The following is a 72,089-nucleotide window of genomic DNA, read 5'->3' as shown; positions in this document are numbered from 1 at the left end:
CCGCCCGGATGTCCTCCGCACGATCCTTGATGTACCTCCTGGAGGATGTAAGCCGAATCTTCCGAGCTCACACATTTCAACAATGGGCGAGAGAAAGCCTTCTTGTAGAGCTGATCGCCGATAAGTGCGAACCGACCGGCCCTCCTCCTGAGCAGCTGGGCTTCATCCCGATCGGCCGGTGTGACTCCCGAGCGAAGGAACTCTATGATGGGTGTCCTCCAGTCGCTGGGAAACGTAAGGCTTTCCATCCGGTCGACGTGTGCTACCAACAGTACTTTTTCAATAGGTTGTTGAATGGTGACCGGCACTATAGAACTTGCTAGCTTGGCCAAGTCATCTGCTGCCTGGTTCTCCGTTCAGGGAATTTTTTGAATAAGGACCTCTCGGAAAGTGGCTTTGAGTTTTTCAAAGGCTTCAGCGTAGAGCTTAAGCCGAGCGCTGTTGTTGTTGAGCGGCCAACTGTGAATCCGAATAGAGAGTCACCCGACCGGCACCCACATGTCGGGCTGCCTGCAATCCGGCTATGAGGGCCTCATATTCTGCTTCGTTGTTGGTAGCTTTGTAATCCAGCCGGACGGATAGGTGCATCTTCTCTTCTTGAGGTGAGAGCAGCAATATTCCAATCCCACTTCCGAGCCGAGTGGAGGACCCATCCACATATATTCTCCACATAGCTTCCGGCTCTGGCCTTTACACTTCGGTCACAAAATCAGCCAAGGATTGGGCTTTGATCGCCGAGCGGGGCTGATACTGGATGTCAAATTCGCTTAATTCTGTCGTCCACTTGATGAGCCGTCCGGCGCTTCGGATTTAACAAGACTCTTCCGAGTGGACTGTTCGTCCGGACAATGATGGTGTGAGCCAAGAAATACGGTCGAAGGCGCCGAGCGGCTAGAACCAAAGCAAAGGCCAACTTCTCGAGCCCGGTGTAACGAGATTCAAGTGACTTAGAAAATACACCGGCTGCTCTTCGCCGCTTGCCCTCACAAGTGCTGAGCCTACAGCATGCTCAGTTGACGACAAATAAATATAAAGTGACTCACCCCCGATCGGCTTGGCTAACACTGGCAGAATTAAGATATGTCTTCAATTCTCCGAACGCTCGATCACATTCTTCATCCCACTGGAACTTAGTAGCCTTGCGCAGAATCTTGAAGAATGGAAGGCTCCGGTCGGCGATTTTGGAGATGAATCTGGACAAAGCAGTTATCCGACCGGTCAACCTTTGCACTTCTCTTGTATTTCTTGGGGGCGGCATGTCTTGCAGAGCCTTCACCTTGTTGGGATTTGCTTCGATTCCCCGCTCGGTCACTATGTACCCCAAGAAACACCCTCCTTTGGCTCCGAACAGACACTTCTGGGGATTTAGCTTGATTCCATATTTGCGCAGCGTTCGGAAGGTTTCTTCCATATCCTTGAAAAGATCGGCCGCTCGGGCGGATTTAATAAGAATGTCGTCCACATAGACTTCCAAATTCCGCCCGATTTGCTCCCTGAACACTTTGTTCATCAAGCGTTGATAGGTGGCCCCAGCATTCCGAACGGCATCACATTGTAGCAATACGTGCCGTCGGCAATCACAAAGCTAACCTTTTCTTGATCTTCGCGAGCGAGCGGCACCTGATGATAGCCTTGGTATGCGTCGAGCATGCAAATCAATTCACAACCGGTGTAGAGTCCACCACTGATCTATCCGGGGCAAGGGATAAAAATCCTTGGGGCATGCTTTGTTTAAGTCCCGAAGTCGATGCAGACTCTCCACTTGCCGGCTTGGAGACCAATACCACGTTGCCAACCACCTGAGGCGCACCTCGCGATGTGGCCGGCCTCGAAGTTTTTCTACTTCACCGATGATGGTATTCCGCTCAAGTCCTTTTTCTCGCTTCATCGCCGAGCGTCGGTCGGACATGCAACTCATGCTTGCGCTAGGCTCGGCGAAATTCGGCAACTCATGTGTCAACCAGACGAAAACATCATGATTTCGTTGGAGGCATTGGATCAGCTCTCCTGCTCTCCTCCGGATCGAGGCGATAAAAGTCGTGGCCTCCGATCGGGTCGGATGGATCTGAACTTCCTCCTTTTCATCGTAAATTAAAGCAGGAGGTTTCTCGGTTATGGCGTGTACCTCAATTGGGCGCCTTCCGAGCGGAACAATCTGCTCGGACCATCTCTATATAGCACCGCCGAGTTGCTAGCTGATCTCCACGCACTTCTCCTACTTTGTCCTCCACGGGAACTTTATCTTCCGTGGAAAGTTGAGACAAGCGCTCGGATCGCCGGCCGTCTCCCAAAATGACGTTAGGCGAGGAGAGTCGACCACCACGAAGTTTATTGTCCTGGTCCTCTGGCTCCTCTCCCGGTGGGTAGCCACCTGGATCTGTCCGACCGCTGAATTTCGTTGCCGTAAACCCGTGAGAGCGGGGTCGTCATGGCGGCGCATTTCAAGCGATCAATTTGCGCTAATCGAACGCCTTCTTGAATATGATGTTGACCGAGCTCCCTGTGTCAACAAATATGCGGTGAATAGTATAATTTGCTATTACCGCTTTAATGAGCAGAGCGTCGTCGTGGGGCACTTCTACTCCTTCCAAGTCTCCGGGACCGAAAGTGATTTCCGGTCCACTTGCCCGCTCTTGGCTACAGCCGACTGCGTGGATCTGTAGCTGCCGAACGCCCGCCTTTCTGGCTCGGTTGGAGTCTCCTCCGGTCGGCCCTCCAGCAATAACGTTGATCTCGCCCCGGGAAGTATTGCTCCTATTTTCCTCTTCCCGAGTGGACGGTCGCGACCGTTCTCTGGACGCCCGGCGATTCTCCTGTCTCGGAGATCTGTGCCGATCGGGTGTCTGTTGATGTCGCCTTTCGGTGCGGGTCCGGTCGGCTTCATGGGTCCTTTGTCTCCTGTCGATGGGAGGAGACCGTCGCTCGGCTTTCCTGGGAACGGGATTGACCACGAAGGGAAGACTTCGACAATCCCTCGTGTTGTGTGTATCCGTCTGGTGGAAGGTGCAGAACATAGGGGTCCACCTCTTCTTTGGCTTGGGCCGAGCGGCCGCCACTTCTTGTACGTGCGACCTGGCGTGGGGGGATCGGATTACTTCAGCTCTCGGTCCTCTAGGTGGCTGTTGAGCGGCGTGTTGTTTCCGCTCGGCATGAATAGGTGCCCGCTCGGTGGGAGTTTCCTTTTTCCGGGCGGCTTGTACTTCTTCCACGTTTATGTATTCGTTGGCCCGATGTAGCATATGATCATAATCTCGGGGCGGCTTTCGGATGAGCGACCGAAAGAAGTCCCCATCCACAAGGCCCTGAGTGAAGGCATTCATCATCGTCTCCGATGTGGCCGTTGGGATATCCATCGCCACTTGGTTGAATCGCTGGATGTAGGCTCGAAGCGATTCTCTTGACTCTTGCTTGATGGCAAACAAGCTGACACTTGTCTTCTGATAACGCCGACTGCTAGCGAAGTGGTGGAGGAAGGCCGTTCGGAAGTCCTTGAAGCTAGTGATGGACCCGTCCGGCAGCCTCCGAAACCACCGTTGAGCCGATCCCGAGAGAGTTGTAAGGAAGACGCGGCATTTTACTCCATCTGTATATTGATGGAGTGTAGCTGTGTTATCAAACTTACCCAGATGATCATCCGGGTCCGTTGTTCCGTTGTACTCGCCGATCGTCGGAGCTACGTAGTGCTTGGGCAGAGGGTCTTGTAGAATAGGCTCCGAAAATTGGCGATTGATCCGCTCGGGAGATGAGTCCGTCCCTTTTCTGTCATCCCGCTTTGGCATTTCGTCCGAAGAAGAGCCTCTATCTCTTCGAGTTGGTGCGGCTCAGGGGTGCAAAGGCCGGTGGAATGCGACGGTGGCCGGAGGTGCCCGCTCGGCCACAGCGCAGATGTTGCTTGTTGCTCGCTCGGCGCGGCTTTCTGTTTTGCCCCACAAGTTTGGCGGCCCTCATCTCGACCAGAGCGAGTTCTTCCGCTGAAAGCCACCGTGTGTTGTCGTCCCGCCTCGTCCATTGTTCGGTTCGAATGCAGGAGCGTTCCCACGACGGCGCCAATTTGATCTTGTTCAATCAAGAGTCAACGAACGGGGATGCGGCGCTCCCTGGATCCTCGAGTGCTCGGTGAACTCAGAACAAAAGCCGGGAGGGTGTCCGGCGACGGCCTCCGACGCCAAGTCGGTGAGCTACGATGAACAAAGTGGCTTCCAAAATCTCGGTCAACAGATGAAACCCGAGGTTCTTTATATAGAGCTATGAAGGGTCTGGGCACGTGTAGGTCAGAGCTTACCCGTCCTTTCCTAGGTATGCGGCTGTCAGAAAGCTTACCTGTCCTTTCCTAGGTATGTGGCTGTCAGAAAACTTACCTGACCCATATCGCTACAGTCAAAGCATGCCCTCGATGGGACAGCAGAATCCCCTGTCACAAGATTTGGAGCATGACACACACGTGAAACCTACCGGTTGTCAGAGGAGAAATCCTCGGGTCTTTTTCCTTGCTCCAAACTTGTCGTCCGAGCGGACAGCTCCCTCAACATCCGACCAGACATACGCAGTGGTTTACCTGTGCTTTGTGGAGACTAATAAACAGGGGCGCTTTATGACTGTGGCCGGTCAAAAGGTCAGCTCGGTCCGTGACCTTTTTAACTGAGCGTCGGAACCCCGATTTGACAGGGTGTCTTCCAACCATAAGTGCGAGCCGGCCGGACCCATCCGGGTATTCGACTCCATCGGCCGGCCGGCAGTCCGGTCGGGCCGGCCGTCTACGGTCGTCCGTCCGGTCGGACCAAACTCTCCTCGGATGGGCGGCTGCTCCGGTGACTTTCACTTGGCGTTGACTTTGCAAGAAGGGGGGGGCCCGCTCTTACTACCGGATCATTAGCTATTAAGGATATATTAGTCTTTTTCTTAGTATTTAATCTAACTATATAAACATCTAATTGTGTAACTTTTCATTAAGTTTTATGATAATAATAAAGCAAGCATTAGTTTTCTCTCTTTTGATTTATACATCGTATCAAAATCTTTATCTTCATGGTTTTAATAGTTTGATTGAAGAATTATTAATCATATCCACAGCTTTCTTGGATCAAACTATTCATACAATTTAGTTATTCTGAGCACTATTCATTCTGTCACCATACCTGGTCATACAGATGCTTCATGGAAACCTGATTCGTATATGCTTAAGTAGTTTTAATAGTTCCTTGCTTCACAATCCTCTGTCATATCAGTTTTCTCTCATATAGGTTTGTCATTGTCTGGTATTGTAGGTATATCTTCATCCTTGTAGGTTTTGGACTCTTGTACCTCCCATCATATGTCATCTAATTTATTATCTTTTATTTCTTTTTCTCCCGATTCATCTATATATATTATGACTGTTAATGGTACTCGTAGGTCATTAGTAGATATTGGTTCAATTGTTACGTCTTATTTATCTCTTACTTATGTTTATTATATTCTAAGTCTTACTTTAAATATTGTTTCTGTTAGTCAATTATGTGAGTCTGGATACCAGTCTCTTTTTTTTATTCAATTGTTATGTTTAGGATCCGCGATCTTAGAGGTTGATTGGGATAGACCGTAAGTAAGGAGGACTCTATATTTTAGATCAACTCAAAATACCAAATGTTGTAGCTTCGAGTGTGGATTTATCATCTTTTCGTTTGAGTCATTCATCTTTTGATTTTTATTTATGACACTCTCATTTAGGTCATGTTTTAGTATCTCGTTTGTAGTTTTTAGCTTCTACATGAGTATTAGAACCTTTAAAAAGCTCTAATATTTCTGATTATAGTAGTTGTAAACTGACTAAATTTTCTACCTTATCATTTTTTAAAAGTCTTTCTTTTTATTCTGCTCCATTTGATCTTATCCATTCTTGGGTCTATCTTGTAAAACACAGGTCTCATTATCTTGCCATTTTCAATAACTTTAGAGCTCTTGTAAAACTCAACATTTTAATGTCATGAAGTTCTTTCGTTATGATTTGGGGGTGGATACATTTTGAATCATTTTTCATATTTACTTGCTTCTAATGATACTATTCATTAAACTGTATGTATAGATTCTCTTGAATAGAATGGTGTGGCTGAACAAAACATCCCGATCCTAATTACTATCTATCAGTGCTCCTAATTGTCTTTTGGAGGGAAGTAATCCTTACCGCTACTCACGTGATTAATAAAATTCCAACCTCACATAATTTAAGCTTATCATATTTTGAAAAATTGTATGGGCATGCTCCTGCTCATTCCTCTTTGCATGTTTTTGGTTGTCCTTGGTTCTTCCTTCAACCACATATCAAGTGTAATAAATTAGCCACTCGATCTACTCTATGTGTCTTTTGGGTTATGGTGTTAGCCAAAAGGATATCGTTGCTTTGATCCCGTTAGTCAAAAATTATGTCTCTTGTCACGTTGTGTTTCTTGAGCATATTCCATTCTTTTTTTTTTCTGGCTAGTTCGCATAATATGATAAAGTCAAATCTATTTTGCATTGATCCTTTCATTACCTATACTAAGCAAGCTTCGCCCACAACCCCTACTAATAGCTCAACTGAATCTATTACTTTGGTTCCAGATATACTCACTTCACATGCTCCTTCTTCTGCCACTATCCAATCATTTCTTGAGGTTGCAAATGATCTTTCTCTCCACCATTGTCAGTCCACTCGTGTTCGTAAATCTACTAAACTACCAGATTTTACTTACTCTTGTTATTTTTGTTCTTTTACTTCATTTGTTGCATTTGTTCATTGTCTTTCTGAGCATGTTTTCTATAGAGAAGTTGTTCATAACCCACTTTGGTAGAATGCTATGGCTGAGGAATTAACTGCTCTGCATTAAACTCATACATGAGATTTGATATCGTTGCCACCAGAGAAACACACTGTTGGTTCTCATTGGACATATAAGATCAAAACTATATCTGATGAATCTGTCAAATGATACAAAACTCGTCTTATTGCTAAAAGTTATTCTCAGAAATATGACATAGATTATAAGGAAACATGTACTCTTGTTGTAAAAATGATGACTGTTCATATTCTAATTATTGTTACTTTTCTTTATCGATGAAGAATATCTCATATGAATGTCAAAGAATGCATTTTTAAATGTTGATTTTCATGAAGTTTATATGATAGCTCCTTTTGGTGTTTCACACCAACCTAGTGAAGTTTGCATGCTTCATAAAGTACTTTACGGTCTTAAATAAATATCTCGTGCTTGGTTTGAAAAGTTCTCTACAATAATTACTTTGCTTGGTTTTCATCCTAATAATCATGATTCAGCATTGTTTGTCAGATGCACGAGTACAGGTCATATTCTTTTATTGTTATATCTTGATGACATGATTATTATTGGTGATTATTCTAATGGAATTGCTTCCTTGAAGTCTGAGTTGACTTGTTATTTTGCTATTAAAGACTTGGGTATAGTATACTACTTTCTAGGCATTAAAGTCACCTATTCACCAAAAGGTTATCTTTTATCTAAGTCAAAGTATATATCTAATCTGTTTGAGCGTGCATATCTTACTGATAATAGAGTAGTTGATACTCCTATTAAAACTAATACTCAATATTCTCCATTTGATGACCCAACTTTGTCGAATCGTAGTTTGTACCGAACTATTGTTGGAGCTTGATTTATCTCACTGTGACTTGTTTAGATATTGTGTATGTTGTTCATGTAGTTAGTTAATTTGTCATTGCACGAACTACAGTTCATTAAGGTATTGTTCTTTGTATTCTCAGATATCTTTAGGGCACTCAATTTCAAATTATTTCCTTCTACTTCATCTCTAGAACTGTGTGCATACTCTAATGTTAATTGGGTTAGTGATTCGACAGATCGTAAATCTACTATTGGTTTCTGTATTTTTCTTGATGATTCTCTCATTTCTTGGAAGAGTAAAAACAAGATATTATTTCTAGATCTTCCATAAAAGTCGAGTATCGTGTCATGACCTCAACTACTTATGAGATAGCTTGGTTGCATTAGTTACTAATAGATATATATCTCTCTTCATCAATCTACTCCGTTATATTGTGATAATCAGAGTGTTATTTAAATTCTATGCAATTCAGTTTTTCATGAGCGGACAAAACATATTGAAATTGATTGTCACATTACTCGTCATCATCTTTAGATTGATACCATCATATTACTATTAGTTCCTTTTAATCTACAGATTACAGATATATTTATCACAAGACACATTCCGCTTTACACTTTCATTTATTGTCTGACAAACTCTTAATATTTTTAATTGTAGTATTATGAGTTTGAGAGAAGATGTTAGATTATATTATTATTATTAAAAATTTTTATTTATTAGCTATTAAGGACAGATTAACCTTTTTTTATTTTATTTAATCTAACTATATAAATATTTTATTATGTATTTTTAAATTAAATTTAATAATAATAATAATAATAATAAGCAAGTCCAAGTTTTCTCTCTCTTTTAATTTCTACACATTGGACGACGCTTGCGCAAAGCAGAGCCTAAGGTGGATCTCGTCTATACGACGTCAAGGCGTGAGAGAAAAGAAGAAGCGATGGCGAGCTTCGCGAGGCGAAGGCCCGGGGATCTCTTCCAGATAGAAGTGGTGCAGTGGACCTCCGTGCTCTTCAGGGGCTTCAGGGCGGCAGCGAGCGACGAGAACGGCGCCATGGAGGTGAACAGCGGCAGCCCTGGTGTGTACGCGGCGGCGATCAAGGCCGTGCACCTTTAAAAAAAAAAATCTCGAGTGGCTGCATTCCTTCTCTTACATCGCCTATCTACTCCCAATTTCTGCACTCTCGCCTCCTCTCGCATCGAGCTGTCTTCGATCTCGAGCTTCCACACTGAGGAAAGATGCATAGGAATTGACAGGAGCAAGGTTGGACGGCGGAAGGTTCCACCCATAGGATCAGTTCTGCCGATGAATTACTCGACAGCAACAAAAGAGATTGCAGTGCGTGAAGCACTTAACTCTGTCCTGGACGAAGAGATGTCAGCAGACGCCAAAATTTCCTCGATGGATGAAGATGGATCTGTTAAAGATAGTGCAAGTTCCGAGCTTGGAAGATCCCATGATCAAGTTCGATCGCTTGAGAGAAAGATATATCAGCTTGGGGACAAGTAATTAGACAGGGTAAAAGTAACTCCCACGTTGCAAAATGTGCATTGTTAATGGCCGATGCTGCATGAGGGCAATGGGTGGACTACTCTTGTCTAGTGATTCAAGTTCTGGAAGTTTGTTGGAGCCGATTGCTGCTATATCCAATTGAATGATGAGTTGCAACAAGCTAGAGTTTTGGTGGTTAAGACCGAGGAAGATGTTTTGTCAAGGCTAACTGATAAGATGCTAGAAGAAAATAGGCCAATACCTGTTGATTTTACTATCTCAGGAAATACTAGTGTGCTGGTTACAACTGGTCCAAATACAGGGTAAAACATTAGCTTGAAGACGGTTGGTTTATCATCATTATTGATCCCGTCCGGAGACTGAGTCGGACAGAGGCCGGTCGCGGTGGACTGGGCGTTGACGGGAAGTCGCGGGCGATGCAGGCTCCCCACGGGTGGCTGACGCCGCTACAGGACTCTGCGCACACTCAGACGATCTCCCTTCTCACATTAGGGACCGAAACCCAGGGAAAAAGTCCCCAGATCAGGCCCTCCGACGCTCAAGTCAGGTCCTTTTTCCCCAGAAAGAACAGACAGAAGCAGAAGGGAAAAACAGTTGTGGAAAGAAGTGACGAGAGAGTGTGTGCGCGTACCTGCGTACGAGGGATTTCTCCCCTTTTATCCGTCCTCCTGCTAGAACCTGCCCTCCTGTCAGAAAACGTTGGACGCCCGGCTTTGTCCTCTAGTCATGGACACCTGTCGCGCTTCTATTTGTTGTGAAAGCATCTTTCTGTTTAGGAACCTCCGCCTTCGCACTTGGGTTTTGTCCTGTAGTGAGAGACAGCTGGCAGACTACTACTGGCTATGAGGGCATTTTTTCGTTTCAGGAACCTCCGCCTTCGCCCGCATCGTTGGTATGTAATGATTATCCCTGAAGGACCGTTGAGATTCTCTGCTCCCGTATTGCTTAGCTCCTCCGATTTATTGTGTCCCCGCACCAGCCTGCGCCTGTGGTTCACATTTCCAGGCCTCCAACTCGCAGACCTGCAGCCCTAACTGTCTAGACATAGCTACGTTGATCTTCAACCTGCATCCCGTGCTTTGTACTTCCTGGCCCTCAACCGCAGGTCTGTAGCTCGGGCTGCTTCTGCTCAGCTATGCCAACCCTGACCCATTGGCCTATACTTCCAGTTCTTGGCCTCTGCTTAGCTCTGCCGATACCGACTTGCATCCTGCACTTTGTACTTCCTGGCCCTCTATTGCAGGTCTGTAGCTCGGGCTGCTTCTGCTCAGCTCTGCCAACCCTGACCCATTGGCCTATACTTCCAGTTCTTGGCCTCTGCTTAGCTCTGCCGATACCGACTTGCATCCTGCACTTTGTACTTCCTGGCCCTCAACCGCGGGTCTGTGGTTTGGGCTGACTCCGCTCAGCTCTGCCGACCCTGACCGGCCTATGTGCTCTGTGTTTCCGGGCCCTCTACTGCAGGCCTGTGGATCGAGCTGACTCCTCTCAGCTCTGCCGCTCCCAACCCGCTTCTGCCTATGCTGAGCCCTGACTGCCCTGTCAGCCTGCCTTTTTGACCGCCAAGTCGCCATGACTATTGACCGCCACCTCCTCGTGACTTTTGACCGCCACATAGCCTGGACTTTTCTAATCCTTTCCTCTTGGGCCCCTCCATCACTAACCGTATCACAAGCCTCCCCCACAAGTCTAGTCGAAGGAGGACGACAGTCTGACTGACTAGACCTCTGCACATTTCTGTGACTTCGGCCTATCTTTGTGACTTCAGCAGATCTCTGTGTATCTACCTCAGCGTATCTCTATGATCTCAGCATATCTCTGCGCACCTTGCTTCCTGCGTCACGCATCAGCTTTTGTGTCACGTCGCTTGGGATATCATGCCTCCTTTACTGTGTCGCCAGCCGCTTGGGGCGCCGCGCCCACTTAGTTGCTTGGATTCAGCTGTCATTCCTCTTTATAAGGAGCCTTAAGGTTGCTTCTCCGTGCTATCGCTTCTTTTTTACGCTGTCTTTCCTGCGTTCCGCCAACCGCTCCTCCACACGATGCATTCTCCTCCTTTTTCTCAGGAAGTTGACCAACCACCCTCCCGAGTGATGGTAAACGAACTCACCACGCTACTTGTCTCAAAAGAGCGTGAGCTGAATCGCGTGTCTCAGGATCGAGATCGCCAGGTAACTGCTCTGCGTTCCATGGAAGACCAGTACCGCCTTGCGAAGTACTACGTGGATGTGGAGAGGACGAGGAAGGAGCAGTGCCAGGCTAGCCTGTAGCGTCAACTCGGTATCCAGGAACAGTTGCGTCAAGAGCATGAACAAGCGCTCTCCCTCCTCCGCGCAGGCCTTGAGGATAAGCAACGTACTATCACTCAGCAGCAAGCGGTCATCAGATCTTTGCGCGCGGAGCTGGCTCAAGCTGTGAACGCTCCCGAATCCCCCGACAAGTCTTCCCGCGGAAGTGTTCATTCCCCCGGGCCAATTCTTTCCACGAGTAAAAGCTGGCCCGGGGAATAGTTGTCTCAGTGGCTATCCTTTGCCGAACAGCGCTTCTGCTTGTGGCCTAGGCTGTATCCCTCCCTTGCTGAACGGCGTTGCTACGCTCGTCGATCCGTCCCCTTTTGGCCCAGCTTCTCCTGCTCAATTCTCATCTAACAAACATATTTTTAGAAATTGGCCCTTGGGTAAGAGCCTAGAGTCGCTTCATGATTTCTTTTCATGCATGTATTTCAGATAATAAAGTCAATGTAGTGCTTGAAAACTGCAACTGAGATGAACATGTAAAACCTGATTTTGTAGTTAATATTGGCGCTGTAGGAGAAGGGTAGATGGCCTTTCACACCCCTTGCTCTGCGTGTTTGCTGAATATTTGCAATTTGCATAAAATAAATCCAAATATAGCTGACCTGATTATGGAAAACGCTCTGCTAAAGGTGAGGCACATCTCTCGGAAAGGTAGTTAGGCATATGCACCGAGTTCGCTTATGATTTTCGCAGAGGGGCTGATTTTTGATTCCCGCATGGGGCCGACCTGAAAGGTCGTTGGTCGTGAGGACAGAGCTCACTTTTGATTCTCGCATGGGAGCCGACCTAAGAAGGTCGTTGGGCGTGAGGACAGAGCTCACTTTTGATTCTCGCATGGGAGCCGACCTAAGAAGGTCGTTGGGCGTGAGGACAGAGCTCACTTATAACTCACACTGGGGCGAGAGTCTGGGACTACCGACTCAGGTGTTCAGAGCGGGCCACTTTTAATTCTCGGATGGGAGCCGACCTAAGAAGGTCGTTGGGCGTGAGGACGAGCTCACTTATAACTCGTGACCGGGCGAGAGAGGGACCACCGACCTGTGGGTCACATGTGAGCATGTGGCTCACTTTGATTCTCAGATGGGAGCCGACCTAAGAAGGTCGCGTGAGGACAGAGCTCACTTATAACTCGCCACTGGGGCGAGAGTCCGGGACAACCGACCTAAAGGTTGTTGGATGTGAGAGCATGTCGATTCTCGCATGGGAGCCGACCTAAAAGGTCGTTGGGCGGAGAGCAGAGCTCACTTATAACTCAGACTGGGCGAGAGTCTGACCTAAAAGGTCGTTGGGCGTGAGCGCTGGGCTCACTTTTAATTCTCGCATGGGAGCCGACGATCGTTGGGCGTGAGAGCAGAGCTCACTTATAACTCGTGACCGGGCGAGAGTTCTGGGACAACCGACCTGTGTCACATGGAGCACAGGCTCACTTTGATTCTCAGATGGGAGCCGACCTAAAAGGTCATGGGCGTGAGAGCGAGCTCACTTATAACTCGTGACCGGGCGAGAGTTGGGACAACCGACCTGTAAGTTGGGCGTGAGCATGTGGCTCACTTTGATTCTCAGATGGGAGCCGACCTAAAAGGTCAGCGTGAGAGCAGAGCTCACTTATAACTCGCACTGGGGCGAGAGTCTGGGACAACAGACCTAAAAGGTCGTTGGGCGTGAGCACAGGGCTCACTTTTGATTCTCGCATGGGAGCCGACCTAAAAAGGTCGTTGGGCGTGAGAGCAGAGCTCACTTATAACTCGCACTAGGGCGAGAGTCTGGGTACTCCGGTCCGAGACCGGTGGCGATGGCGCTGGTCCGAGACCAGTAATGACACTCCGGTCCGAGACCGGTGGCGATGGCGCTGGTCCGAGACCCGCTGGACCCTCCTCGCCCGTAACACATGTGATGCTCTCTTCATCCTCCATTTGCCCCACCCGAACCGCCTTAATTGCTTCTACCGGGCCGGGCGTTGTTTGCCAGTTTTGCATTCGCTCTGCCGTGTCCCTCGTCTTCCTGCAAGCATATCACGCATAGTATAGGATGTGGGCGGGAGAGAGGGAACATGAACCTTATTCGGCCCTGGGTACGCAACGCTCTTCTAGCTTGTGGGAGCTTCGCGTGCCTTTGCATGCTGGTGTGGTTAATGAACCGGCCCGGGGGCTGTCTCCACCGAGATGCTTGCCTAGCTACTTCGAGTGAGCAGCTCTCCTGGTCGCCAACCCCTGCCTTCCTAACTTTCGCTGATCAGCCCTGTTCCCTGCGCGACCTCTACTGGATTATCCGGCTTTTGCAGCTCTGTAAAATATCCCGCTTGCCCCTACCGAGGGATGCCTCTTTTTTAGAGCCACACCTTGTCATGATTACCCCGCCGCGCTCATCTTTAATAGGTTTATTCTTATGCTGACACCTGTCCGTTGCCTTTATGGTCCACGCTTCCTGACGTCAGTTTCCATACCTTTTTCGTACGCCTCCGTGCTCACTTCCCCTTAGACGGCGCGGGGCGGGTTACCCAAAAAGATACTCGGCCCGATTCTCGATGCTTCCTAGGCCTTAATGGGCTTTATAAACCCTAAAGGTCATCTGCCGATGCCTTTCCAACGCTTCGTTCTCCCCCTCTTCTCCTCCGTGCTCGTCCTTGTCAGTGCAACTTGCCATCTTCCGGCCTGAGCTCGCGACCCCTCCGCCCTTCTGATCGTTCCTGGCCTGTGATCCTTCTCGCCTCCACTCTTCTTGCTTGCTTCTTCCCCGCGACGATGGATGGTAAGGACCTCCCCTGGTATTCATGCTATCTTTCGGATTTAGACCACCATGACCTGTCGGTATTACAATCCCTTCTGCGATTGGATTCCTCCTATGAGCTTCGACTCCCTTCACCCAATGAACATCCTTCGTCCCCTCCTGAAGGCTGTATCACTGTCTTTAAAGATCAGATTATGGGCGGTCTTCGCTTTCCTTTGCATCCCTTTATTTCAGACTTATGCCAGTATTGTGGCATCGGCGTCTCCCAATTTGCCCCCAATGTATTTCGAGCTATCTGTGGAACCGTCATCTTATGACGTATCTATCGGATTCCCTTGACGCCTCACCTATTCCAGCACTTCTACTCTTTCCGGCGAGCCGAGGTGGGGATATTCAACGTTCAGGTCAAGCCAAGCTTTAAGTTCTTTGACGGCCTACCTTCTTCCAATAAGGGCTGGAGGTCCCGCTTTTTCTTTCTTAAACCGCCTCCCCCCTTAGCTGGGCCTTCTCAGTGGCGCCCTCTCCCGGCTTTTCCCCCACATGTTCACGGATCTTCCTGCTTTGCAGCTGCGGACAAGTTGACCGGTGTTCTGGTTCGCTTGTCTGTGTTGATGCTGGAAGGCATCTTATACACCTTCGGTCTTAGTCCCGTCCCTGCAGAAATCGGCGCTCCCTTTGGTAAGTTGTCTATTCTTGCACGCCGCTTTTCGCTAACTGAGGTGCCTTTTCTTTTTTATTCTTGTAGCTGCCGCTATCCTCCGTTCCTTCGCCTGCCAAGAGACGCCCGCAGTTGCTGTCCTTGAAGCCCTACATCAGGAGCTGACACCAGGCCTACCTTCTGATCCAGCTGCTGCCCTCGGTCCTCAATTTCCAGCACCCCCGACCTCTGATGTTGTGATTGTCCCGCCGCTTTCAGTGCTACCTTCCCCCAGCGCTGCAGACCCAGCATTGTCCCACACCTCCGATCAACCGGCGACTGCTTCCTCGCCCACTAGACAGGCTCCTCCTCTCCGTCCTACTCTGCGGCTGCGTGTGACGCGCCATAGCAAACGGACGACCCCGGTCCCCGCCACTTCTCCTCCACCTTCACAGTGCCAACGCGTGGTGGTTCTTTCTTCCCCCTCCAAGTCTTCGGGCACGAGCTCGGCTCAGGAGCCAAGTTTGGGCCAGGAACAGGCCTATGACTTAGAGGTGGTAGGCCCGCCATCAGACCGACTTACTGCGGCGCCACTCCAGAGCGTGATACCTACCCCGCCTTCACCTTCTGATGGCCAACCCCTGGATTCGCTGACTCCTCCAGCCTCCTCTCCTCTGATGCCAACTAGCTTGGCCGTGCCTATTTCTGAATCGCACTCCCCGGACTGGGCCTTTAGGGCCCTCTGGAAGCTTCCTTCGGCGACTGACCCGGCGAACGTGCCGGCTGCCACCTCATCCCCTTTTTTTGGCAGGGTCAACTTCCACGGGGCCTTGGCCAACTCCTGGCAATCGGCTCATCGACAGTTCTGGGAAAGCGAATACCCTCTGGAAGAGCTCGATCAAGTTGCTTGCTTTCTGGTCGCGGTGAGTCCCTTTTTCCCTCCTTTCCTTTTTCTGGGCGTGCGTGTGTGTTTCCATAACCTCCTTTCCTTTTTCTGGGCGTGCGTGTGTGTTTCCATAACCTCCTTTCCCCTCCCATGGGCACTTGCAGACCTGTTCGGCGAGTCTGAGCGTAGTCCAACGAGCGGCCGAGCTAGAACGGGAGAATGCGGCACTCAAGGCCCGTCTTCGGGAATTGGAACCCCCTTTATCTTCCACAGCTCCTTCTGAGCCCTCCCTGGAAGGCCTGGACTCCTGTCTGCCCGCCGCCGGGGAATCAGCGGCCTCCGCCCGGGCCCTTTCTGACGCCGCCTTAAACAAACTGCGGGCATTGGAGGCGGCCTTAAAGGCGAGTGAGTCCTCTTTGGCTTCTGAAGTGGAACGCCGTCAGGCGGCGACCTCTGAACTGAAAGACCGAGAGGCAGAGCTGCTTGCACAGTCCAGAGAATTGGCTCTGCTGAAGCAAGGTCGGGAGCTCCTACAGATGGGACTGGCTGAGGCCCAAACCGCGTCCAGTGCTGCTGTGGGTCGGGAAACCACCCTGCGAGCTCAGTGGGAAGCCTGCCAAGCCCAGCTTCAATCTTTGCAGGCGGAGCTTTCGCGGGCCCAGGAGGCAGTGTCTCAGGGCCAGAGTGACCTGGCAACAGCTCGCGCGGAGGCTACCCAGGACAAGGACGCCCTGGCAGAGTACCTGGCAGGAGAGCTCGGGCGGCTGAAGGCCTACCGATTAGCCTATGTTCGTTCTTCCTTTTTTCCTTCAGAAGTTGGGGCGTTCCCCGCCGTCTTCCCCAACTCTTCCGACGTCTTCGTCACGTCCAGGATGTCGTCCACCACCTGGAACAGCAGCCCCTCCTTCGCGCGTAGCGGCGCACCCGCTCCTCCTCCGCCTCCTCCCCGCCGCCCACGATCTCCCCGCTATCCGCCGCCGCCTCCAGCAGCCGCGCACTTGCCCTCCTGATGAACCAACCGGCCCGGCTTCTCCTCAGTCGGTTCCTGACAACCTGTCTCCTCCTTCTCCGAATGTAATGTAACTAGAACCATGTTATGCCGCTTTCTTTTTGATGCGTTGCTACCGGCCCTTCCTTGGTGGTATTTGTGTAATCATACTGACCTCGGTTTGTTTATCTCCGATTTCCTCTGCAATTCAACAACTGTGTCGCGCCCCCTTCGCGTACTTGTAGCTTGTTTTCTGTGGCCAATTAATTGTTGGTTTCGATCGTGCTCCGCTGATCAGACTTCCCTTGTCTACTTCCCTTCGCTACGTGGCTTCTCCCCCCATCGCTGCCCTTCTACTGCGCCGGTCTGGGCTAACGCTGCCCTTCTACTGCGCCGGTCTGGGCTAAAGGCCACCTCCCGTGTCCGTGCCATTCGCTGATTTGACTTATCCGCCTTCTGGGGACCCTTCCGTACACTTTTGTCCTGTTTGAAACAATTTCCTAGGGAAGCGCTTCGTATATCGAGCCCTTGCTTTTCCCTTAATGCCCTCTGGCTATGTTCTCGAAGCTCATCGCCGAGCGTTCCTTGTCTACTCCAAACCCTGCATCTACCGTCCGTTGCTGACTTACGAAAATGTCCCGCACCCACCATACCTATAAGTATCATCTGACTCTTTCTTTCACCATCACAGTAGAGCACTCAAACGCCGCCGCCGCCGACTAATTTCCTCCGAGACCTTGCTATGATCCGTCCCTTCTCCCTTGGCTTTCCTTTGCGATTGACTTCTCCATCCTCTAAGGTGTTATCTTCCTCCATGGCCTCTCCTTCCTGGGCCTCTCTGTTGGCTGAGCATTTCCCATGCGTTTCAAACTTTGCCGAGTTAGATTGGGATGACCTACGGTACACTTATGAAATCCCTGTAAGCTTCCGCCCTATCATCCCCACTGTTGCAAATTTGTACTTCGGTCCTCCGCCGGGTTCGTGTACTTTCTTCACTGAGCAATTTGTGTCTGGCCTTCGTCTACCTCTACATCCTTTCCTATCTGGAGTGTGCCGCTACTTCCACATCCCCTTAGGTCAGTTAACTCCCGACTCCATAAAGATTCTATGTGGCTTCGTGATACTCTGTGAGGTTTACGAAGTTTCCTGGTCTGCTCCCCTCTTTCACTGCTTCTTCTCCCTCGCTCGACGCGCCGATGGTCTTTTTGAATTTCAAGCTCGCAGTCAAACTGTCTTTTTCTCCCGTCTTCCCCCTCCTCGCGCCAACTGGAGGAAAAAATTCTTTTTTCTCCGGTTTCCTGAAGAGACAGGCTGGCCTATGTGTTGGCAACCTGAACTTCCTCCGCCCCCGGCGTTGGAAGAGTATCATATGGACCTCTCCTATGCCGCAGCGGCGACAAGAATGGAGCTTTGGCGCCTGGATCTGACGAGACTGCTGTCTGGAGATATGCTTTCTTTTTTCCGTCTGAATCCCTCCTTCTCTGGGGCGCCGCGCTCATTGGGTAAATCCGCACTTGGCTCTTCTCTCCTGTTTACGCTTGTTTTATCTGCAAAGATAACCTTCCGTGTCGACGCCTACAGCGGAGGCCCTGTATCGTGCCTCCGAGGTTCTGCCCCTGCCCCTAGACGATCTGGAGATAATGCGGCGTGGCCGAGTAATCTTGGAGAGGAGGCTACTCCCCTACCCCGGCCCCGTTTTTCCCGGGGCAGCAGTCCGACCCGTTTCCGCCCCCACTGCGCAAGAAACTCCTCCTCCACCTGTCGCTCCGAGCGGGGATCGGGATTACGCTCAGACTAGCCATCGAGCTAGGCGGGTCTTCCGAGGAGCCCCCCGGGCCTCTCGACGGGGTCGCGCAGATCTTCGTCGCGCGGGTCGAAACTTGTCTGGTCGAGGCGTTGCGGGTGACAATGCCACAACCTCCCCTCAGGGCTTACCGCTTTCTGACGACTCCGGCTCTGACGGTCAGCCCCAACTTCAAAGACGGCGCCGAAGACCAGGTCTGACTTCTCGCAGACTCGATGTTGTTCCCTTATCACTGTGGCGTTCCCTGCCGTCATCATGGCTGGTTCTAACATCATTTCCTCTTGTTATTGCTGCGTTATTTCCGTGGCAGCCTCCCCCAACCCCTACAGGGGGAGACCCTCTGCATCCCGTTCCACCCCCATTCCTTAGGAGGAGGACAGCCCCGGTGAGCGACGTAGCCCGGCACCAGGCGAGCCCACTCCCGAGTCGCCTCCTGCTCCTCCCGGCTCGGACGCAGGCCCTTCTCAACCTACCGGCCCTTCTCCACCTGCCCGCCATTGTTATAGGACCACTATCCCCTCTGAAGCAGCTCAGGCTCGACGACATGATGTCTCTACTAGCGTCTTGGCGATGAAAGTCGGCCTTGGCAGCTTGTGGGCAGAGAGCATGAATCAAATGGGTAGTTTGTCGCCCTTAGCTCAAATGGATAGGTTCTCGAAGTCTTGGGCTAAAGTAAGTACCTTGTTCCTTTTCCTGAACGCGAGTTTGTTTTAATTGAGGGTCCTTATTCGTGGTCCAGACTCACGCAGAGTCCCTGGTGTTGAATCAATCCTTCCACACCTTCCATCATGAGAGCAAAGACCTCCGGGACAAAGTCTCTGAACTAGAGCTACAACTGAATGATCCTGATCAAGCCAGTCACGCCCTACGTGCCGAGATTCGAGCTCTAACCAACCAGACTGAGCGGCAAAAAGGGGCTCTGATGCAGGTCAGAGATGAACTCCGAGCTGCGTGTGAAGAAAAAGCTGCACAAGAGGCGGGATATCAGCAACAGCTCGCCCACCAGGTTGGGGAGATTCAGTCCAGAGATACCCTGCTTCGGGAGAAGGACAATAAGTTGGAGGCTCAGGCAGCTAAGTTGACAGCCCAGGAAGCAGAGCTGCAGGCCCTAAGGGAGGAACTGTCCTAGTCTCGGGCGACTCTAGCGGGAGTGTCTACCGCTTTGTCAACCTATCAGGAGGGAGAAGAAGCTCGTTGCCTGCGAAGTCGAACGTCGTATCTGACTTCCCCCGAATTTCTATCCCAGGCTGGGGCACGCTTTGCCATGACCGTGCCATACACGGCGGCGGGAGTTATCAGGCAACTGAACGCGCAGGGCTTCTTGAGCTCCATCCTCGCGGCAGATTTCTTGAATCATAACCTAATTATTCAAGGCCTTCCGGATGAGATTTTTGCTCCTTTCAAATGATCTGTACTAGCCACTTAAACTGGGAACTCGTTACATGTACATATGTCTTTTCGAGTTTTCATTTGACTATCTTACTGCTTCTACGCCCCTCGTTTGATCCAGCCTACGCCCACAAAGCCAGCCCCTTCAAACTTGATAGGGCCGCAGGTAATTAGCACTCCAAGGTCAATCCAACTTCCTTCCTTGAGCATCTTGTAAATGATAGGCTCCTGATGCCAATTTCTTGATAACCTTGTATGGTCCATCCCATTAAGGAGCCAACTTCGTTACTTCCCCTAAGGGCTTTATCTGCTTCCAGACCAGATCACCTTCTCCGAAGAATCGAGGGATCACCTTCCTATTATAGTTCTGTCTCATCCTCTGTCTGTAGGCTTCCAACCTGGCAGCTGCTTGCTCACAAATTTCGCTGATGAAATCCAGTTCAGCCAGCCGTCGCTCGGTGTTTTCTCCATCGTACATCATCCTTCTTACAGAAGGTATCCCGACCTCCAGAGGAACCCCCGCTTCATTACCGTAGACCAGATGGAAGGGTGTCAGACCTGTGCTCTCTCGGGGCGTTGTACGGTAGGCCCACAAAATGCCTGGGAGCTCATCTACCCAGCTGCCTCCCATGTGATCCAGCTTGACTTTAAGCCCGCGTACTATCTCCCGATTGACCACCTCAGTCTGACCATTACTTTGAGGATGAGCCACTGAGGTGAAGGCCTGAGTTATGCCGAACCCCTTGCACCAATTCTGTATCCTGTGTCCCTGGAATTGTCGGCCATTATCCGATACCAACTTGTGAGGTAAGCCAAATCTGCAAAAGATATTTTTCCATAGGAACTGGATCACCGCATCTTCAGTGATTCTGGCTAAAGCTTCTGCTTCTACCCACTTAGAGAAGTAGTCTACTGCTACCAACAAGAAGCGCCTCTGCCCGGTAGCCATCGGGAAAGGCCCCACGATATCCATACCCCATTGGTCGAAAGGGAAGGATACTGTAGAAGTTCTCAGCAGCTCTGTAGGTCTGTGTGTCAGGTTCTGGTACTTCTGGCATGATAGACAAGTATTCACCAACCTCTGTGCGTCCTTCTGCAAGGTAGGCCAGAAATAACCAGCCAGCAGTACCTTCCGAGCCAACGTTCTTCCCCCAGCATGATTACCACAGCACCCCGAATGTATCTCTCGCAAGGCCTGGTCCGCTTCCTCCATATTCAGGCACTTGAGTAGAGGCCTGGAGAAAGACCTTTTGTACAGCTGATCCCCAATCATTGCATAAGAGTGGGCTTGCCTCCTGATCATACGCGCTTCTTCAGGGCTGGTGGGTAGGGCTCCTTGCTGAAGAAAGCTCATTATGGGCGCCCTCCAATCAATTACTTCTCCCGCGTTATTCTGTAAATCTATCTGGGCTACAAGGAAGTCTGCGCTATAGATCGGTCGATCGTCCATGTACTCAGGGAACTAGCCATTTTAGCCAACTCATCCGCTCTTTCATTTTCAGTTATAGGAATCTTTGTGACTGTGATCTCCTTGAATTCTCCCTTCATCTTTTCATAAGCCTCCTTATAAACTTGCATCCTCTCGCTATTCACCTCAAATTGCCCGGTTGTCTGCTGAGTTACCAGCTGGGAATCGGAATGTATGATGACTCGACTCGCCCCCACATGCCGAGCCGCTTGCAGGCCTGTTAGTAGAGCTTCATATTCTGCCTCATTGTTGGTAGCTCTGAAACTTAACCGCACGACCAACTGCATGATATCTCCTTGTGGGGATATGAGTAGTGCTCCTACACCACTCCCACGATGGTTAGCCGACCCGTCCACGTAGATTTTCCAGACCTCTTCTGAGTCCGCTGGGTATACTTCTGTCAGGAAATCCGCCAGAGCCTGTGCTTTGATTGCGGTTCGAGGCTGATATTGTATGTCATACTCCCCTAGCTCAGTTGCCCACTTGATAAGCCGGCCCACCACTTCTACCTTGGTGAGAGCTCGGCCCATTGTACTGTTCGTCAAGACGGTAATGGGGTGCGCCAAGAAATACGGTCGGAGACGCCGAGCCATGAGAACAAGTCCATAGACCAACTTCTCCAGGGCCGTATACCGAGACTCAACCCCCTTCAATAGATGACTGAAAAAATACACTGGCCGTTGTACATTGTCCTGCTCTTTAACCAGCACAGCCCCCATGGCCTCGGGGGTAGCTGACAAGTAGACCCAAAGAGGTTCTCCCACAATAGGCTTAAACAGCGATGGCAAAGACTCTAGGTACTACTTCAGCTCTTCAAAGGCCTGTGTGCATTCTTCCGTCTACTGAAACTTGGCCGCTTTCCTGAGCACTTTGAAAAAGGGCGCCGCTCTATCTGCGGATTTGGAGATAAATCGGGACAGGGCTGTTATCCTGCCGACCAGCTTCTGCGTCTCCTTCAGATTTTGAGGGACCTGCATGTTCCGAAGGGCTTGCACTTTCTCAGGGTTGGTCTCTATCCCTCGTTCGGTCACCAGATAACCCAGGAACTTCCCTCCTTTGGCCCCGAACAGACATTTCAAGGGATTCAGCTTCACCCCATATTGCCTCAGAGTCCCACAGGTTTCTTCTATATCCTTTATCAGACTGGACGCCAGAGGGGACTTGATCAGGATGTCATCAACATAAACCTCTACATTCCGCCCGATCTGAGCCCGAAAGACTTTGTCCATCATCCTTTGGTAGGTAGCCCCAGCGTTCCGGAGTCCGAATGGCATGACGGTATAGCAGAAAGTACCGTCAGCCATTATGAAGCTGACCTTCTCCTGGTCTTCCTGGGCTAAGGGTATTTGATGATATCCCTGATAAGTGTCCATCATGCATATCCTTTCACAACTAGCTGTTGAGTCCACTACCTGATCGATACGCGGGAGCGGATAACAGTCTTTTGGAGTGACCTTGTTGAGGTCGCGAAAGTCTATGCACACCCTCCACTTGTTGTTTGGCTTCTTTACCAACACGACGTTAGAGAGCCAGGACGGGAACTGCACCTCTCGGACGTGCCCAGCCTTTAGGAGCTGCTCTACTTCAGCTCGGATAATTTTATTCTCCTGGAAGTTTCTCTTCTGCTTGACTGGCTTAGCCTCATGCATAATATGCACCAGGCTCTGCCTACTCGGTCCGACCCCGCAACTCCTCCGTGACCAAGCAAAGACGTCCTTGCCAGACGCAGACATCGATTAGCTCCGCCTTAAGCTCGGAGGTAAGTCACCGCGATGCGAGTGATGCCTCCGATTCTGTCGGGTGTAGCCGAACCTCCTCCCTAGAAATCGGTTCTTCTGATAGGTAGCGTTCCTCTTGGATAGCGTGTACTCCCCATCTTGCGCCCTCCGCTTTATGCGCCTCTACTGACCATATCTATGTAGCGCCACGAGACGCCGCTCCCCTTGACCTCCCGACCGCCACGACCGAACTTGATCTTCCGTGAACGTGGAAACGGCAGCCCGAAACTCATGCAGGGCTTCCTAGGATAACGTTGTAGGAAGAAGGCGAATCCACCACAATGAAAGTGCTCCTCCGGCGCACTAATGGCTGCTCATGGAAATGGCCACTTGATCCGACCCATGGGCTTGACTTCATTACCTGTGAACCCGTACAAGGAAGTGGTTACAGGCTGGAGCTCAGCGGCGTCGATCTGCATCTCCTCAAACGCAGCCCTGAATAAAATGTTGACCGAGCTCCCGGTATCCACAAAGACCCGAGCCACTCGGCTATTAGCAATAACGGCCCTGATTATGAGGGTGTCATCGTGGGGCAGCTCTAAACCCTCCAAGTCTTGGGGCCCGAAGCTGAGGACAGGACCAGATGTCTGCTCGTAGCTGCATCCCACGACCCCCACATATAGTCGCCGGCTATGTGCTTTACGAGCCCGGCCTGAGTCCCCGTCAGTGGGCCCTCCTGAGATCATACCGATCTCTCGCACAGCCACGTTGCCCCGATTATCCAGTTCTCCGGCTTCTCTTCGGTCTTCGCCGGGGCCAGCTTGGCTAGATGGGCCGGCTAGGTCGGGCCGGGCCTGCCGAGCACGTCCAGCTGCAGCCCGTTCTTCCTCCATTCTCTGTATTTGAGGCGCCAGCGCCGGGGGAGGCAAGCCTTGCTCCGCAGCTCGCCTGGAATCCCGGGCGAATTGGAAGCAGTTGCTGAGATCGTGCGTCCTGGACCGATGATATGTGCAATATGGTGCTCCCCTTGGTCCAGGCCTGGGCGCTTGTATGGCGGCGACTCGCGGAGCTGGTCTGGCTCCCTGCGCGGGCTGGGGGGCAGGCCTTGGCTGAATGCGCTGGGGTGGCTGGGGTGCTCTTCTTTCAGGTCGGTTGCCTGATGCCATCGTCTTCTCGACTTTCCGCCTGGCGGCCTGCGCTTCCTCCACTTTGATGTAGCACGAGGCTTTCTCTACCATGTCGTCAAAACTCCGGGCGGGGTTTTTGATGAGATCTCTGAAGAATTCCCCTTCTCGCAATCCGTGGGAGAAGGCGCCATCAAGATCTCGAGGTGGCGAGGGACGTCGCTTGCTACCCGATCGAATCGATTGATGTAGCGCAGGGCTCATTGACCGCTGAGAGCAAAAAGACAATGGTCGGTTTTCCGGTACTTACGACACTGGCGAAACAGCGTAAGAAGGCCGTTTTGAAGTCCCTGAAGCGGATGGATTCTGGGGCAATCCATTGAACCACTTTTGCGCCGATCCGGACAAGGTGTGCAGACTCGGCATTTGACGGCATCGCTATATTGATACAATATAGCCGCGTTCTTGAACTTTCTCGATGCTCCTCCGGGTCCTTGCTCCCATCATATTCTCCAATGTTTGCGGTAACCCCTCGGCAAGCTTTCTTTTAAGATCTGGTCAGAGAAAGGTACCTTATCGTCAGGATCTTCGGGCAGGTCTTCAGCCAGGATCACGGCCTTCCCCTTTCCTGAATCCCGAGGCGGGTGTAGAGAGCTTTCCGCTACTGAGGCTGGCGGCTCCTCCTTCTTTGGACTGCGCCCGCGAGGTCCAGCCCGATGATAATCGCGACGGGGCTCTCGGAATGAAGCACGTGGAAGTTCTTCCGGCTGCTTCCTCTTTGAGCTCCTGTCGGAAGCAGGAGCTAGTTCTTTGGATGCCTCAGGGGCTAGGCGGGGTCGTGAAACTGTGCCTTGTCTTTCGGAGGCGGCTTGCTTCCTAACCTCCTTGAAAAGCTCGTATTCCCCCGCAGTCATAGTCACGTTGATCCTCCGGCTAGAGCTTCGACCGGAGTCCTCCATCTTCACGCTCCGGAACAGGCTCTTGTGTTCCCACAGACGGCGCCAAATTTGATCCCGTCCGGAGGCTGAGTCGGACAGAGGCCGGTCGCGGTGGACTGGGCGTTGACGGGAAGTCGCGGGCGATGCAGGCTCCCCACGGGTGGCTGACGCCGCTACAGGACCCTGCGCACACTCAGACGATCTCCCTTCTCACGTTAGGGACCGAAACCCAGGGAAAAAGTCCCCGGATCAGGCCCTCCGACGCTCAAGTCAGGTCCTTTTCCCCCAGAAAGAACAGAGAGAAGCAGAAGGGAAAAACAGTTGTGGAAAGAAGTGACGAGAGAGTGTGTGCGCGTACCTGCGTACGAGGGATTTCTCCCCTTTTATCCGTCCTCCTGCTAGAACCTGCCCTCCTGTCAGAAAACGTTGGACGCCCGACTTTGTCCTCTAGTCATGGACACCTGTCGCGCTTCTATTTGATGTGAAAGCATCTTTCTGTTTAGGAACCTTCCGCCTTCGCACTTGGGTTTTGTCCTGTAGTGAGAGACAGCTGGCAGACTACTACTGGCTATGAGGGCATCTTTTCGTTTCAGGAACCTCCGCCTTCGCCCGCATCGTTGATATGTAATGATTATCCCTGAAGGACCGTTGAGATTCTCTGCTCCCGTATTGCTTAGCTCCTCCGATTTATTGTGTCCCCGCACCAGCCTGCGCCTGTGGTTCGCATTTCCAGGCCTCCAACTCGCAGACCTGCAGCCCTAACTGTCTAGACATAGCTATGCTGATCTTCAACCTGCATCCCGCGCTTTGTACTTCCTGGCCCTCAACCGCAGGTCTGTAGCTCGGGCTGCTTCTGCTCAGCTATGCCAACCCTGACCCATTGGCCTATACTTCTAGTTCTTGGCCTCTGCTTAGCTCTGCCGATACCGACTTACATCCTGCACTTTGTACTTCCTGGCCCTCTATTGCAGGTCTATAGCTCGGGCTGCTTCTGCTCAGCTCTGCCAACCCTGACCCATTGGCATATACTTCCAGTTCTTGGCCTCTGCTTAGCTCTGCCGATACCGACTTGCATCCTGCACTTTGTACTTCCTGGCCCTCAACCGCAAGTCTGTGGTTCGGGCTGACTCCGCTCAGCTCTGCCGACCCTGACCGGCCTATGTGCTCTGTGTTTCCGGGCCCTCTACTGCAGGCCTGTGGATCGAGCTGACTCCTCTCAGCTCTGCCGCTCCCAACCCGCTTCTGCCTATGCTGAGCCCTGACTGCCCTGTCAGCCTGCCTTTTTGACCGCCAAGTCGCCATGACTATTGACCGTCACCTCCTCGTGACTTTTGACCGCCACATAGCCTGGACTTTTCTAATCCTTTCCTCTTGGGCCCCTCCATCACTAACCGTATCAATTATTGATGGCTAAAACAGGTGTTTATGTTATTGCATCTGAGCCTGTTAAAATTCCCTCTTTTGATGGAATATTTGCCAATCTTTAACTCACTCACTTTCAATTCTTCTCTGGGCATCTTAGGCAGGTTGGAGCTATTCGTTACCGATCAACAATTAAGTCGTTGGTTCTCTTGGATGAAGATGGTGAAGGAACTAATTCACTTGAAGGAGCAGCTCTAGGAATGTCCATTCTAGAATCTTTTGTTGAAGCTGATTCTTTTCTAACTATAGCTGCGACTCATCCTGGAGAGCATAAAACACTGAAGTACAGTGGTGCTATAGTGCTGTATTTGAAAATGCATGTGTGGACTTGATGAACTCAGCTTAAAACCAATCTACAAGACCCTCTGGGGAGTGCCGGGCCATTCAAATGCATAATTAATATTGCTGAGGGCATCCAAATTGACAGATGATATAATATTCACCGTCTCATAAAAAAAAATAAAAATGATATGTTATGTACATATTATATTAACACCTTCATTTTATCATATTTATTTTAATATTAATTCTCATTATTGTGGAATCCACACAGTGACGGATCTAGAAATTTAAGCATGGAGGAACAACCACGATCTGAGCTGAGCGCAACCAATTTTTACATCAAACAAGGGATGTTATCCTCCATCTTCACCAGTGGAATCCCATAATACTACAGGATGCAGTGTCGGTAAGGGGGGTGACGACGATGCTGCCCCCCCTGTGGATCCACCCCTGAATCCATGTACCATATATATATTATATTAACAACTTCATTCTCTCACATTCATTAATATTAATATTCATTATTTATATATTTAGTAGTTGTTTAGTTTTTTTATTTTAATCTCGTAAAAATATACCGTAAATTTAATTTAATTTATTAGTTTTAATTTTAAAATTATTATTATTATTATTATTATTAAAAGTAACTCATATTCTCTCACCTGATGGGTGAAGGCACCGAGTGCCAAAGTTTTTTATATATACTAGTGTAATCGTGCACACGCGTTGCGTGTGTAATATAATAATATATAAATTATTTGGATCTTTCAAAATTCAAATTATTTGAATTTTCTAGTGTTTTCGTCATACCAATGCAATAGTGATAGTGACGCTAGAGAATTCTATCAACAAACTATTGTAACGGGTTTCCCTATGCAAAAAATTATTTTAATTTAATATTATACTTTAATAATACACTGTAGTTGAGTCTCGAACTCTAAATCACTGCTTGTCGAATTACTAATAAACTTTGTAATTATTTTTAGTGTAAATAGAAAAAGGACAATAACGTAAATGTATTTTAGGCTTCACCAAAATTAGTTAGTAAAGAGGGAAGATTTTTAATAAAATAGTAACATAATAAACAACTCTTTGAATGTGTGTAAAGAATTGAACGTGATAGCTTCAATGTCACGGACTTAATGCCATTTTACATTGGTTTTAACATAACTTAAATGTTATAACACAATGTTGAACACCAATGTGGAAGCCCTGAAAGGCTAGGTCTAGCAAATTTTAATCTTGGCATTCATATGGTGTACCCTCATCAGGTGATGAATCTCACTTATTGCAATAGAATCGGTCAACAAAAGCACATAATAATAGCAATACCCTTCCTTTTATTGATTTGGTATCAGATAATTTTCCTTTTAGGTTGCCCTACGATGTTACTTTAAACTCGAGGATGAATTTTTTATGCATGAGGATTTGTTAGATTTTTTTATTAATTTTAGTAAATTATTCTTTTTTATAATTTTTTTTTTATATTTAGAGTATTTTTTATCATTTTTATTTTTTATATTTTTATATTTGGAATCCATTTAAAATTTTTATAATTATGAAGTTTGTTAAGAAAATTTTCTTTTCTATTAGGATCTCGTTCCCTTCTTTATAAGTTAGAAATTGGGATCTATAAGTTAGGATTTCTTTAATTTCTTTGTATCTTAGAATTTGGAGTATATATAAACGTTTATTTTACTGTTTGAAGAATTATATAATAGGTATCTCTTTTTATCTTCTCCTCAAACTCTCTAATCACTATCCTATTCGACGTCATATCATAAAATTCTTAACCAAACTATTCTAGCTATCCTCCCTTAATCAATGGTGCCATAAACCATTTTATTTATAAGTAAAAATGAGAGAACAAATTTATCACTACAAGCTACTGAATAATATTTCAAGTCATACAAGGAATATAGTAATACTTTTCTACTTCTATAATAAACTCTAAAGTAATGACAAATGGTATGTTTCTATAACGCTGGCATCATTTCCATGCATATCCATCTATCCAAATGCAAGTCTCCTTGTCACCTCAAACCCATGAACAAAAGTAACAAATATTAAATATAATCATCAAATTAGTATCTAATACTCACAATGTTGTTTTAGAGGTAGAAAGATTTTGCTCGATCGCATGGAAACGTAAAGTAGAAGCTTTCTTGTCTTCACCTTCGTAAGAAACTCTGCGTATAGTAGCATTGCTAGTGACCCAACTTGCCTTTACACAATGAAGACTACTTTTCCTTTTTCGTGGGCTTCTTTTAAGCTTTTCTTTTAGAGGCATTATCCTCCAAATGCACCTTGCCTTTAGATTTCGTTCCAATCTTCGGTTTGGGTTCCTTCGACATTTACAACTACTCTTCGAAAGTTTTTTCCACCTTCACCATATTGAAATTTATGATGGTGACTGTGCATACCGGTCGAACAAGAAATACCAACTTGAGAATCTTTTTTAATTAATTTTTTTACTATAAGGTTTAATATGAGGTGACCACTAATTGAATTAATTGGGTGATATATTAGAAGCACTATTTCTCTCTTTTTTAAAAATTAATATATTTTTAATTAATGAGTTAAATATGAAGGGGAATCAAGATTGAAGAATATGATTATACTCAGAGAGTACAAAGAATATAGTAATTTTGATTTAGATTCAACCTGATAAGTCTAAAGTATCAATGAGTTTTGATCAAAATTTACTATTAACTTTATCTACATCAAAATCAATCCAAATCAGACAAATACACTCCTAGAAACCTCCTAAGTTTCACCATGTCCTCCAACTTTGTTTCACACCCTAAATAGACTATTATGAGTTTTTAAAATGTATACAACTTTGAATAAACTTGACATAAATTCATTATTGAACTTAGACATATCATATTCACTCAATCACAATATTATCAGTGTATTCTTGGGACTCTTTTAACTCTTAGAATTCTTAAAATTTTAAAATCTAGATATTATATGACCATTAGTATGTTTTATCAAAACTCACTGATGGTCTTAGTCATATCTAAATTAATCCAAATTAGGACCAATGCACTTCTAGTAGCCTCTTGAGTCTCACCATGCCCTCCCATTTTGTAAATTTCTAAAATTTATACAATTTTAAATAAATTTGGTATAAACTGACTGTTAGATTTAGGCATATCATATTCACTAAATAATAGTACTAATGTATTCCTAAGACTCTCCAAACATACCTAGAAATTAAAAATGGATATTGTACTATCATTAGTGAGTTTTAATCAAAATTCAGTTATGGCCTTTGTCAAATCCAAATCAACACAAACTAAGATCAATGCACTCTTACTAACCTCCTAAGTCTTACTATGTCCTCTAACCTTAGTTTCACACCCTAAATAGGTTATTGCGAGTTTCTAAAAGTTATACAACTTCAAATAAATTTGACACAAACCTATTATTGGATTTAGATATATCATATTCACTTAACTATGTCTAAAATTTTAAATGTGTTCTTGGGACTCTCTTGACTCTAAATATGTATAAAATTTAAAAATTTAGATATTATACGATCATTAGTTAATTTTAGCAACATCAGAATCAATACAAACTAGGACTAATGCACTTCTCCATGCCTAAAATTTTAGATTTTGGAATATGTACAACCATTAGTGAGTTTTGACCAAAACTTATTAATGACTATATTCTATCTAGAATTTAAAATTTTGGTCATGGTCATAATACATATTCATCCTCTTGTTGAATGAACATGATAGATCTAAGTCTAATATTGAGTTTGTACTAAAATTATACGAATCTATCTAAATTCTAAAAAACCACAACATCTAGGTTATCGAATTAAGTTTTGAGAACATGATGAGACACAAGAGGCTCATAGGAGTGCACCATTGGTCTTAGTTTGGGTTGATTATGATGTTCCACGGGTTATTAGTAAGTTTTAGCCAAAAATCACTAATGGTTATATAATGTTCAGATTTTGAAATTTTAAGTATGATCAAAGTCAAGGGGATCCCAAGAACACATTGGTAGTATTATTTAGTGCATATGATAGACATATGTCCAATAATGAGTTTGTGTTAAAATTACTTACTATCTAAATTTCATAAACTCACGCCATACTGTTTAGGTCGTGGAATTAAAGTTTGAAGGCATGATGAAACTTAGGAGGCTGCTAGGAATGCATTAGCCCTTATTTGGAATGATTTTTGATATGACTAAGGTCATTAGTTAATTTTAACTAAAACTCATTTATAATCATATAATGTCTAGATTTTAAAATTTTGGGCATGATAAAAATCAAGAGAGTTTCAAGAATATATTGATGTTATTATTGAGTGAATATGATATGTCTAAGTCAACAGTGAGCTTGTGTCAAATGAACTTTAAAGTTATATAAATTTTAAAAACTCACAACAACAATCTAGAGTGTAAAACCAAAGTTGAGAGGAATAATAAGACTCGAGGCTCTTAAAAATGTATTAGTCCAACTTTGAGTTGATTTGGATGTGATTAAAGTCTCACAAATAACCTTAGACTTAGTAGAATCGATCTAAGGAGACTCCCCTGAGTATATTCATACTTTCCATTTTAATTTCATTCAATATTTAATCTGCCTATGTTCTTTTGTTAAGAAAATATTTTTGTTAAGAGAGAAAAATAATACTTTTAAATTTATAGAGTATGATCTATTTTTTAAAAATTTTAAATGTACTTTAGTACTCTGGTGGATTAGATAAGCACCTGTAAAAAGAGAAGAAAATTTTTAAAAAGAGGGCTGTTTTGATAAATATTAAACATGATGTGTGATTTAGAAATTAATAAAAGTTAGATATAAAATTTAATAAATAATCATTTATAATTCCTGTAGATTTCTCCCTCTTCTTCTGCAATAATTATTAGTAAAGCATTAAAAAAAGTGCCTAACCATCTTTTTACCTCTAAAACATTATTAGAGAAAGAGGATATAACAAGGAATGAAAATCTCTTTCCACCACACTTATAACGTATAATATATACTCTTCTTCGAATTCTCTCGGATAGGTCTAGTGACTAACGTATGAAGTGTTATCATACTAAGATCTGAGGTTCGAATCTCGATAAAATCGAGATAAATACCTCCCTTATGTGTTAATCATTATTCCAAAGACTAATAACCACCTAAAATTTACCTCTTCCATATTAATCCTGAGACAAATTGACGGGAGCACTGGAGACGAGCGTATTCGATTAGAATGAACTGACAAAGACACTGGGTAAGTGAATCACCTTTGCCACCAATATATAAGAATAATATACTTACTAAATTAAAAGACACTCAACTAAATTAAATAAAAACACTTATGAAATTGTAAATTAAATAAAAAAACAATTAAAACAGCTATACATAATTAGATAGCAAAATAGCAACACGGCCAACACTTAAAATAAATAAAAATATTTAATTGAACTAAATGAATGCAAATTAAATGACAGCATCTATAACTTTTAAAAATTTATATGTGAATATCATTTTGATTAAATTATTTTAAGATAACAGCAGAAAGAGACGTTCATCTAGCATAAAGAAGATCTCACACTAATTTTGTCCCGTATAGCATTTCTGTTTCTTAAAGTGATCCCTTATCCGACTTTATCAGTAGTGCTATAATTCTTTGCTTAGTTTAATCAACCTAGACTGACCACACTATAAGCTGTAGATTAAAGCAAACTATAATTTAAGTCACAGAGAAGAGTAAAGTTTGATACAGATACAGGTCAAGAAGCAAAAGAGGAGGATCAAACAGTCGTAAGTAAAAGGCTGATGAAAGAAAACAACGGAGAGGGTTCTGTTTGACGCACTGCTGAGGAGACTACAAAGGAAAGACAAGGACGCGAAAGTCAAATGCATTTTCTAAAGTTGACCCTCTTTTTTTTTTTTTGTTGAGTCACCGTGTTCTTTAGTTTTGATGGAGATGGTGGTCAGCCTTTGGAAACGACAATGGTGTCCTTAGCAGCGTCAGCGGCGCCATTGGCCATGGCGGAGTGGGCAGAGAGGGCGGAGGCAGCGGGGGAAGAAGGGGGGTCGCAGGAGCCGGCGTTAGGTAGGGGGTGGAGATGGCCGTGCGTGGCGGAGGACGAGGAGTGGGGGCGGTGGAAGGAAGAAGTAGCGGAGGAGATGGCAGAGGCGAGGGAGATGGGCATGAGGCAGAGGCCCTTCCCTTGGAGGTACTGCATGGCTGAGCCCATATCTTCCTCCATCAGCTTCGCCACTTGGTGCTCCGTCACCGTCAAGCTGTCGCTGCTACCGCCGGCGGCGCAGACTGCTCTCCCCGCGCTACTCTGCCCCTGTCCATTCAAATTGTTTTCCCATCAAATCACAACATACAAATGAAGCTAAGAAATTCTTGACGCAGCCAGAGAGAGAGAGAGGCGAGCCAATGGGGTAATTTGGAGAATTCAGAGGACAGCATGCGTGCCAAAGCTAGTGCTTGCTTTTTCTCTATTCCACGGTTGTCGCCATCATAAGGATAATAGTTTTGACGTAACAAATCGATCAAGGAAGCAATGAAGCTCGAAGAAAGAAGGGGGAAATAAAAATAGAACCAGGGAGGACACAAGGACATTAACATTAATTAGAATGCTCACCTCAGAAGACATATCAGCCACGAGTGGTGCAACAGCCGCCGCCCCACCTAACCTGCTCATGCTCAGAACCTGTTCAATTTGCAAGCTAATCAATTTCAACATCATTTTACTTTATATCCGATCATTTATCGTAAAAAAAGTATTCAAGAGTAAATAATCAACACAATACTTTCTAACTTGTTGCGAATGCCATGCGTTTAATGAACATGGTTTGATTTGCTCGGTTTCTTTACTTTTATATCAGGAAATTACTGATGTTAAAAGAATTTAAGATAAGTAGGATGAGAAATTACCTTGACTTGGAGTTGGAGGAACTTAACGTAGTCAATGATCTCATCCAGCATTGACGCCTTATCCGTCTGCAATGCAAAGTCAAGCAAACACGATTTTAATTACCATCAAAATATATATATATATATATATTGCACCTAAAAATAGCAGTAATGACATAAAAGAAACAGTTTAATATAGTGGGTGTTCTTCGTGGGAGTGCGTGGCCGACATGACAGCCGACCAGGGATGTCTCGAGCGAGACAATACAACATGCAATCATAATCATGATGAAGAGATCTCATATAAAATGACACGGTAGATCCTTGCAGTTGACAATCATGTCCTCTTCATTAAATTCTTCCAGCCTTCTATTTGATTTCTTAATCAACTAAAACTTATCTAGATCTTGTATGTTCTCCGCACGATGAACAAAAATAATTATACTATTCATTTTTTATGGTCGAACTTCTTCTGTTTAGGTAGGATTCAACCTCATTAATGATTACCTGCAAATGGTGAATGGCACGAGCAAATGACTGCGCAAATCTCGAAGCAGCCTCGGATGTTTTATAAGAGAAACCAGTTGAGAGCTCAGCAAGTAAGTATTCATGCCCATCTCTTATTAATTACACAAGATGACTAATTTATCTATCTAACGTATCTTATGAATGCATATATTAAATCAACAACTGGAAATTAAGATTGCAGATGACAAGGAAGAGGTTTTGATACCTTGTTGGCGTTGGGGACCAGCTCCTGCAGAGCTTTCATCCTCTCTGCTATTCTCTCCCTGCGCAGCTGTGAATAGGAACAAGGAATAACACACAAGAGAAAAGGACTCAGGACAAACAAACAAATGCAAGCACAGCAGTAGGTGCGGACTGTGTGGCGTGGCACAAAAAGTTGGGAAAGGAAAACTGCAACGAGAAAGAAATAGTAAACGGGGGGAAGCATTTATTTTAGCTGCCTGCTCTCATTTCCAACCACTCGCTTTCGAAATTTAATTGAAAGCAACGATTTTCTATTGTGTTTTTGATGTACTTTCATACCCTCTCGGCTATACTGTGGGGATCTGTGGCCTGGCCCCGTCGAGCTCGCACCTTCTGCCTCGGCGGCCCCGTGCCGCCACCGCCGGCGGAGGCCGAGGCTGAGACTGCCGCAGCAGGGGCTTGGGTTAGTCCAGGCGCCAGTGGCGCTGCTCCAAAGTTCTGGCCAAGCATAGGCGCGCCCTGCTTTTGGTTTGGACTTTGATAAGTACAAATGCTCAGAAAAGGGGGGAAAATAAGTGGGTTTGTTTAGAACTTCGATTTTTTTTTGTTTTTGTAAAACCTGGGGATGAGGAAAAGTGTGTTGATTAGCCGACTCAGTGTGTTGAAGAGCTCCGCTGAATCCATTGTACCGCCCATCGCCCACCTTTCATCCCGATCGAGTATTCACAGCAAAGTTAGGTTTTCCTTTTTCTAAAAATGGATTGCTAAAACCAAAGAAGAAGAAGAAGAAGAAGAAGAAGAAGAAGAAACCGGGAGTTAGAACGACTAACAGTGGAATTAGGGGAATCAACAGAGCCGCAGCCCCCAAGCGTCAGAGGCAAAGGGAGGAATCCAGAGTCGCCGGATGTGGCTAGCATCTGCTGCTGACCATGATGACTGAGCGGGAGCATCATTGCTTTCCCCACCGGCGAGCTCCCGCCGCTGATCTGGTACTGGCGGAGCCTGTTAGCAAGGAGAGCGGACTCATCAAATGGAGCGTACGGCAAGCCATCCTCCGCCTCTTTTCCGACTCCGAAGATCCTCTGCGCGGCGGTGGGGCCTTCCGAGTCCGGTGCGTCCCAGGGAGCCTTAGTAGCTCCGAGCTCGGCCCAAGGGGAGCGAAGGCCGGAGAGCATCTGGTCAAGGAAGTCATCGTGTCCGACGGAGCCTCCGTGATCGAATGGAGTTTGCGAACCATGGCCGTTCTGCAGTTCCGGAAGCGCGATCTGGTCGGAGGAGGCGGCGATCCCATTGAGCGACGCCGCGGTTTTGCCTTGCACTTGCATATCTCTCGCGCTTGGCTGCATCGATCCTCAAATCCACGCCGAGATTCTGGAGCAAAAAGAAAAACGAAGAGAAGAAGACGAAGAGCAGAGGAGTTGGGTGAGACGAGCTCTCGTAGCATGCCTCGTAACTTATAATGCAGTTTTTGGAATTGACATTAATTATTAGAAGATTAATTCTTGAGTTTGCTATTAATACTTTACCTGATACCTTCCCCGATAACACTACTCCAGATTTTACCGCTGCTACTATTTGATTCCAAATGGGTCCCGTTTCTCTCAGAGGATAATTGTGTTAGAAATTGATCTGTAGTAGGGATTGGGATGGGACGACCTCTACTTTAACTACCCGAGCTATTTTGACGCATAAGATGAGCTGAAGCTCCATTCCCAACGTACGTGTCGAAGAATGAGTCGCTAGGTGTATTTCTGCGTATATGATTCAAGTGGTAAAAGCTTCAAGGAAGCGTCGCAGTCGAAAGGAGGGAATTGGGTCCCAGCCTGGAAACAGATCACATCCGTTGGATTACATGATGATTCGACTTTTGACCTCAGATTTTGCTTTTCCATTATTTGTGTAATAATTTTAAAATCAGATTTTTATTTTTTTTTATTTTTTATTTTTGCTTCAAACCACTTAAAGGTAAAATATAAAATATACATTTAAAATTAATTATTTTAATACATATCTATTTTTTAAAATTTATGTAAATCGTAAAAGAATAAAAGTTCCTGTGCTTAGGATTTAACCGTGAAGTTTGCTAGATTATTTTCTTACATCAATTACGAGAATCAAAACTTACTTTATTTATTTATCTTTTTATCCTTATTATCTAAGAAAATAGTGTTGTTTACTAATTGCTATCATTTTAAATTTTTAGAGTGTTAACTTCTTCAATATCAAAATAATCTACTTTGTCTCAAAGTCATATTCTTTGTATTTTTTTTCCTTTTGTTTTGTTGTTATTGTCTACTTCATCAATTAATATTTGAGCATCCAAAGAGATAACAGATAAAATAGATCGTTTGTCATAAAAGATAATACCTTTGAAACAAAATATTTATTATATAACAAATGTGACACTTAAATAAAAAAAATCTTATAATAAAAGTCAGTATATTTTGGTTATGTCTCTCATTTAAAGAAAAAATTACTACAAATACATTATAAATAGAGTTTAAATTACAAATACTTGAATGACAACTTAAATATCCTACCATAATATCAAACCCACAGGACGAATTTAAATCTTCTTATGATCATTTCATTCATTCACATAATAAAAGTTATGCTATCATCATTTTTAAACCACTATCACTACTAATTTAAATCTTCTCATGATCATTTCATTCATTCACATAATAAAAGTTATGCTATCATCATTTTTAAACCACTATCACTACTAGTACTTTGTATTTCAACCATATTAACTTTTAATCCATATTTTAAACTATAATAAATATGATATAAATTATTATTACTATTACGTACAATAAAAGCAAAATCAATATGGGAAGAGACTTTAAATACTATTAAAGCATCATAATATATAATTAACATTCATATAAAATATATAATTTAAATCTAATCTAAAATAAATGGAGTTAAATAAATACTAGGAATAAAATAGGAATATTTCTCTCATTTTGTCTTCATTGCTAAGATATATGGAGATAAAAATTCATTTTATATTCATTTAAAAGTGATTATTTTATAAGAATTTATTATAACTAAATGAGAAATAAAATAATAAATATCTAATAATTGTTTAACTGTATCCTGTTGTATATATTTTATTAGTGTGAAAATAAATATACATTGATATTATTAGTATTTTATGTAAAAAATAAATAAAATAATTCTAAATGAATCTCATAATAATTCAAATATTTTGAATTCTAATATATTGACACATTATGTGAAAAAAAAAGATCTTATTTTATTAATTTTATCAAATTTATTTCATTATTCCATTATACTATGATATGATTACAAATAAGAAATAATAATTTTTATTGGTCAAATTTTATTTTTTAAAAGTTTTTAATTCATTGCATAAATTTCAAATATAACATAAGTTGAAATATAAATAATTAATAACTTATTGATATACAATTTTAAGTTCTTCTCTACTTGTAATATTAGAACTAGTATTATATTGGTAAAAAAACTAGCTAGTATCATCAAATAATATTAAAATTATTTTAAATATTAATTCAAATTTTTCTAAAATTAAGCATATCAATTGAGATATGTTATAAGTAATGTATGTTTTATCAAAATTTGATATTGCATGTTTCTGAATTAACTAAAAGTTGTCAATCCAATGACAAATTATATTGATATATGAATGAGTTTGTCAAAGTCATTCCGAATATTAAACATAAAGATATCTTATTATTTAATTTCCTAAATTCTTAAATTAAATCTAATTTGTCTTACTAATATTTTAATTATATGAATATGGTTCGAGAATATGTTTAGTAAATAGATTGAGTGATTCTTGATAAAAATCCTCAAATTTACATTCAACCTAAAACTAAGGGGGTGTTTGGTTCTTTTCTAGGAATAAGAATCGAAATGAGAATCATTGTATTGTGGAATGAGAATGGGTATGAGCATGGATATGACTCTTAAAAGCAATGTTTGGTTAGTTGCATATTTTCTATCAGAATAAATTAAAATTTTCTTTTTTACCCTTGAAGAAAAATAAGAGAAAAAATTAGATGTGAGAGAAAGATGAATGTGAGAGAAAAATATGATGAAAGAGAATGATGAGAGAGAAAGTATGATGAGAGAGAAAGTTTGATGAGAAACAAATGAAGAGAGAGAAAGTGTCATGAGAGAAAATGAGAAAAGAGAGTGTGATAGGAGAGAGCATGATGAGAGAAGATGAGAGAGAAAATATGATGGGAGAGGATGAAGAGAGAGAAAATATAATGAGAAAAAATGAGAAGAGAGAGAGTGATGAGAGAGATTGAGGAGAGAGAAAGTACGGTGAGAGAGAAAATGTGTTGAGGAAAAAAGGAGGGAGTGTGACAAGAGAGATTGAGGAAAGAGAAAGTGTGATGAGAGCGAAAATGTGATGAGAAAAAAAGAGTGTGATGGGAGAGATTGAGGAGAGAGAAAGTATGATGAGAGAGAAAGTATGATAAGAAAAAAGAAGGAAGAAAGTGCGATGGAAGAGATTGAGGAGAGAGAAAGTATGATGAGAGAGAAAGTGTAATGAGAACAAAAGGAGGAAAGAGAATGTGATAAGAGAGATTAAGGAGAGGGAAAGTGTGTGGTAAAATGATGAGAGAGAAAATATGATGAGAGAGAACAAGGAGAGAGAAGTGATATAAAAGAAAAAATAAATAAATATATTTTGATATTTGATATTAAGGGAGAAAATTTTAGTTTTAGGTCAAGGGCATTTTTGGAATAAGGAAATATTTTGATTGATGAAAATAGGATAATGACTCATTGAAGGAGAAGTACATGGGAATGAGTTATTACCCAATTTCAAGGGTTCATTCCCTTATTTACATTCCGATTCTTATAATCTAAACATTAACAATGACAATCAATGATTCTCGTTCTCATTCCCCACTCCTATTCCCCTAAACCAAACACCCCCTAAAAAAATATATTCAATAGATATAAATGTATTTAATTATTGTCTTAATTTAATTTCCAAATATTTAAGTAAATTAAAATATGTACATCCACTAATCAATGCAAATCTAAATAATTATATTTAAGAATGATCATCTACTAGTGCTTAGTTTCAATATGTTACTTCAATGTTATTCCTCTAAACAAGTAATTTTCTCAAAAATTTTATGAAAAAAGATGATTTTAGTGATGAAGTATCTCAAACTTTGAAATTTTCAATACTTTCTTTTATCTCGGAAATGACTCGAGCTCATTATCATTAAATTCAAAATCATTGAGATCTAAATTTGGAATTGTTATATATTCTTCATCCTTTTGAGATCTAACTTTTTCCTTGTATTCAAAATTGAAGACTTGAAGTTGAAAATAATTGAAATTTGAGAATTAAGAGACAAGATTAGAGAAGTTAATGTAAAAATAATGAAATGAAGTAATTTTATTTATAGAGTTTGGGGAATAATGATCAGTTAATAGAAAAATGATCAAATAACCCAAAGCATTAAAAAAACTTAACAAACAATTGGAATCACTAGTGGACCTATAGTTCTAACAAATACTTCAAAAAAATGTATGTGAGCTAACACTTCAAACCGTTAGTCCATAGTTAATTTTGGCACAAAATCATAATTGATCCATCAAACTGAGTAAACAAGTGTTTGACCCAGTTCCAAATCTAGATCATGTTCGATACGGAACTTGTAGGATTGAGGCATGCTAGAGAGGTGGATAACACTCGTGGCTATTTCGCATTTCAAAAAACACAGAATTGATGCAGTGGAAATAAAGAAACAGAAATAATGCAATCGCTAGCACACCAAGGATTTACTTGGTTTGGAACATGTGACGACTTCTACTCCAAGGCTCGTGATCATTGATCGCTTTCGTTGGACAACCACTATAGTATCAGAAAATATTTACAAGTATTGATTACAAAGATGAAGCATACAAGTATTGCATAAAACGAAACTAGTTACCGATGACTTGGAGAAATTGATCTTCTGACTAGATCATCGTCGGAGAAGCGTTTAGATGTTTCTGGAGTGTGCACAAGAGCTCAAGTTGTTCTGAAAGAATGTTATTGAAGTGCTTGGTCAAGGCCTCCTTTTATAGCTGAGTTGAGCCAGATCTAGATCCACTAATCTCAGGTTCAAGTTTGATTCGATGCTGATCGACCCTGATCGGTCGATTGATCCTGACTGAATCTGCCCAACTTTTTGTCCAGATGTCGTTGCTCAGATAAGACCTTCGTTCGCTCGACTAATTTATTAGGGTCGAAATAGTGCTAGAGGGGGAGGGGGTGAATAGCTCATCGTGTGCTCGTTGCTTGCTTCTTGTTTGATGATATGCAGCGGAATGAACATGAAACAAAATTACAACACTAACACAAGGATTTATTTGGTATCCATCTCAAGAAGAGGTGACTAATCTAAGGATCCACACGTGACACACACTCCACTAATCAAAACACTCATTCTCGGTCACAATCGGAGGCGGAGAAGCTTCGTACAAACTCACACAATAATATACAACACCCACAAGAAGAAAATACAAAAGATACAAATGAACACTCTTTCTTCTTGCTTACTTGTTGCTTGTTGTTGCCTCTTGAACCTTGGAAGTGTAACTATACTTGTCTCCAAGCACCTTCAAGAACTGGTTGTGAAAGTGTGGAGAGAGCTTGTGAATCATTGCTGAGATGCACTATCGTCGATGGAGAGGGATGCGCGAAGAAGATGCTCGCCAACAGCTATAACCTGCATAACGGTCGGATCCCAATTGATTGAATGACTCTTAATCGATTGGGGAGGCTTTGAATCGATCGACTGATCGATTCAGAGTGCCTCCGTGCTCTCTGGAAAACGCCTGAATTAATTGCCTGATCGATTCAGCCTCTATCGCACGATTTTTAGCTTCCCAATCGATCGGCTGATTGATTGGAGGTTTCAATCGATCAATTGATTAATTCAGAAGCTCATTATTCGCTCATAAACTCTCTCAATCGATTGGGGAAGTTTTGATCGATTACCTAATCGATCAAGACAGTTTTTACATAAAATCGCGTCAAACAATCGATTAGCTGATTGATTGACCCCCCCCCCCCAATTGATTGGCAAGTAGAAAACTGTGTAGAGCTTGAAACAAGCTTCGTTTCACATCCGAGATCACCTCATTCCGATATCCGAGGAAAAAGTTACGACTTTCGGAAGTTTACTACGTCTGAACTTCCTAGTTCCATGCCAACTCCCTATTGGACTTACGACCGCTAAGTGTTCAGTCAACTTTTGGCCCATCAGAACTTTCTCTTTGCCAACTTCTCGTTGCACTTCTAATCACTAAGTGCGGCCCTCCTTAACCCACTTAGATTTACCGTCTCGTGCCAAGTGTTCGGTCCTCCATGACCCACTTGGACTTCCTTCCACCAGATATCTGGTCACCCTTGACCCATCTAGATTTCCTTGTGCTAAGTATCCGGTCAATCCTTTGACTTACTTGGACTTCTCAATACCAGGTGTCCGGTCAACCTTGACCCACTAGGATTTTCACGTGTCTGACTTCACTCACCGGGTCTTTCCATCTGCCTAGCTTCACTCACTAGGACTTCCCATATGCCTGGCTTCACTCACCAGGATTTTTACCTTGCTTCACTCACTAGGGTTTTCACCTGGCTTCACTCACCAGAATTTTTCCACTGCCTAACTTCACTCACCGAGACTTTCACCTGTCTGGCTTCACTCACCAAGACTTTCAACCACTAGGATTTTCCAACTGCTTAGCTTTGCTCACTAGGTCTTTCACCTAGCTTCACTCACCGGGATTTCCAACTTCCTAACCTCCAGTTAGGGTTTTCCTAGTAAAGTATCCAGTTAACCCTTTGACCTATTCGACTCTTCTTCAGATCTAACTAGTCAACCTTGACCAAAGGAGAATTGTATCAATAATCTCACCAAACGAACGATTACATCTGTAATCTCCATGTATTATCAAATATCGAAAGCCAAATATTAAGACTCAAGCCTAGGGATATTGCACCAACAATCTTTCCCTTTTTGATATTTGACAATACCTTTAAGTTAGGCTAATCCATAGCCTCAATTTCCTTTCATGCTAAGGCATGAATGAGGATTTCCTTCATTCTCCTTCTTTTCTAGAGGGCAAACTCCCTCTTTAGGTAATGAAGGCCTAACTTAAACCTTACATTCTCCCCCTATTGGCATACATCAAAAACTCTCCCCCTGAAGAGTTACTCATCGTTGTTCACAACTACACTCGTTGTTCACAATACCATAATGAAAGTCCCATAACCTTCATTATCTCCAATGCTCAACCTTGAGCATTAACCAATTCAACAATGAAAATCCCATACCCTTCATTATCTCCAATGCTCAACCTTGAGCATTAACCAATCCAACAATAAAGGTCTCATACTCTTTATTATCTTCAATGCCCACCCTTGAACATTAAATCTCTTCATAAACACAATGAATGACCCATACCCTTCATTGTATCCAATGCTCATCCTTGAGCAATTTTCAAGAGAAGGATATACCACCTTCCATGGTTTCGGAAAATAATTTCCATGTCCTTAGCGAGTGACTCCCCCTAAAGACATGCTCATAACTTCTGTCATTGCATCAACAATGACTTGGAATCCCTAAATCTTTAGGAAATCTAAATTTAAAAGTTTTGAGGTTCAAAAACTTCAATATTGAAACCAAACCTCAACCTAAACTCCTATTTAGTCTTCCTTAACCAATCCATCCTTGTTTTCATCATGAAAACTCCCCCTAAATGTATACAAATGTATGTCAAGGGGTTAGGAATGATTACCTAGACTAAAAATGGTTTAAAATGCTGAAATCAGATATTTACAGTCGAAAACAGCTTTCTCAATCGATTGAAGGGACTCAATCGATTGAAATCATTCCAATCAATCGCTTGATCGATTCCGTGAGTTTCTGTTCACGGAGAAAGTGCTTGGATCGATCCACTGATCAATCCAGACTTGAGTGAATCAATTAGCTGATTGATTCAGTGAGCTTCTGCTCATGGAAAACCCCAATCAATCGATCGCCTGATCGATTGAGATACTCCAATCGATCGGGTGATCGATTGAAGGTTTGATTTCCTAAAAATGAATTTCAGCCGAAATTCAGAAACTCACCAAAAATTCTATAAAATTTTAAAAATCATAAAAACTCATGTAGACATTACTTAGGGTATATATTATCATGGAAAAATAGTTTTCTATGAAAATACTTTCTATTTTTAAAGATTGACACAGACTTGAAAACTTGTAAAAATTTTAGTATTTTCTTCTAGTTTGTGTCGAACTTTTCAATGATGATTACTATCAAAAGATAGTCTTCACCAAGGTTTTTCAAAGTATATTTAAAGTATTTTTCCAAACCAATTTCCAACCATGTTCCTTGGGTTCAATGCACATGACTTGTACATTAGTTTTCCCAATAATTGAAGTACACATAACTATATGTTTTGATGAACCTAAAACTCAAAAAGAATGCACTAAATCAACATCTTGAGTTTTGTTCATCATCCTAGCACATCACTGGTATCTTATGTGTACTAAAACGCATACAAGTCACCTTATGATTTTTTGTGAGATGTAAAGTTTAGTTTTGCCCTAAACTAGGGATCATGTATATCTATTTAGGCATTTTAGAAATTTTGAACATCCACCTAGGATGTCACTTGTTAGTAAATGTCATTTATCCTTAATTGCAAGGAAATTAAATTAATACATGATGATATATGACATAAAAAAATTCAAAAGAAAATTTACTATAACTACATGATGTATGTATGTCATGACATGATATTTTTATATTTTTCATAATAAGCATGAATGTAAAATATGATGTCATGGCATATAATGAGCAAACAATCATGACAAATTAGCATAAGTAAAATATACCTAGATTACCTATCTAAGTATCCTTAACCTTAGCTAACTTAACATTAAATCCTAGATTGCCCACTTTTTCTCAAGAAAATGTCAAACTCTCAATTTTGACATTTCTTTTGCTTTTCTTAATTTGTGTCAATTTAAATTAAGTATAATTCCTCAAGGTTTAGCACACTTTACTCTTTTAAAGAGTAATAATTTTAAATTAAGGCATAAATTTTACCCTTAACTTCTTAAGAAAATACCAAAATCCCAACTTGACATTTCTTTTACTCTTGATTTGTTGTGCCAATTAAAATTGTGTCAAATTTCTTAAATTATGGCACATTTTACTTTTACAAAGAGTAAATAAATAATCCACTTCATTTTCAAAGGTTAATATTAACCTTGAAAATGCTCTCCGAGTGTCAACTTCATCAAGGTTGGATTAACTGTCCTTTCAATTAGAGTTGATACTTTCTAACCCATCTAAGGGGTAGAGAAAATGCTCCTAGGAACCCAAAACCTATTGGTGCTTTTTGGATACTCTAGGTACTCACTAGGGATAACCTCCCTAGTTACCTTCCTAATGACCTTTCTAGGCTTCTTAGAAGCCTTGGTCACCTCCTCTAGATCAACTCTAGGGATTGCTTCCCTTGTAACGTTCTTAATGACTTTTTTAGACTTCTTAGAAGTCTTAGTCATATTTGTCGTTGCAAAAATACTCCTAGGGATAACTTCCCTTGTATCCTTGACTTGACCCCTGATTTAGAGTTGGTTCCATAGCTATATAGAACCCTATGGTAAGAAGTCACATCCTTCTTAGCCTTAGGTTTGTATCCCAAACCTCTATGGCTATTGGATGACTTTTGTACTCTTAGACCTAGGTTATGCTCATTTTGCCCTTTTAAGATATATTCTATCTTTTTTAGGATATTTTTCATTTTATCAAGCCTTGACCTCAAGACTTGATTTTCTTTCCATAAATCCCTAGATTTTGATTTTTCATTTTGTCCTTGAGCATTTTTATTTCTAGGCCTATAACTACGGTCCTTAGAGTTATTACCTAAATTTTTATCTACCTTCCTAATCCTAGGCGTGGTAGTCTTAGCATGAAGAGCCACATAATTTTCATTAATTCTATCATGCCTCCTATATTTATGATAAATAGCATTAAAATGATATAGGCTAGAACTAGCATGTTTTTACCATGATTTAGAGGGATAGGCTCAATAAATGATACCTTAGGTTTTACCTTGAAAGCTCCCCCTTGACTTATGCTTCCTCCCTTAGGCTTGACCAATTTCTTCCCCTTAGGACATTGACTCCGATAATGTCCTTTTTGATTGCACAAGAAGCACATAATATGCTCCATGCTCTTCTTCGTTGTGGGGACGGTCTTTTTGGGCTTCTCCTTGCCCTTTGGTGCCACTTGACCCTTCTTTTTGGTTAATTTAGGGAACTTGCTCATGTAATGTCCTTTTTCCCTACACTCAAAGCAAATGGTATGATTTTTATTATTAATAATTAAAACCTTTATACCTTCACATGTAGGGGAGGCACTTGATTCTTTTGATCTGGATTTAGAGGCTTCTTCTTGATCCGACAATGATGGTCCATGCTCCGCCTCAATTCTAGAGGTGGTGGCTTCTTCCTCTTCATCCTCGGATGTTGAGCATCTCTCAATTTCTAAATCCTCATGCACATGAAATAAGGAGTACACTCCTTTGCCTTTATCTTTGTGCCCTCATGAGAATGGTCTTTTCTCTTCTTCTTCCGATGTTGAGCACCTCTTAACCTCGGAGACATCTTCCTCTTGGTCTTGCTCTAATGAGTTGCCCTCTTTGGATTTGTCTTGATTTGGTATGGTGGAGGGTTCTTCATGAAGCTTGGCCAATTTGCTCCATAGTTCTTTGGCATATTTAAATTCTCCAACTTGAGCTAAAATATTGCTTGGCAATAAATTGACCAATAGCTTGGTCACTTTGTCATTTGCCTTGCTCCTTTGAATTTGCTCTTGGCTCCACTTGCTCCTCTTGAGAGTTTTGCCCTTTAAATTTGTTGGAGTTTCAAAACCTTCCATTAGAACAAACCATTGCTCTATCTCCATCATAAGAAAATTTTCGATCCTTGCTTTCCAAGAATCGAAGCTTGTAGATACAAATGATGGATGCACCCTTGTGTCGAATCCAAGTCCATCTTGGAATTCTATCTTGAAGTTGAACTCTTGATGAATTCTTTGACTTGATGAATTTTCTTCCAACATCTTCACCCTCTAGCTTTTTTGTCCCTTCCGGCGATGATTCTGGTAAAGAGCAACCTCGCTCTGATACCACTTGTTAGGGTCAAAATAGTGCTAGAGGGGGGTCAATAGCTCATTGCGTGCTCGTTGCTTGCTTCTTGGTGATGATATGCAGCGGAATGAACAAGAAATAAAATTACAACGCTAACACAAGGATTTACTTGGTATCCACCTCAAGAAGAGGTGACTAATCCAAGGATCCACATGCGGCACACACTCCACTAATCAAAACACTCATTCTCGGTCACAATCGGAGGCGGAGAAGCCTCGTACAAACTCACACAATAATATACAACACCCACAAGAAGAAAATACAAAAGATACAAATGAACACTCTTTCTTCTTGCTTACTTGTTGCTTGTTGTTGCCTCTTGAACCTTGGAAGTGTAACTACACTTGTCTCTAAGCACCTTCAAGAACTGGCTGTGAAATTGTGGAGAGAGCTTGTGAATTATCACTGAGATGCACTATCATCGTTGGAGAGGGATATGCGAAGAAGACGCTCACCAACAACTATTGTAAAATATCGAAAATATGCGAATATTAATAAGGGAATTTTCCGAAATTTTTAGAAATTTTTCAGGAATTTTTCGGAGCTCGAATGAACAAGTTTACGGGGATAAAAATGGGGCCCGGAAAAGTCTGTTTGGGCTACCCATTTATGCGAGGAAAAGTTTATTTTCTTTTTTTTTTCTAATTCTTTTTCTTTTTATCCTTTTTCCGATATTTGCTCCGTTCCCTCCTCTTCCTCGCGCCGAACCACCGTGCCCTAACCTCCCTCTCCCAACCGGCGATGCAAACCGCCGCTTTCCCTCACGAAATAAACTCTCGGCCAAGTTCTCTTCCTCCTCTCCTCTGCCCGACGCCGACCTGACCCGTGCTTCATCGCGTGCCCTAGCTTGTGTTCACCGCCGCTTCTCCTCAGCCTGCGCTGCTGTCGCATGGAGGTGCCGCCGGCATCCCCTGTGCCCTAGCGCCAGCAGACGGCCACTCCCTCTGCTACGATTTGGCAGCACCACTGACACCCCGATTTCCTCTTCCTCCTTATTCTTCTCGACACTGATCAACTCTCGAAAGCCGGCAGTCGGTCTCCTTTTCGTTACTGCCGGTCTCCCTTCTTCCCTCTGTGACTCTGTCGACTACTGGATTGGGCGACACCAGTAGGTCTTCTCCCATTGCTGCTCCCTCTGCCTTGTTTATCACCAGTGCAGCAACTAGGTTTCGTCGGAGAGGAAACCTTGAGTCAGATTTTGAGGTAGGTGTTCTACCCTCACTGGTAAATTAGGTACTTGATTGTTGCTATGGTGTTCTTGGTCCAGCTCACCTTGTTCCAGCATCATCAGGGGGGGCTGTGAATTGAAGGAAGGATTACAGCGAACTTTTGTGTGCTGTGGATTTTGTGCTGTGGATCAACAAGCACGGTTGTGAAGTTGTTTGTTCAAATTCCAGCAGCCAAGCAACCTCTCACCCGCAGTCACTTGGATTGTGAATCGAGGTAAGGTTTAGGGTTTTTATTTTCGTTATAGATGTTGGCTAAAATGTTTGCAGATGTTGGTGATACGAATTGAACCAGGAGATCAGTGAAAGGTAAGGTTTTTGGGTTTAACGTTTGTGGATTTAGGTCTTGATGTGGATAAGTTAATTGATGATCAGTTAAGGTTGATCAATAATTAGGGCTTTCCTAATTGAATTAGTAGTTTGATTTAGTTATTTGATACATGTTGAGTAACTAAATTATATGTGTTAAATTAGGTAAGTTGATGATTATGACTTAGGGTTTTCCCCTAAATTTTGTTGGAAATTTTATTTAGCAATTCATTTGAATTTTAGCTAAATAAAATATCTGTGTATTGGTATTTCAGGACTTTGACGCGAGACGAGTATCTCGACGTCCGATTTGGATCCAATTTGAATTTTCTATTGGAGGCGGGTACTTTTGACTTATTGTCTTTGATATGCATAGTAGTGAAATTAACAAGTTGCATTAATTATGTTCCTCATTTGTTTCGATTAATCACTACCCGATTACCTGTTACCTGCTTGATTGATTGTTTGTTTTGCATTTCGTGTTATTATGTACCTGATTACACATGCTCATAGGGGTAGTGATATAACCATGTTTCACCATGTTCAGGACCTAGGTTTGATACCTTATTTGATCAGTGTACTTTGATATGATTTGTTCACTATCGTGCACATCATTATATGTCCATAGATTGGTTTAGTATGTTGCTATGCTTAGTATCATGCACCATTCGCATGACTGCATGCTGTGTGATAGATTGCTCCATTATTGTCGAGCACATCGCCAGTTTCATCACTGTTCGGTGCTCCGTTGTTGACGCTCAGGGGTAGCGTGACGCAGCGTGGTAGCTCTGTTGGTCCACTCATGGGTAGTGTGACGCAGCGTGTAGCACGTTAGAGATCCCTCCCCGTCATCGTGTACCGGGAGATGAGAGCATTGCGCTCCCCCATTTATGATTTGGGGTAGGAGTATGTGTGTACTTCGACAACATCTCGTCCACTCGGTCACTCATCAGGAGTAGTGATGCAGAGGGCACGTTCGTCACATCCCTACCCACTCGGTCCCACTTCTGTTGTGAGTTGGCTGACTGGCGTCAGGGGTGACCATGACATTGGCATCATATGCATGATGCATTTATTACTTGTGTTTGTGCTTGCTGCATTTATATGCTGCACATTGTTTGGATACCTATGTTTGACATGCATACAGGATTTCCATATCTCTCGGACTGCTTGTCTTTATACCCAGGTCCTGGTTAGTACAGTATACTCCTGTTTATTTCAGTTTGCATTTACTTTTATTACATCAGGAGACTGTACGCATGATTAGTGCTAGGTATTATTTCCTTACTTTGTATATCAGTTGTACCTGCTGAGTGTTGGACTCACCCCGCCTCCATTGTTGATATTTTCAGGTTGATGCTGTCAGGAGAGAGTTCCAGTTGTTGGTCCGTGCAGACCTCGAGGATATGATTGGTTTTCTTTTGGTTTCTTTTCTGTTCTAGACTGTTTTGAACTTGTTATGTTTTGGATTATTTTACTTATGGACATTGTATGGATTTTATTATGTCGATGGATTTGGATTTATTCTACTACATGCCTGCCTGGACGGCAGAAGAGGTGAGTTCATCGGATTTGAGCTTTACGAGTGTAGTGGAGTAGGGTTGATTTCGAGTCAGGGTATTATCTTTCTGTTTACTTATTATATAAACTGCGTGGAATGTGTGGTTGTATTTTTATTGTTTTTATTATTCCAGCCGCCTGTGGCTGAGGTATGTGAGGATGTAGAAAAGTTTCAGATTGTCCACCGTACAGGGGAGATGCTGCCGAAATTTTCTCGGACAGGGACTCCTCTGGGGCGTGACAATTAAGTGGTATCAGAGCTTAAGTTTTACGTTCGTTGTTTTCGTATTTTGGATATTTGAGATAACCTGATACCTATTGATATGGTATCAGAGCGTCAAAGTTTGGTGATACTTGTTGGGTTTCCGTGTGTTAGATTTTTGAGATTTATCTGATACCAATTTATTGGTATCAGAGCAGGGTGTGATACCTGCTTTTAGCATTCTGGATATATTGTGCTAGCCCAAGTTTGCGAGTCAAACTGGGTAGTTATTTTGGTTGCACGGAGTTTCCATTACATATATGTTTTGGACCTTCGTTACGGATTTATATGGATTTTCGGTGATTTTCTCATTTGAAATTTTGAGGTTAATTTGGGGACTGGACAGCGACGGAACATCTCCGGACGACATATAGGTATGATGTTTATTTTATGATAGTTATGACATGTATTAGCACTTTATCTTTAGTACCTGTCTGGTTGTTGTAACACATATTATATGTGACGGGTTAGCCATTGAGCATGGTTGACCTTAATAGAGATCAAGGACTGATTTTTCATATCATACCATCAGTAGTTTTAGTTTTTGTTACTACTAGTAGGAGTTGGAGGCACATACCAGCCTTTGCTATTGTTAGCTGGGTAATGGATGATACCTACATATTCCTGTTGATTTAGTCAGTAGAGTTTTTATACTCGTATCTTTTGGATATTAGGGTACCCGATACGATGAAAATTGTTCATTTGGGAGTTACCATGTTTGATCATTGTTGAGAATGATTTGAGGTTGAGGGATATTATGAGATCAGATATTGTGATATGTTGATTCTAATGATTTATGAGAGTAAATGTTATGTGGTTGTTTGATGATCTATTACTGGATATTTGTTTTGATGATCTTTTAGTGTCAACTATTTTGATGTTCTATTATTTGGGTTGTCGTTGATAGTGACATAGTGAGTGTCATGTATGATATTCACAGGTTTGATGATTATAGTTGGTGATCAGATTATAAATCGGGTGCTAGAGAGTTTACGGTTGAGTGTGCCTATGAGATTTTAATAAATCTGGTTAGTTGTGGTTAGTTAACAGAATGATAAAAATTGATATTTGCTTCCTCGGATATTGGACTATGTGGATAAATAATGATTTGATATTTTGAATGCTAACTTGCTCTCATGGGGAGTAGAGATTTATTCATCTGATATTTTTGAGGATAAAAATGAGAGTGTCTAGATGATCTTGAATTCTTCATTTGGGTCGTATACATTTATACATATGATATTATGTGGGCTGACATTTTCTAGTTTGAGTTGATGTAATTAGTGTTGAATTGACCCATGAACTGATTTAGTTATTTGACAATTTATTTGGGGGTCAAGTTGTTACTTGCTCTGGTGTCTATAAAGATGGATCCCTTCGGATAGTTCTGTATGGATTATGGATCAATGGACTGGTAGGATTTTTTTGTAGTGCTGCCTTTGGTTGTCATAGTTGAAAATTTTTCTGGGTCTGCTGAGTGGATACATGTATGGAACATGATATCCGTTTGATTATGAGTGGATTGGTTTGTGAATCCTGACAAAATTTTTGATCATATAACTCCATATGAATGATTAGTAATGGTTGCAGATATTGAGGATATAAATTTTAGTGAAGTGTTAAATGTAACCAATTTTTCATCAATGTCAAGGCTGGATGAAAATGGTTGAGTATTGTGTCGGATTTGGATAACATAGAAGGTAAAATAGGGAATGTCAAGTTGATTGGATTAAGGATGTTGATTTCTGCATATCTATGTGGTGTGTACATATGATTATTACAGGTTGTAAGAGTGTTATGATGGACAGTTTAATTGAATGTAGTGGGTGTATACTTTTCTAGTTATGATTGCTGTAGGATTCTAGTAGATTATACCCGAGTGTCTGATTGTTTATTTGGAGGTATCTTATCGATTTAATATGAGTTCTGATATGTGCAGATGTGTTCGGTGTAATATTCGAGGTATTTTATTGATTATATTTGATTTGTGGATGCACTTGTGTCTATTAGGCTTTGTTGGAAGTATTACGTTGATTATACTCTTGGCATAGGTGTATATGTGTCATGTGAGATTGTTTGAGGAGTATTGTCGATTATAATTATGTTGATATATGCACATGGGTTCGGTAGGTATTGTTGGAGGTATCACACTGGTTTATACCTGTGTTGTGAGTATGTATGGTGTGTACAAGTGGGAGGATTATGTCGATCATATATATGTTGTGTGAGCAAGTGTGCCAGGTGTATTGTTGGTAGCAGCATGATTCTACCTATGTTGAATGTAGAATGCTGAGTGTCTATATTATGTTATTGGTTGTATAACCCTGTCAACTAATTCTTCTATTGTGGGTGACCAACCCACTAGGATGATGATAGAGTTGACTATGGATTTGATTTGTTTACTAGGTTGTTTATACCTTTGGTTGCCCACAGTGATATGTGGTTGAGTGATCTCGTGCAACCTCTAGTTAGATAGTTAAGTGCCTTGTACACTTATGGATCGTTTGTGGTGGAGCGGAGTTCCCACATATACATATTTTGGATTGCTTGTAGCGGAGCATTGCTCCCATATCTATTGCAGATACATGTTATGGATTATTGTAGTGGAGTGTTACTCCTACATATTGAGGATTTCTTGTGGTAGAGCGTTGCTCCCACATATGTGGTATTTTCTTGTGATGGAGCGTTGCTCTCACACTGGAGGATCTATGCTTAGATGATTTATATCGTTGGTGATCATATTTCAGACTTATTGTCAGGGATCTTATGGTTAGAAATATCTGTGATACGGACATTATGTGTCATGATATTACCATTAGGGTTTGGGAAACCTTAGAGGTTTTCAGAGACTTGATGATTTTGGTATTCCCAGGATGTTTGGATCGGTTTCCATTGTCTTTGTTGACGGTGTTGTGATCTATTTTGGATCCACGGTGAGTTACGCACTTCATCTTTGCATAGTTCTAGAAATACTTCGACGGAAACATCTATATGTGAAGATCAGTAGTGCGTATTTTGGTTGTCTTCTGTGAGATGTTTGAGACACACGGGCACCAGTAGGAGTATACCGTGGTTCCACAGGAGATAGAGTTTGTTGTCGTCGGGAGTAGTCGTAGTCTATAGAAGAGGCTCGCAACTTCCTTTGCTTGACTCGATATTTCCGGAGATACGTTGAGGGTTTCTCACGGATTGCTATGCTACTTACACGCTTAACCAGGAAAGGCGTGAAGTTCACTTGGACCGAGGATGGCAAGACCAGCTTCTAGGAACTGAAGCGGAGATTAGTGTCGGCTCCGATTTTGGGTTTTACCTTCTGGAGAGGACGGATATGTCCTCTACACCGACACATCTATTCAGGGTTTGAGCACTGTTCTGATACAGCACGATATGGTAGTCTCCTATGCTTCTCGTAGGTTGAAGGAGCATGAGAAGAACTACCCTGTACATGATCTGGAGCAAGTTGCCATTATTTTTGCCATGAAGATTTGGCGACATTATTTATATGGCGTTACATTTGAGATTCTCACTGACCATAAGAGTCTCAAATATCTGGTTACTTAGAAGGAACTTAATTTCCGACAGAGGAGATGGATGGAGTTCCTGAAGGATTATGATTGTATCATTAGCTATCACCCGGGAAGAACTAATGTGGTTGCTGATGCGCTTAGCAGAAAGTCCGGAGGAACTTTAGCTTGTCACCGAGTTGTGGTCACAGACTTGATTTAAGGTTTCTCCGATTTAGGCCTTGAGGGGTAAGGACAGACAGAGCAGGTTACTCTGGTTACCATGGTTGCTCAGTCGTCGATCAGGACGAGGATCCGAGAGCCCTAGGCTGCTGATCAGTGTTTGCAGTTTATTTGCAGCCAGATAGCTTCCGAGCAGCAGACCGAGTTCACACGAGACGAGGAGGGTGTTATACACTTCCGAGATAGATTATGTGTACTTCAGTCTCAACCGGCCTTACAGGAGTTACTTCCGGAGGCTCATTGTTCATGATTTGCTGTCCACCCAGGCGGTACCCGTGTGTACCAAGATTTGAGGTGTTTTTATTAGTGGAACGACCTGAAGGAAGACATCGTGGATTTTGTAGCTAGATGTCTTGTCTGTCAGCAAGTGAAGGTCGAGCATTAGAGACCTGCTGGCTTACTTCAGCAGATTTCTATTCCTGAGTGGAAATGAGAACACATTACTATGGACTTTGTGGTAGGTTTGCAGAGGACACGACGAGGCCATGACGCGATTTGGGTAATCGTTGATCGATTAACCAAATGCGCACACTCGTTAGCGATCCGGAAGACTGATTTCCTAGATCGATTGGTAGATCTGTTTTGCCGGGAGATCATCAGATCACGTGGTGTCCTGTTGACTATTATTTCGGATAGAGACTCCCGGTTCACCTCTCGTTTTTTTTTTTGACAGAGTCTGCAGCAGGCCTTGGCACGCAGCTCTGTTTCAGTACAATTTTCCATTCGCAGACAGATGGATCGTTAGAGCGGACCATTTAAACTTTAGAGGACCTGCTGGGGTCATGTGTTATGGATTTCGGAGGCGGTTGGGAGGACCATTTGTCATTGGTAGAGTTCGCCTACAACAACGATTTGCATTCGGCTATCCAAATGCCACTGTTGAAATGTTGTATGGTAGGCCTTGTCGGACACCCACCCTCTGGATGAGGTTGGGGAGGCCCCGTTGTTGGGACCTCATAGAGCCCAGCATGAGGCAGAGTTGGTCCGTACTATTAGACGGAGGACGTCAGGGGAATAAGACTGTCAGAAGAGTTGTGCTGACCGGAGTCGGAGACTCTTAGAGTTCTCCATTTGCGATCATGTATTTCTACGAGTTTCACCCACGAAAGGGGTGAAGAGATTGACCTCAGAGGTAAGCCGGTAAGCCAGCTCCGCGATACATTGGACCTTTCCAGATCTTGAAGAGGATTGGAGCGGTAGCTTACTGGCTAGTGTTGGGATCGATGGTCGCGACAAGAGAGGGGGGTGTGAATAGCCGACCCCAAATCTTCGTTTCTTTCTACAAGTTGACGTTAGTGCGGCGGAAAATAAAACAAAGAAACAAAGACAAGAAGATCAAACCTCAACACGCAGCGATGTAACGAGGTTCGGAGATGATACTCCTACTCCTCGGTGTGTCCGTAAGGTGGACGAAGCCTATCAATCCGTCAGTGGATGAGTCCCCGGAGAACCGGCTAATATATATACTCCTTCTGGGTGGAGAAACCTCGCCACAATCTTTCTTGCACCAGCAAGAATAGGAGTACAAGAATACACAAGAAGAAGCAACAATATGAATGTAAAAACAAACAATCTTGCCTTCTCGTCGACTGAATGAAGCAGCAGCTTCTCGGATCCAACCACAACAGAAACAGCAACTGATCAGTTGGTCCCAGTCGAGTGGAAGCTCACCAAAAGCTTCAAGAACGAAGAGCTCAGCAAGTAGCAGCTGAGGAGAGGAAGAAGAAGAAGTAGAAGCAGAAGCAGAAGCTTCGGACCAGAAAAAAAGTATCCTGTAGCAGCCCTCGATCTCCTTTATATAGCCTGAACCTGCAACTCTGCAAAGCAGACAGCGAAGAAGACGGAGATACCCGTTGAATCTCAACGGATATACCTGGACCGATCAGGACATATCCTGATCGGTCCAGGAAGACCCTGATCGGTCCTGGGGACCGATCAGAGCTTCCTCTGATCGGTCCAGGGACCGATCAGCATGCATGTCCCTTCCTTTTCTCCCGAACTTCTGTTCGCTTTCTGATCGGTCTGCAGACCGATCAGATAACATACAGTAGCATACTATTTGGTTACTGATCGGTCACCAGATCGATTAGATAGCTCAGTGTATCACTGGATCGATCCACTGATCGATCCAGCTCTTGGTTTTTGCCCAAACCAAATCCCACGCCTTCCAAACCAATATCCGGTCAACCTTGACCTATTGGTATCTCATGCTTAGCATCTGGTCACTACCTCGACTTGCTAAGACTCCCTACCAAGTGTCCGGTCAATCCCTTTGACCCACTTAGACTTTTCTCTTCGTGCCAAGTATCCGGTCACTCCCTTGACCTACTTGACATTCACAATACCAGATGTCCGATCAGCCTTGATCCATTTGGGTTTTTCCTTGCCCGGCTTCACTCACCAGGACTTTCCCTTGCCTGGCTTCACTCACCAGGACTTTCACCAACTGCCTGGCTTCACTCACCAGGACTTTCATTTTCACCTAGCTTCACTCACTAGGGTTTTCACCTGGCTTCACTCACCAGGATTTCCAATCTTCCTGGCTTCACTCACCAGGACTTTCACCTGGCTTCACTCACCAGGATTTTCACCTGGCTTCACTCACCAGGATTTTCCATCTGCCTTCCTGATTTAGAGAACGAGCTACCGAGCCCTCTCTGACCTAGTCCGGAGAACGAGCTACCGAGCCCTCTCCGACTTCGTCCGGTCTAGAGAACGAGCTACCAAGCCCTCTCTGACCTAGTCCGGAGAACGAGCTACCGAGCCCTCTCCAACTTCCACATCCGATCCAGAGAACGAGCTACCGAGCCCTCTCTGACCATAGTCCGGAGAACGAGCTACCGAGCCCTCTCCGACTTCCACTTGCCAAGTTCCCATACTTGAACTTTTCTGTGCCAAGTCTCCATACTTAGACTTTCTCCCGTGCCAAGCTCCCTGCTTGGACTTTTCCCGTGCCAAGCTCCCTGCTTGGACTTTTCCGTGCCAAGTCAACTCACCTCGGGTCAACCAGGTCAACCTCGACCAAGGGTTGCACCCACAACCTCCCAAGTTTCTGTTCTTGTCAAACATCAAGATACAACTTGAGTCAGGTCAACCAGGTCAACCTTGACCTAAGGTTGTACCAACAATCTCCCATCAAAATACAACTCTTCTGTTCTCGTCAAACATCAAAATACAACTCGAGTTAGGTCAACTCGAGTCGGGTCAACCAGGTCAACCTTGACCAAGGTTGCACCAACAATCTCCCCCTTTTTGATGTTTGACAAAACCATAACCTAACTTAGGTTTTCTAATGTTCTTCCTTGAACATTCTCCCCAAACCTACACTCTCCCCCTTTTTGACACACATCAAAAAGAGTGAATCAAGGTCAAGAGTTTCTTTCTAATGAAGGTCCCATACCTTTCATTAAAACCCTTAATTTCTCCCTTGATACTAAGGTCAACAATTAATTTAATGATAATCTCATATCACTCAAGTCTTTAGGAGTAAAAACTCCCCCTAAAAGTCAACTCCCCCTTGACTAATAGGTAAAACTCCCCCTAAAGGTCAACTCCCCCTTGACCATTGCACCAACAATGTCTTGGAGAGTTTCAAGCCTTTAGAAATCCAAAACACCAACTCCCAGCTGAAATTTCAGACAAAATAGTCGAAAATCAGCAAGTTGGCACGCGCTGATCGGTCACCTGACCGATCAGACCTTCCTTGGATCGGTCACCAGACAGATCCACACTTCCCTAGATCGGTCCAGTGACCGATCCAGAGTGTCCTGGACCGATCAGAATCCCCTCTGATCGGTCCCCAACTCTGATATCAGAAGTTTCTGATTTTTCTACTTCCGAAATTCAGAAACCTTTTAAAAATCACATAAAATTTTAAAAATTATAAAATTTTGAGGATACATTCCTCATAACATATATTATCACGGAAAATTAATTTTCGATGAAAATAACTTCCATTTTCAAAACTTGATACAAAGTTTGAAAAACTTTGAAATAGTTCAAGTTTAACTCAACTTTGTTTCAACTTGCTCAATGATGAATGCTATCACTAGAAAAGCTTCATCAAGGTTTTTCAAATCAATTTTGAAATGATTTCAAACCCTTCAATTTAGGACCATAATCTTAGGGCTAAATGTACATGACTTGTACACAAGCTTTCCCTATGATCCTCCAATTAGAATTAGGCTCATCTAGGTAGAAGAACTATGCACCTTGATCCTAACTCATCATCCTAATATCTCACACACATCTAAGGTGTATCAAACACATCCAAGTCAATTTTGATGTGAGATATGGGTTTAGGTCGTCTTAGGCTAGGTTCTCATGCATTTTCTAAACAACAATTTGATCTCCATATCAAATTATGTTTTTGTCCTTAAACCAATTTAATTGATTATAAATGCAAGAGATGATGACATGGCATAATATAATATCATAAGTAAAAACATGTGCCAATGTCATGATGTCATGGCATAAAGTATGAAACTTAAATAAAGCATAACATTTAACTAACCTAAGCATTATCATGACATTTTAAATGATCATAAATTAAGTATGATGTCATGACATAGCATATGATGATCAATATATGGCAAACAACATATAAAGGTATAGAAAATACTTAATTCTAGCCTTATTTGCCATTTTTGATAATCTTGATCATTTTGCCATAGGTTCTATATTCCTAAGAGTAATAGACCTAAAATCATATACCAAGGATGTTTAGATCACTATGTGCCAATTAAACTGACCTAAGAGAACTCCTCAAATGTAGTTGGCACATTCTAATCACCTTAGGAATAATTCTTAATTTCATTTTTCAAGGCTTGATCACACCTTGAAAATTCCTAAAGTGCCACCTTTTGCCATGATTAGGTTAACTGCCTATTCAAGTAAGGTTGGCACACCCTAACTCATCTAGCGTGATGAAATCACGCTCCTAGGAATCCAATACCTATTTGAGCTCATTGGGTTCACTAAATATTCACTAGGAATGACTTCCCTAGCAATCCTCCTAATGACCCTCCTAGGCTTTGAAGCCTTGGTCATTTGGGACTCATCAAGATCAACTCTAGGGGTGACTCCCCTTGTGACCTTGGTGATGGTCTTCCTAGTCCTAGGTTTTGTTCCATAATCGAATGGAACATCATGGTAAGTGGGCTTGACCACTTGGGACTTAGGTTTGTGACCCAAACCTTCCTTGTCCTTGGACTTGGGTTTTTGACCCCTAGACTCTAGAGTCAAATCCTCAAGAGCCTTTTCTAGAGAGTCAAGTCTTGACCTCAAGACTTGATTTTCTTTCTCTAATACCTCAAGCTTTAATTTATCATTTTTCTTTGAGGTATTCCTAGGCATATGTCTAGATGATTTGGGATTTCTACCTAGATTTTCCTTAGCCTTAGATGGGTTAATTCTAGGGTTGACATTTCTAGTATTATCCTTATCTAGGTTAACATGTTTGGCTCCTAAGCTCATGTATTGGTTCCTAAAGTTAACATGCTTATCATTATTAACAATTGTAACAAAACTACTAGCATGTGTCTTATTGCAAGAATGAGACTTAAATGTTACCTTAGGGTTTGCCTTAGCTCCCCCTATTGACGTGCTCGGTCTCTTGTCCTTGTGAGGTTGTCTCCCCCTCGTACATTGACTCCTATAGTGTCCCTTTCACTTGCATTGGAAGCACACCACGTGCTCCTTGCCTTTGCGTGTCGGGACTCCGGCTTCCTTGACCTTTGGCGCCGGTGGAGTCTTCCTAACCCTCTTTGGACACTTACTCTTGTAATGCCCAAATTCCCTACACTCAAAGCACATTATGTGTAATTTATTTGAAATTAAATGGCTTGAGTTACCTAGGGTTGAGGATGGATGTGAGCTCTCTTCTTCATCCCTTCCGGAGATAGAAGCTTCTTCTTCTTGCTCCGATCTTGAAGAGGAACTCTCCTCCTCTTCTTCCTTAGATGTTGAGTAGCCCTCAACCTCTAAATCCATGCCTCCATGATGTGAGCTACTTGGCTCACTTGACTCCTCTTCATGACTTGAAGTGGAGTTCTCCTCATGGAACTTTGCCAAGTTATTCCACAACTCCTTGGCATCGTTATATCCACCTATCCTACACAAAACATCATTAGGTAAAGAAAATTCAATGATTTTCGTTACCTCATCATTGATGGTTGATTGGTGGATTTACTCCTTCGTCCACTTCTTCTTCTCCAAAAGTTCTCCTTCTTTATCCAATGGAGGAGTAAAACCTAATTGCACACACCTCCAATTTTCTAGGTCAGTCATAAGAAAGTACTTCATTCTTACCTTCCAAAACGCGAAGTCGTCGCGATCGTAGAAAGGTGGAATTGTGACGTCTTCTCCAAATAACTCCATTCTCTAGCTCGTGCTCCCCCGGGTGTTGATCCAACGAAGAGCGACCTCGCTCTGATACCACTTGTTGGGATCGATGGTCGCGGCTAGAGAGGGGGGTGTGAATAGCCGACCCCAAATCTTCGTTTCTTTCTACAAGTTGACGTTAGCGCAGCAGAAAATAAAACAAAGAAACAAAGACAAGAAGATCAAACCTCAACACGCAGCGATGCAACGAGGTTCGGAGATGATACTCCTACTCCTCGGCGTGTCCATAAGGTGGACGAAGCCTATCAATCCGTCGGTGGATGAGTCCCCGGAGAACCGGCTAATATATATACTCCTTCTGGGTGGAGAAACCTCGCCACAATCTTTCTTGCACCAGCAAGAATAGGAGTACAAGAATACACAAGAAGAAGCAACAATATGAATGTAAAAACAAACAATCTTGCCTTTTCGTCGGCTGTTGATGAGGCAGCAACTTCACGGGCCAAGAAAGCTCACGCGAAGCTTTAGCTAAGAAGAGCTCAGCAAATCTCAGCAACAGCAAGCTCTTACAGAAGTAAGAGGTAGCAGCTGAGGAGAGGAAGAAGAAGAAGTAGAAGCAGAAGCTTCGGACCAGAAAAAAAGTATCCTGTAGCAGCCCTCGATCTCCTTTATATAGCCTGAACCTGCAACTCTGCAAAGCAGACAGCGAAGAAGATGGAGATACGCGTTGAATCTCAGCGGATATACCTGGACCGATCAGGACATATCCTGATCAGTCCAGGAAGACCCTGATCGGTCCTGGGGACCGATCAGAGTTTCCTCTGATCGGTCCAGGGACCGATCAGCATGCATGTCCCTTCCTTTTCTCCCGAATTTCTGTTCACTTTACGATCGGTGCACCGATCGATAACATATAATGCATCTTGTTTGGTTCGATCGGTCACCGACCGATCGGATAACCATGTATCCGGATCGATCCACCGATCGATCCAGCTTTAGTTTTTGCCCAAACCAAATCCCACGCCTTCCAAACCAATATCCGTCAACCTTGACCTATTGGTATCTTATGCTTAGCATCCGACTTCCTCGAACTGCTAAGACTCCCTACCAAGTGTCCGGTCAATCCTTTGACCCACTTAGACTTTCTCTTCGTGCAGTATCCGGTCACTCCCTTGACCTACTTGACCTTCACAATACCGGATGTCCGATCAGCCTTGATCCATCTGGATTTTCCTGCCCGGCTTCACTCACGGGACTTTCCCTTGCCAGCTTCACTCACCGGGACTTTCACCAACCGGCCAGCTTCACTCACGGGACTTTCACTTTCACCTAGCTTCACTCACTAGGGTTTTCACCGCTTCCTCACCAGGATTTCCAATCGCCGCTTCACTCACGGACTTTCACCGGCTTCACTCACTGTGATTTTCACCGGCTTCACTCACCGGATTTCCCATCGCCTTCAGTCTAGAGAACGAGCCACTGAGCCCTCTCGGACCTAGTCAGGAGAACGAGCTACCGAGCCCTCTCGGACTTCGTCGGTTTAGAGAACCAGCTACAAGCCCTCTCGGCCTAGTCAGGAGGCAGGCTGAGCCCTCTCCACTTTCACATCCGGTCCGAGAACGAGCCACTGAGCCCTCTCGACCATAGTCAGGAGGCAGCTCAGAGCCCTCTCCGACTTCCACTTGCCAAGTTCCCATACTTGAACTTCTCCGTGCCGAGTCTCCCTGCTTGGACTTTTCCCGTGCCAAGCTCCCTGCTTGGACTTTTCCGTGCCAAGTCAACTCACCTCGGGTCAACCAGGTCAACCTCGACCAAGGGTTGCACCCACAACCTCCCAAGTTTCTATTCTTGTCAAACATCAAGATACAACTTGAGTCAGGTCAACCAGGTCAACCTTGACCTAAGGTTGTACCAACAATCTCCCATCAAAATACAACTCTTCTGTTCTCGTTAAACATCAAAATACAACTCGAGTTAGGTCAACTCGAGTCGGGTCAACCAGGTCAACCTTGACCAAGGTTGCACCAACAGCTAGCACTATCACCGTCCTTGGTAGGCGTGTACGATGTGTTCTACGTATCTATGTTGAGGAGATACGTAACTGACCCGACGCATGTGCTGACAGATATCTCAGTTCCAGTTCAGTCTGACGTCACTTATAAGGAGATTTCAGTACGAATTTTGGACAGGAAAGAGCGTCAGTTGCGGAACAGGACTATCCGACTTGTTAAAGTCAGATGGTAGCATCATTCGGACGAGGGGGCTACTTGGGAGCTATAGGATACTATCCGAGCTCGATATCCCCATCTTTTCACTTGAGATATGTGATTTAATTTACCGTTCAACATTTATACTCTTTACCTGTTGTTAGTATTTGCTGATGATAAATAACAAAATTTGGGGACCAAATTTTTATTAGTGGAGGAGAATATAAAATACCGAAAATATGAGAATATTAATAAGGAAATTTTCCGAAATATTTGGAAAATTTTCGAGAATTTTTCGGAGCTCAAATGAACGAGTTTACGGGGATAAAAATAGGGTCCGGAAAAGTCTATTTGGGCTACCCCATTTATGCGAGGAAAAGTTTATTTATTTATTTTTTCTAATTCTTTTTCTTTTTATCCTTTTTCCGATATTTGCTCCGTTCCCTCCTCTTCCTCGCGCCGAACCACCGTGCCCTAACCTCCCTCTCCCAACCGGCGATGCAAACCGCCGCTTTCCCTCACGAAATAAACTCTCGGCCAAGTTCTCTTCCTCCTCTCCTCTGCCCGACGCCGACCTGACCCGTGCTTCATCGCGTGCCCTAGCTTGTGTTCACCGCCGCTTCTCCTCAGCCTGCGCTGCTGTCGCATGGAGGTGCCGCCGGCATCCCCTGTGCCCTAGCGCCAGCAGACGGCCACTCCCTCTGCTACGATTTGGCAGCACCACTGACCCCCCGATTTCCTCTTCCTCCTTGTTCTTCTCGACACTAATCAACTCTCGAAAGTCGGCAGTCGGTCTCCTTTTCGTTACTGCCGGTCTCCCTTCTTCCCTCTGTGACTCTGTCGACTACTGGATTGGGCAACACCAGTAGGTCTTCTCCCATTGCTGCTCCCTCTGCCTTGTTTATCACCAGTGCAGCAACTAGGTTTCGTCGGAGAGGAAACCTTGAGTCAGATTTTGTGGTAGGTGTTCTACCCTCACTGGTAAATTAGGTACTTGATTGTTGCTATGGTGTTCTTGGTCCAGCTCACCTTGTTCCAGCATCATCAGGGGGGGCTGTGAATTGAAGGAAGGATTACAACGGACTTTTGTGTGCTGTGGATTTTGTGCTGTGGATCAACAAGCACGATTGTGAAGTTGTTTGTTCAAATTCCAGCAGCCAAGCAACCTCTCACCCGCAGTCACTTGGATTGTGAATTGAGGTAAGGTTTAGGGTTTTTATTTTTGTTATAGATGTTGGCTAAAATGTTTGCAGATGTTGGTGATACGGATTGAACCAGGAGATCAGTGAAAGGTAAGGTTTTTGGGTTTAACGTTTGTGGATTTAAGTCTTGATGTGGATAAGTTAATTGATGATCAGTTAAGGTTGATCAATAATTAGGGTTTTCCTAATTGAATTAGTAGTTTGATTTAGTTATTTGATACATGTTGAGTAACTAAATTATATGTGTTAAATTAGGTAGGTTGATGATTATGACTTAGGGTTTTGCCCTAAATTTTGTTGGAAATTTTATTTAGCAATTCATTTGAATTTTAGCTAAATAAAATATCTGTGTATTGGTATTTCAGGACTTTGACGCGAGACGAGTATCTCGACGTCCGATTTGGATCCAATTTGACTTTTCTATTGGAGGCGGGTACTTTTGACTTATTGTCTTTGATATGCATAGTAGTGAAATTAACAAGTTGCATTAATTATGTTCCTCATTTGTTTCGGTTAATCACTACCCGATTACCTGTTACCTGCTTGATTGATTGTTTGTTTTACATTTCGTGTTGTTATGTACCTGATTACACATGCTCATAGGGGTAGTGATATGACCATGTTTCACCATGTTCAGGACCTAGGTTTGATACCTTATTTGATCAGTGTACTTTGATATGATTTGTTCACTATGGTGCACATCATTATATGTCCATAGATTGGTTTAGTATGTTGCCATGCTTAGTATCATGCACCATTCGCATGACTGCATGCTGTGTGATAGATTGCTCCATTATTGTCGAGCACATCGCCAGTTTCATCACTGTTCGGTGCTCCGTTGTTGACCCTCAGGGGTAGCGTGGCGCAGCGTGGTAGCACGTCAGTTTGCTCTTCCGGTGCTCTGTTGGTCCGCTCATGGGTAGTGTGACGTAGCGTGTAGCACGTTAGAGATCCCTCCCCGTCATCGTGTACCGGGAGATGAGAGCATTGCGCTCCCCCATTTATGATTTGGGGTAGGAGTATGCGTGTACTTCGACAGTATCTCGTCAACTCGGTCACTCATCAGGAGTAGTGATGCAGAGGGCACGGTCGTCACAGCCCTACCCACTCGGTCCCACTTCTGTTGTGAGTTGGCTGACTGGCGTCAGGGGTGACCATGACATTGGCATCATATGCATGATGCATTTATTACTTATGTTTGTGCTTGCTGCATTTATATGCTGCATATTGTTTGGATACCTATGTTTGACATGCATACAGGATTTCCATATCTCTCGGACTGCTTGTCTTTATACCCAGGTCCTGGTTAGTACAGTATACTCCTGTTTATTTCAGTTTGCATTTACTTTTATTACATCAGGAGACTGTACGCATGATTAGTGCTAGGTGTTATTTCCTTACTTTGCATATCAGTTGTACCTGCTGAGTGTTGGACTCACCCCGCCTCCATTGTTGATATGTTCAGGTTGATGCTGTCAGGAGAGAGTTCCAGTTGCTGGTCCCTGCAGACCTCGAGGATATGATTGGTTTTCTTTTGGTTTCTTTTCTGTTCTAGACTGTTTTGAACTTGTTATGTTTTGGATTATTTTACTTATGGACATTGTATGGATTTTATTATGTCAATGGATTTGGATTTGGATTTATTCTACTACATGCCTGCCTGGACGACAGAAGAGGTGAGTTCATCGGATTTGAGCTTTACGAGTGTAGTGGAGTAGGGTTGATTTCGAGTCAGGGTATTATCTTTCTGTTTACTTGTTATATAAACTGCGTGGAATGTGTGGTTGTATTTTTATTGTTTTTATTATTCCAGTCGCCTGTGGCTGAGGTATGTGAGGATGTAGAAAAGTTTCAGATTGTCCACCGTACAGGGGAGATGCTGCCGAAATTTTCTTGGACAGGGACTCCTCTGGGGCGTGACAGCTATAACCTGCGTAACAGTCGGATCCTAATTGATTGAATGACTCTCAATCGATTGGGGTGGCTTTGAATCGATCGACTGATCGATTAAGAGTGCCTCTGTGCTCTCTGGAAAATGCCCGAATCAATTGCCTGATCGATTCAACCTCTATCACGTGATTTTCAACTTCCCAATCGTTCGGCTGATCGATTGAAGGTTTCAATCAAACAACTGATCGATTTAGAAGTTCACTGTTCGCTCAGAAACTCTCCCAATTGATTGACCAATCAATTGGGAAATTTTTAATCGATTACCCAATCGATCAAGACAGTTTCTGCACAAAATCGCATCAACCATCGATTTGCTGATTGATTGAACCCCCTCCCCCCCCCCCCTAAATCGATTGGCCAATCGATTAGCATGTATAAAACTATGTAGAGCTTGAAATGAGCTTCGTTTCGCCTCATTCCGATATCCATGTCAAAATTTATAGCCTTCAGAAGTTTACTACATCCGAACTTCCTAGTTCCATGCCAACTCCCTATTGGACTTACGACTGCTAAGTGTTCGGTCAACTTTTAACCCATCAGGACTTTCTCTTTGCCAACTTCTCATTGGATTTTCGATCACCAAGTGCAGTCCTCCTTGACCCACTTAGATTTACCGTCTCGTGCCAAGTGTCCGGTCCTCCATGGTCCACTTGGACTTCCTTCCACTAGATGCCCGGTCACCCTTGACCCATCTAGATTTTCTTGTGCCAAGTATCCGATCAATCCTTTGACTTACTTGGACTTCTCAATACTAGGTGTCCTGTCAACGTTGACCCACCAGGATTTCCACGTACCTAGCTTCACTCACCAGATCTTTCCATCTGTCTAGCTTCACTCACTAAGACTTTCCATCTATCTAGCTTTACTCACCAGGACTTTCATCTAGCTTCACTCACTAGGGTTTTCACCTAGCTTCACTCACTAGGATTTTCCCACTGCCCGACTTCACTCACTGGGACTTTCACCTGCCTGGCTTCACTCACCAGGACTTTCACCTAGCTTCATCCACTAGGATTTTCCAACTACTTAGCTTTACCCACTAGGTCTTTCACCTGGCTTCACTCACCAGGATTTTCAACTTCCTAACCTCAAGTTAGGGCTTTCCCAGTCAAGTATCCAGTCAACCCTTTGACCTAATTGACTCTTCTTCACATCTAACTGGTCAACCTTGACCAAAGGGGAATTGTATCAACAATCTTCCCAAACGGACGATTGCATCTGCAATCTCCATGTATTGTCAAACATCGAAACTCAAATATCAAGACTGAGCCTAGGGATATTGCACCAACATGATCCCATCGTTCGATTAATCGAACCCTCAACGCTCCTCAACTTATCTGATCTGATCAACCTGGTCTGAAGTTTGTCCACCATTCGATCGACTGAATTTCCCTGTTCAGTCGATCGATCCCTTAGTCTATACTTCATCGCAAGCTGGAATCTGATCTTCTAGTTTAGGGGTTCGGTCAACCGATTCGGACGTTCGGTTGACTGAACAAGGCCAAATTTGAACATACAAAATTGTTAGTTTCCTGCAAGAAAAAAGTTAGAATAAAAGACAAATAACATGTAAAGATAAGTTTTGATAGCCTTCGGACTGTTCGGTCTTGACTTTGAATTTCGCTGAAACTTTAGGTCGGACCGATACCTACTGTTCCCTTTTCGGGGAACGCGTCCTCACCTACTCCTCTCAGGAGAGTTTACCTTTTGTCAGACTAATCCTCTAAACTGTCTGAACTTTTGCTTAGCATCTGAGACTCTAGGACTTCATGCTGAACGTTCGCTCCACGGCCTGTCCAGACTTCCACCTGGTGTCCGTATCCCTCGGAATTTTCACCTAGAGTCCTCGACTCTAGGATTTCACCCAAAGTCCTTGACTCATCAAGACTTCACCCACTCCCTCAGACTAAGACTTCGTTGCCTAACTGCAGTTAAGACTTTCCATAAAGATATATTAAACTCAAGATTTGATATGAAAGATATAGGCCTAGCTGATGTAATTCTAGAAATCAAAATTCTTAGAACGACAGAAGGACTTGTTCTTAATCATTCCCATTACATGGACAAGATTCTTGAAAAATTCACCAAGGGTGATACTACGTTGGCAGGAACGCCGATAGATACAACTCAACATCTATCTAAAAATTAAGGTGAAAGTATCTCACAGATAGAGTATTCTCGAGTGATTAGAAGTCTGATGTACTTGGTGAGTTGTACATGACTAGACTTGACCTATGCAGTAAGTAAACTGAGTAGATACACGAGTAATCCTAGTATTACGCTCTGGAAAGGGATAACAAGAGTACTATTGTACTTGAGGTATACTCGTGAATATGGACTGCACTATACAAGATATCCTGCTGTGATCGAAGGATACAGCGATACAAGTTGAATATCTGATATAAAAGACTCTAAGTCTACGAGTGGATATGTATTCACTCTAGCAGGAGCAGCCATTTCCTGAAAATCTTCTCGTCGGAGGTCTACGTCACTTAGAGGGTCACACGGAGTAGGGCTGTAATCGAGTCGAGTCGAGCTCGAGCTCATGCCAGCTCGAGCTCGAGAAAACTGCATAGGCTCGAGCTCAGCTCAAGCTTGATCGAGCTTGTGAGTTTAAGCTCGAGCTCGAGTCGAACTCAAGTCGAGCTTGCTCTAGCCATAAACTCCTCCTTAACTTATTTTTTATTTAAAAAGTAATAATAATTTTAATTATTAAAATATTAAATTAACCTGGCTCGATAAGGCTCGACGAGCCCTCGAGCCAGTGTTAAATGAGCTCGAGCTCGGCTCGAATGTTAAACGAGTCGGCTCGAGCTCGGTCAAATTCGAGCTCGAGTTGAGCTTTGATCGAGCCGCTCACAAGCAGCTCACGAGCGGCTCGGCTCATTTGCACCCTAACACGGAGTCAACGAGAGCGTCATGTCCTTAGCGACCATCGACTCAGTACTCGGACATGATCAATGGTAGATTAGGAAAGTAGACGTCATTATTTTCCTTAAGTGTGTCTATAAATCAACTTAGGGATCAATCCAAGACATATGATAGGCATTCTAGGAGTCTCGTGCACTAATAGTATTAAAAAAAAACATGTCTGTGAATATTGTATTTCTGTAGTAGAAGTAATCTTTTATTCAACTTACACAAAGCAAGGCACATGCATAGCATGTGACAATTAACATCAAATCAGCCATAATAATGAGCTCATAAATGCGAGGGAAACTTTGGTTTAAATAGATGAATAAATATTTTTTCAAGTCAAATGGTTTATTTTAGTTCTAACTCAATTAGTTATATATATATATATATGCATGACATGCTTCACCTCTTTCTCTTGATCATTAAACAAAGGCAAATTCATTGAATCATACCATGCATCTATTTTTAATTCTTACTTTGCTCCTCTATTTTCTAGATTCATCGAATCACACTACATTATAGGTTTTTTTTGTTTAACCGTGAGTCAAAGATAAATCATATTTAAATTAACTTTTTCTGTTTTAAATTTATACTGCATTTAATTTCATGAATTTTTCTTCGTCTTGACCAAAAATATATATATATATATATATATATATTTCATTTAATTTTATTGACTATCTAAATGATCAATTTAGTTTCATAAAAAATTTTCATCAATTATCAAGATAAATTGAGAAGCGCAAATAACGATCAGTCCAAAAGTCCAACATCTTTTGATTACGTCTCTTATTTAAAGAAATTTTTTTATAAATATATTATAACTGAGATTCAAATTATGATTATTTATATGTCAATTTAAATATTTTATCGCGATACCATGACATAAGGCAAACGCATTTTCACTCAACTAGTAATCGGTTGAATGTTATTTTTGTTATTAAGTAGTTATTAAATATTTTTGGTCAAAAATATTTTACGACAAATAGTTAATTGGCCAGTCAATTGTTAGTCGTCGGATTTGTGTAGGAGTTGCAAGTTGCATGCACAACAACTTACCTTCAAACCTTTTTTTTTATTTTGTAAAATACTTGTCTTTCCTAGTCGCTGAACATCCTAAGTGTTCCATATAGCTTGGTAGCCTAAGCACACTACCTCAGTCTCCCAGGTTGCCCTTGCAACTCGGCCCTTCGAGGTGCTCGACCCACTTAGCTTGCCTCTCCAAGCATTCTAGACTTTCGAGTCTTTCATGTCGAGCTTGACCCCTCGAGAACTATAAGCTTTGATCATTACCGGGCATGATACTTCTAGGGATGAGTCATAATTGGATATGACCCTGACTTTAGACCCTAAAAGTGCAGGCCATAATTTAGTATGACCCCACTAGACCTAGACCACACTTGGTCAAGGTCCTCTCATAATCGGTTTGGTTAGAAATGTTGGGATCTTATGCATAAAACAATACATAATAGTAATGGAAAAGGATCCTTTTAGAAATTCTTCCGAATACGGTATACTCGTTTTTGTTACCCTATCACATATAATAGTTACCTTTATTGTATGAACAAAACAATTCCGGTAGCAACTTGACTTTGGTAGCTTAGATCTCAGCGTGATCAAAACGTCCGTACCTCTACAGTATCCAAACGAACATATTTCTCTTTCGTTCCATGAATATAGCTTCGGAGAAAAAACACCTTTGTGGTGCTAGCCATAAGAAGAGGTTCAACCAAGACAAGAAGAAGAGGAAGAAGATGAAGATCAAAAGTCTCATAAAAAATTTTTTACTCAAAAGGCTTTTTTATTCTTCAAAGAATACCAAGAGTTTACCTTTTGGTCTTCTTCCAATAATGATACCAATTAATTTTCATTAATCTATATTATTTTCTTAATGTGTTGATTTTAGTATATTGAATTAACCGTTAACTCAATGAGTCATTAAACCTATAAGCCAATGAGTCTAACCCATTAATCTAATATATATAATCCCTCTGAATACATTTGAGTATAACTCAATGAGTCTAATTCAAATTAGACTTAACCCCATAATCTTAGGGTTCATCATATTTTAGTCAAACTAAAATAAACTCATCTCCAAATCAACATGTTCTTTGTGTGTAACCCAATAGGCTCTCGTAATGTTGGTAATGTATCTAAAACTATTTTAAATACATAAGTAATAAGTGACATCTAGCAATGCATCATTACTACCCAAGTGACGAGAATGCCGAGATCCGACCTAACATTTCTGTGTCTATTACATTGTATAGCTTGGTCTTTATATTCTTGATATCTAGATTGATCAATGAGTCAAGTGTTAGAGTGTATACTGAAAGCCTAAGCTTTTGTAAACATTTATTTTGAATAAATAATCACATTTGGTTAAATTATCTACATTTATTTGTAGTTGTTCAATTAATTTATATTGTAGACAACATAGTATGTGGTGTCACATACAGAAGATGATGTTATCAGTACCTTATAAATTATAAATAGTAGCTCACGACCAAAATGGAAAGGAACAAACTATTGGAAGGTTGTAGTGTAATTAGGTATTAGTTTATCTTAACTATATAATTACACTAGTACACTTAGAGTGTATTGAGTAGGACCATCAGAGGTCGTTTCTTTTATACTGACTTTATAAAGGAACAAGACCTCAGTTATTATGGAAGTGTGTGCTCTTAATCCTAATATAATAACAAGCACATATATTTGATATTTATTTCTTTAATTTATCAATGGGTGAGATTTAGTTCAATAAATCAATAAGCCCGATAAGTTGGGAAATGATATCACTTATAGTGTGTGATGTTGATTATAGAAGGAAATTGTGTCCTACTGATCTAGGTTGATAATGTCCTCAAGAAGAGCTCATAAGGATTGTCATGTTAAACCCTGCAGGTAGACTTAGTCCGACATGACGATAAGGTTGAGTGGTACTATTCTTGGACTAAGATATTAATTAAATGAGTTGTCAGTAACTCACTTAATTAGTGGACATTCAATATCTTAAACACAGGGAGACTAACACACTCATAATAAGAAGGAGCCCAAAAATGTAATTTGGGATTGGTGCGGTAGTTCAATAATAGTTCTCTAGTAGAATGAATTATTATTGATAAAATTAAGTTGTGTGTTTGGGGCGAACACGGGATGCTTAATTTTATCGGGAGGCCAAAACCAATTCCTTCTCTCGGTCCCTATCGTAGCCTCTTATTTATAGAGTACTATACCCACCTATACCCACCTTCATACCCATGTTGTAGGGGTCGGCCAAGCTAGCTTGTGGATCAAGCTAGGGTCGGCCAAGCCTTGGTCCATGGGTGGCCGGCCCTAGCTTAAACCCAAGCTTAGGTGGCCGACCCTATTAAATTAAAAAAGAATTTTAATTTTAAAATTTTCTTATGTGAAAGATATAATTTATTGGAGAGATTAAAAATTAAAATATCTTTTTTATAAGGTTCTACAAAAGATTAAAGAAAAGGATTAAATCTCTTTCCTTATTTGTATATTGGAAAGATATTTTATTTTATTTTTCTTCTTTGTAAATTATTCACATGTTGAAAAATTAAAATTATAGAGATTTCTTTTTATCAACCATGAAGGGATTTTAAAGGGAAATTTTATTTTTTAAAATTTTCGAAGACAAATAAGGAATTTTAATTGTTGATTGAAAATTACCTTGTTTGCTCTCCATGAGGTGGCCGACCATGAT

At 43.1% G+C, this 72,089-nt stretch overlaps 1 protein-coding gene and 1 long non-coding RNA gene across 2 annotated transcripts; one reads left to right on the top strand and one right to left on the bottom strand.

Moving 5' to 3' along the window:
• Positions 1-32,482: 32,482 nt before the first annotated feature.
• Positions 32,483-35,854, bottom strand: LOC121981405 (bHLH transcription factor RHL1-like). The gene is made up of 7 exons (XM_042533899.1): positions 35,245-35,854; positions 35,034-35,117; positions 34,754-34,933; positions 34,437-34,502; positions 33,725-33,790; positions 33,432-33,500; positions 32,483-33,131 (listed from the first exon to the last, which is right to left on the bottom strand). The coding sequence occupies exons 1-7, from the start codon at positions 35,758-35,760 to the stop codon at positions 32,766-32,768; spliced, it is 1,347 nt and encodes a 448-aa protein (XP_042389833.1). The 5' UTR covers positions 35,761-35,854; the 3' UTR covers positions 32,483-32,765.
• On the top strand, positions 34,093-35,787 carry LOC121981406. The gene is made up of 2 exons (XR_006111809.1): positions 34,093-34,302; positions 34,406-35,787. It is a non-coding gene; the product is annotated as an uncharacterized LOC121981406 (long non-coding RNA).
• Positions 35,855-72,089: the final 36,235 nt, after the last annotated feature.

This window comes from Zingiber officinale, chromosome 5A (genome assembly GCF_018446385.1).
Source record: "Zingiber officinale cultivar Zhangliang chromosome 5A, Zo_v1.1, whole genome shotgun sequence".
Taxonomy (NCBI): Eukaryota; Viridiplantae; Streptophyta; class Magnoliopsida; order Zingiberales; family Zingiberaceae; genus Zingiber; species Zingiber officinale.
The sequence above is the reverse complement of the archived record's forward strand: the minus strand, read 5'-3'. Positions and strand labels throughout refer to the sequence as shown.

Bases quoted from the DNA above. Each gene is read 5' to 3' on its own strand.
- LOC121981405 (XM_042533899.1), bottom strand. From the start codon at position 35,760: ATGCAGCCAAGCGCGAGAGATATGCAAGTGCAAGGCAAAACCGCGGCG. The intron at 34,934-35,033 runs GTTTTACAAAAA...AACCAAAAGCAG, and splicing joins ACACTTTTCCTCATCCCCAG to GGCGCGCCTATGCTTGGCCA. The intron at 33,132-33,431 runs GTGAGCATTCTA...TTGAATGGACAG, and splicing joins TGGCTGATATGTCTTCTGAG to GGGCAGAGTAGCGCGGGGAG.